General features: G+C 37.3%; 5 protein-coding genes and 1 long non-coding RNA gene across 7 annotated transcripts; 2 read left to right on the forward strand and 4 right to left on the reverse strand.

Annotated features, from left to right (window-relative positions):
• Window positions 1-3,656: 3,656 nt before the first annotated feature.
• On the reverse strand, window positions 3,657-8,937 carry LOC136263216 (uncharacterized). The gene is made up of 2 exons (XM_066057717.1): window positions 8,689-8,937; window positions 3,657-4,168 (listed from the first exon to the last, which is right to left on the reverse strand). The coding sequence occupies exons 1-2, from the start codon at window positions 8,857-8,859 to the stop codon at window positions 3,716-3,718; spliced, it is 624 nt and encodes a 207-aa protein (XP_065913789.1). The 5' UTR covers window positions 8,860-8,937; the 3' UTR covers window positions 3,657-3,715.
• Window positions 8,938-8,967: 30 nt separating this feature from the next.
• Window positions 8,968-17,494, forward strand: LOC136263215 (uncharacterized). The gene is made up of 7 exons (XM_066057716.1): window positions 8,968-9,127; window positions 10,957-11,204; window positions 12,816-12,874; window positions 13,347-13,493; window positions 15,006-15,050; window positions 15,325-15,438; window positions 17,309-17,494. The coding sequence occupies exons 1-7, from the start codon at window positions 9,018-9,020 to the stop codon at window positions 17,405-17,407; spliced, it is 822 nt and encodes a 273-aa protein (XP_065913788.1). The 5' UTR covers window positions 8,968-9,017; the 3' UTR covers window positions 17,408-17,494.
• Window positions 17,495-21,145: 3,651 nt separating this feature from the next.
• Window positions 21,146-23,547, reverse strand: LOC136263479 (uncharacterized). Of its 2 annotated transcripts, XR_010704663.1 has the most exons (4): window positions 22,897-23,547; window positions 21,707-22,376; window positions 21,319-21,447; window positions 21,146-21,266 (listed from the first exon to the last, which is right to left on the reverse strand). It is a non-coding gene; the product is annotated as an uncharacterized lncRNA (long non-coding RNA). The 2 variants fall into 2 exon arrangements; XR_010704662.1 differs by having other exon boundaries at window positions 21,319-22,376.
• Window positions 23,548-24,115: 568 nt separating this feature from the next.
• LOC136264964 (tripartite motif-containing protein 2-like) lies at window positions 24,116-25,663 on the forward strand. The gene has a single exon (XM_066059728.1). It carries the CDS (start codon window positions 24,116-24,118, stop codon window positions 25,661-25,663), a length of 1,548 nt encoding a protein of 515 aa, XP_065915800.1.
• Window positions 25,664-38,942: 13,279 nt separating this feature from the next.
• LOC136263967 (uncharacterized) lies at window positions 38,943-52,829 on the reverse strand. Its single transcript, XM_066058636.1, has 6 exons — window positions 51,457-52,829; window positions 49,173-50,208; window positions 48,938-49,087; window positions 41,852-42,071; window positions 40,671-40,721; window positions 38,943-39,275 (listed from the first exon to the last, which is right to left on the reverse strand). Exons 1-6 carry the CDS (start codon window positions 52,803-52,805, stop codon window positions 39,001-39,003), a joined length of 3,081 nt encoding a protein of 1,026 aa, XP_065914708.1. The 5' UTR covers window positions 52,806-52,829; the 3' UTR covers window positions 38,943-39,000.
• Window positions 52,830-52,846: 17 nt separating this feature from the next.
• Window positions 52,847-55,445, reverse strand: LOC136264965 (leucine-rich repeat serine/threonine-protein kinase 1-like). The gene is made up of 2 exons (XM_066059729.1): window positions 52,977-55,445; window positions 52,847-52,909 (listed from the first exon to the last, which is right to left on the reverse strand). The coding sequence occupies exons 1-2, from the start codon at window positions 55,443-55,445 to the stop codon at window positions 52,847-52,849; spliced, it is 2,532 nt and encodes an 843-aa protein (XP_065915801.1).
• Window positions 55,446-62,543: the final 7,098 nt, after the last annotated feature.

The raw sequence follows: 62,543 nt of genomic DNA on the forward strand, positions 1-62,543 counted from the left end.
CTAGGGACCCGCCGATTATGCTGGCATAATAATGAGCATAATAGGTGCCTGAAAGCATTGAGCATAATGCTAGCATAATAGGAAGAAAATTTGTGCAATGCTATAAATTCTTGCTTATCAAAATACATATCCGACAAAAAGATCGATATACTCTAATAGAACAGTCAGTAACTCTAATAAAATTATCAGAAAGCTGACTGTTCTATTAGAGTATATCGATCTTTTCTGTGACATGCATTTTGACAAACAAGGATTTACAGTCTGTGCTTACTGTTTTCCATAAAGTGCAAAGTTATTAGAAAAACATGGGAACTGAGGTAAAAATATTGAGCATAATTTAAGCATAATAGGTAAATATTGAGCATTAATTTAAGCATAATAGATACGCTTTACAATAGTTTATTTGAACAAGTAATTCAAACCCATACTGTTTGTTACAAATAGCAGATGATGAAGTTTAAGAAGCATATACATGGAACAAGAGACTAGATTCAAATTTTGTAGAGTTGTACAAATATTTGGCCTCAAACATTTTTACTGCTAACTTGAGATGATGTCTTACAGTAAGTAGCGCAAGCACATCTGATAGAAAAGGGAGTGGAAAGCAAGCAGAGATCAATGAAAACCATCATTATGAAGCCATAGGAATTAGTAACATGACTCCTATATTAAAAGATGCTATAAGTTCAGTTTGGTGAAGTGTGTGAATTTTGCAGTTAACGATGCACCCACTCCAAAATTTTACTATGCATGTGCTAGCTAGAAAGCTATTAGAAGCTACAGTACAAGTGCAGTTGCATCTAAAGTACACATGGGCAAACAGAGCAAGAAGGGGAAAAGCTAGTCTCTTCTAGGAATCAACAAGAGGGTAAAAATTGTATTTGAAGTGTATAAAACTGGTAATACTGCTAAAAATATCTAACAGAACAGTCAACTATTCTTTAATAGAACATAGTCATCAAAACTCTTCTACACTATAAGGAGCAGTGTGCACATAATAGAGTCCATGGCCATGTGAATGTTTGTAAATTAGCTGTTAACCTCAATAGCTGCAGTTCCCATAGATCTTTTGCCAGCATATAGAATCACATATAATAAACTAAAGTTATTGGCTGTATCCATGCTGTTTTATACAAACATGACAAACAGCTGTCAGTTAGCAACAAATACACTTTGATGATGTTTCAGTATCTGTGACAGGTGTATCAGTATAACTCCCCTCCGGCTCTTTGGTTCTGCGATGGTGGATAACAGCTATTAAGTCATTGAATACTTTCATAACATTTTCACCAGTCTTAGCTGACACAAAATGAAATTACTTCACTTGTAACTCCTTAGAGACTACCTTAATTTGTTCTCTCTATCTCACATGAAAGATCCCAAGCACTTGTTGCCAATTAGAGCCTGTTCAAGTGAGTCTAAATTATCAATTCAATTAACTAGTTCCTCATTCCAATCTTGAAGATTTTGAAGTGTGTAACTGTCTTCTACACTGAAAACGAACAAGACTCCATCAGTATTTCTATAAAAGTAGCCAGGCTTGCATTCTTGAAAATGCTGCGGTTTGCTCATATCCCATAACATCACCTGTAAGGTGGTGAAGGCTACAGTTTTATCACAAGAATAATAGCCAATTTCAAATTTAATAAGAGCTTATAGTTATCACAGTTGTGTTGTTTAATTAAAACATCATAAGCAGCAGATGAGTATCTGAAGCCCAGCCTCTCCCTTGGTTCACAACCCCTGCTTCCCAGAATACTACCTCACTGAAATTATCCTTCTTAGAGTGGGGATGAAAACCATGGAAAAGATGGATATACCCTTATAGAATTCTCAAATACCCTAATAGAGCAGTCAAAGCTCATCATAAAAACGTGTTCCTAAAAGTAGTCTTAAATTTTTCTACAGTTGGAATTCAACCACTGACCTCTTACTTTAAAAATTATACCACTGTACCAAGTGTTTCAGAATCTATGAGCTGCGTATTAATTAACTCTGTAGTGCAACAGCCTTTTCTCTTAAAACTTTGCCAAAAGAGCTTTTATTGACTGCAAATAGCTTGTATTATGGTGTTTTAGGCAAACTTTTTAAATTGTACCAAGAAATTAACTCTGGTGAACTTTGAGACATTGGGAAACTAATATAAGGACAGAGATTCTATACTCTGGTTAGCTTTGCTCACATCAACTACTTCCTCCACACATTGCATTGAATGTTGGGTGCCTCATGGAATTGCTGCTGCTGCTGCTGCTGCTGCTGCTGCTGCTGCTGCTGCTGCTGCTGCTGCTGCTGCTGCTGCTGCTGCTGCTGCTGCTGCTGCTGCTGCTGCTGCTGCTGCTGCTGCTGCTGCTGCTGCTGCTGCTGCTGCTGCTGCTGCTGCTGCTGCTGCTGCTGCTGCTGCTGCTGCTGCTGCTGCTGCTGCTGCTGCTGCTGCTGCTGCTGCTGCTGCTGCTGCTGCTGCTGCTGCTGCTGCTGCTGCTGCTGCTGCTGCTGCTGCTGCTGCTGCTGCTGCTGCTGCTGCTGCTGCTGCTGCTGCTGCTGCTGCTGCTGCTGCTGCTGCTGCTGCTGCTGCTGCTGCTGCTGCTGCTGCTGCTGCTGCTGCTGCTGCTGCTGCTGCTGCTGCTGCTGCTGCTGCTGCTGCTGCTGCTGCTGCTGCTGCTGCTGCTGCTGCTGCTGCTGCTGCTGCTGCTGCTGCTGCTGCTGCTGCTGCTGCTGCTGCTGCTGCTGCTGCTGCTGCTGCTGCTGCTGCTGCTGCTGCTGCTGCTGCTGCCAAACCAATCGTACGGACACTTCCCAATCTTGGTAGTACTGATGTACGTTAAATTATTTATTCAAAAGGTCATAGCTACTAAATCTTGTGCATGCAGTTTTAAGTTATGTATAGTATATAACATAGCTATACTATCAAGCTACAACAACTCACGTTCACTTCATCATCTCCTACAGTGGTTGTGTAGTATATGTTATCATAGTACGACGTACCACTGTCGTAATCTTCGATGAATTCACCAGTTCTTATCCTGTTGAACAGTGAAGTCTTACCGACACCAACGTCTCCTAGTAAAATTATTTTGTAATTGAACTTACGAGGGCTTTTCTGTGGCTCAGGCGGAGATGAAGCCTCGAATGAAGCCATTATTCACGTATAGTCAGATGACGTCACTATGTTAGCCAGAGTCCTACGCAAAGAAAAAAAACTCCAGGCAATTAGTGACCTTAACCCTCGTCTCAAAGAAGTCATGCTGTTCAGGTACCCATATAGCTAGCGGGTTTTGAGATACGTACGTTATGACATACATTGTATTGCTCCTCTGTATTGCTCCAAAGAACAGTGAAGTCTTACAAGAGGAACGACATAATTGTCTGTGGAGTACCAAACCGCAAATTAACTAAATACAGCTAGTCACGTGTTCCAAACATGCCAACCAGTCACAAAGGCACTGCACATGGCACTCCATATAAAGTCCAGATAAATAAATTCAGCAGTTTATAAGCGTCTTCCATCAGACTTTTAAATCTCTACATCTATAAAACCCTGGTGTACAACACATAGCAGGCCACCACACAGATAGACACTGCATGTACCTTAAAGTACTCTCCATACAAAATGATAGCGGCAGCCTTAATTTGGAACAAGCTAATGTGTGTATTGAAAATCCAATAAAAACTCAGCTTTTAATACAGGAAATCAACAATAAATTACAGAAATACATGGTTAACAGCAACCTCCTTTGCTTGGCTTTTTGCCAGTACTGGAGCCTACACTGTCAACCTGCACTTTGTCACTTCTGTGTGCTTGTGTATGAGGCTGCTGTCTGGTGTGTTGTTTCTTGTGGATAGCACTGATCAGGTCATTGAAAGACTTCATTACGTTATGACCAGTCTTAGCTGAGACAGAATAAAACAACTTTGTCTGCAGCTGCTCACAGCGTGCCTCCACTCTTGATTTCTCTACTTCATTGGGTAGGTCACACTTGTTCCCAATTAGAGCCCACTTGAAGGAATCCATATTAACGTGTTGAGATGCATCATCAATCCACTCCTGAAGGTTTTCAAATGTATAATTGTCTTCCAAGCAGTAGACCAAGAAAGCTCCATCAGCATTTCGGTAGAAATTGTTGGTCAATGTTCTAAATCTTTCACCACCGCCTGTGTCCCAAAGTGATACCTGTTAACAAAATCATAATGTGACAAACTGAGCAGATATTATGACTTTAGTGCACACACACACACACACACACAGATCTGAATGTTCTATTAGAGTATTATTGCGACTATATCACCAACTGTTCTATTACAGTACTCAGTGTTTACAGAGCATTGGTAGGAACCACCCACTGTAGCAACTGCAAATTTCTGGTGTACTTTACAACTACAGAACCTTAGTGGAAAAAAAGTTGGAAGTGTAATTAAACTGTCCCAACAATAAAGCAAAATGTTTTCAAATCCAAACACTTGTAAGCTACCACCACGGAGTGAAAAGTAAGATTGATGATAACAAAAAGACCACCCAGATCCTCCGAAGGCACATGGCAGTCTCCCCCAAGCCTTGCAAGCACAGTTCTGAGTGACTTGCAACCCATGGAGATATGAAGAAAAACTTCTCACTTTTTGTAGACAGTTGGCCTAATGGCCAATGTAATGGTAGTTACTGAAATGTACTTATAACCTCACCAACCACATGAAGTTTTAATTGTGGGTTTGAATTTAAATAGCTAATCTTGAAAATGTGTTTTCTAGATGGATACTTGTTACTTTGCCTGAAAAATAGTACATAAGCACATGTGGGCGCATCTGTGTAACTTGTTAGTGGTAGTGTGTACATGTACGCATATGTGCGTGTGCGTGTGCGTGTGTGTGTGTGTGTGGCATGACTAATGGCAGCACCCCTGTTCCTGACAAACTTTAGGCCATCTAAACTGTGCAATACATGTTTCAGCTATCAGTTTACAGCTCACATCCCCTCAATTACAATTACAAATACAATGGTATAATAAGCTCACAGCTTATATTTGACTAAACGACAAGCATCACTGGAAAATACAATGCCAGCCCCAGAATCTGGAGAAGTACTTTCATACTAGGACAATAAATGGATTAATATGGGTTCGAATTATGACATCACACATTTCACAAGAGCCCATCAGTGCATCTATAAGTCAACCATGTGTGAGATACTCAGCACATTCTACACTTAAACAATGAATGTAAATGAATGTAAATGAATGTAAATGAATGTATATTTTTACCATTCACCAAGGTACATAACATCATGATCAATGCTACGGGCCAAAATATGATCAGATATTATATGGTTTTGGGGCAGCATTAATTGCTTTAGCCTTTGTGCTGGATAGATACATACCATGTTGATCAATGATGGCTGCTAAGTGACAACTTGCTGTGCTCACTTTTATTCTGTTTAGAGTGGACTGTACCAGTTATGTTGAACAGCTAAGAAATGCGATTTGTACAGCAACTATATGGCAAATAAATTATGGGCACTTTTATCATAACTCATGACTGAAACAGACTATGAAGACAGACACTTTACTCGGTGTGGTCACCATGAACAGGTGGGTTCATCCATCAACATTCCTACATCCATCTGTCACACAACCAGAAAGTAACTCCAGTAAAGAAACAACGAAACTATATTACCCTTCAGTATACAGCAAGTGAATCTAATGATGCACTTTTTATCATGCGATATTTCAATGTGTTTCATTAGTAAACAAATGTCATGCGAAGTTCCAATGTCACATATTATGAACCTTCGAACATCATCTTTTGAAGCTAATTAATTGTTCAGGAGGCATGTAAGAATTTCAAGCTCATCATACAGTACAGTAGTACTGTATATTAGAGATCATGAAGGGTAGCACCTTTTCACTAAGCAGAAATCCCTCACAATAGCTTCATAGCGTCTTGACAGTATTAGTTTGGTAGAATGAAGCCCAAAAGTGTCTCCAGAATGGCCAAAAACGCTTCAGATAGGTCACTACGGAATTTTATACTTTTTTATTCAGTGGAAGTTTCTTTTGACTACCTAACTGACTGACTGACTAATGCCTTCATACAAGTATAACTTGATAACGGCTAAGGCTACAAGCTTGATTTTTTCAACATTCGACATCACTTTAACCCGACAGGTGCCTTTTGGCATGCCGCAATATGTACAGTGCACTCATCATGGACTCTCCTTTGTGTCTCATTCCTTTTTTCTGACAACCCAAGATGTCAATTTGTGGTAGCTTGATGACATTTGTAAATGGGAATTGTCCGCATTTTCTGGATTGACTACAGAGGTGCTTCTCCTACTGTTCTTCGTTTGTAACACTTTGAAACAGGCTGAACATAATTGAAAGCGAAGTGTAATGGCCACTTCACTTTCAAGTCGTCGAATCATCCATATTATCCGTGGTGACTGGATCGATTGCAGAGGCCCTTCTCCTACTGTTCTTCGCCTGTAACACTGTGTAACAGGCTGAACATAGAGGCATATTGGCCACTTAACTTTTTGAGTCAGTAATTATTAATAGTTGAGGTGCGTGTTCAGATAAATACACTAATAAACTCAGGTGCCATTCTTTCTTTGATGCGGTGTGCACGGGTTCACCAGTCACAATAATGTTACAAAAAACAAGGAAAATTATGAATTTCAAGTTCCAATTAGGGATCACGGGAAAAAAGTAGGGAAACAAGAGAGATTGCCTACACTTGCAAATATACTAGTGGACTGCAGGTGTAGGTGAACTCCCTTCTTTTCATTGCTATATATCAGGTAACAGTAAAATGGGGGAAAAAATGGTTTCTTTTTCAGCATTAGCGATAGATGCATTTCTAGTTGCTATAAAAAAAATTTAAACCAACTCTCATTGCAACATATCTATAAAGCAGTTGCACAAATACTTACATTAGACACGCTTAGCAAAATGTGTGGCAACAATCCATTGTCAAATGGCGTATTCAATTCTACTGCCACAGCGCAAGGACAGATAGCTTAACCACTAAAGTGTTACATTCACCTATCATAAAGGTAATAATATACTAGAGGAATGAGGTCTGGTTTCTGAAAATTCCACCTTTTACTGGTTCATTCACAAAGCCAGATACCTACCGTATAAGCAGAAAATTTGGCAAGGAATTAAATTTGGTAGTTGGCAAATTTTCACTGAAACAAATATAAATCCACCAAAAGAGATCGAAAACACAGAAGGGATGAGACTTGTGAACCTATGCAACTAATTCTGATAAAGATCTAGCCAACATTGAAATATATTATTACTAGCTACTAAGTATGGTCCCACAGCTACAGCTAGTCATTTCCCTGCACGTTTCAGATTTTTCGTATGTAGGCTAGAGGCATCTGCAAGGCACATTCTCCCTACACCCGTTGATGTATCCTGTGTCAGATAATTACTGTAGCTACCTTACTTGTGGTCTCGGCCTTGGATGCAGCTATAAAACTCAAAGCTATCACTCAAGCTCAGGCCTTAATTTAATTTTTAAGGTGCCAAGGACAAATGTCCTTACGTATTCACAAATGTACAGACATAGCGTCAAATTGTACAGACATGAGCTAGACGAGCACTTTTTATACACTGCTGGAATTGGAATAGAGAATTTCCATTGAGAGTTTTGAGGTTAAACACAACCACATAGCTGCAATATATCACCAGGCTGTGGGTCATTACAGCTGCTGGTGATAGCAGTACACAAAGGGGAGGAGGCATTGGTAAATCCTTGGTTTGAGAAAGTGTAGTATCTCCTAGCAACCAAGTGACAGTTATTGTTAGCACTACAAACAGACATGTACACATCAGCTTTTATGGTACCACTATAGGTTTTGCAAGGTCATGTGTGTCCACCCAAAACTAATTATGTGCAGACATTGTGCTATTTGTTAGGATTTTGTCCGTTGACCGCACGTTAATTTAAGGCCTGCAAGCTGCTATGACTATCCTTTGGTTTCGTGATGCCATCTGAAATTTTCAATGTGGTCCGTGTATGATTAGCATGGGCCCAAACAAGCAAGACAGACCGTCAAATTTAAATAGACAAGTTGTTTAATTCGTCAAATATTGTTTCTGTCAAATTTTCTGTTTATACGGTATCCATCTTTACTAAGAAAGAAAGCTCACCATACCAACTTACGGGTGGACCTGTTTCGAAAATGCATGGGAAAATACATGCTATTTTTGGCATGTAGCCAGAAAGCAAACAGGCCATGCTCTCGCTACTCTAGTACCCGATAACAGAAGATTATCAACACCAACATAGCTTGATTGTTAGTCACTCTACAATAGCAGGACAAGGAAACACGCAATTTTCCTAGAACCTGGCTGTACAAATGCCACACATTTTACCGTGTTTCAGTTGAACGCCACACCTGTGACATCACATGCAACCACTCTATAGCCAAACTCTAAATAACGTTATGTATACGCTGGCAAAAAATCCTAGACACACATACAAATACCACTATTTAGCACCAAATGTGATAGCTTCAAGCTCTTGCTACAGGACCCTTCAATGCCTCTCAGGTTGCAACAAGCAAGGAAACTGTATCACTTTAATGTTGATAATATTCATTGCTCGAATTACTACTCAAATTGGATAAAGCGTATCGTATGATAGGGAGAATAACTCTTGTTACAAACTCTACAACAATGCTACTGGACTCACATTAACTTGGTCATCTCCTATAGTAGTGGTGTATGTGTGTCGGTCAGCGCCTTGAGTTGATTGGCCGTCATGAAATCTACCCGTCTTGATTCTGTTGAACAGCGATGTCTTGCCAACGCCTGCTTCACCCAGCAATATTATCTTGTATTCGTATTGCTCACGGTTGGCCATGTCTTGATCTTCCTACGACAAAAATGGCCGAAAAGTTGTCTCGTGCACCAGCGTTCACGCCCCAGAGCAAAAAAATCACCGATCTTACGTCATATAAGTGTGACGTTATCATAACATTCAATTTTGTTTTGGTGCGCAATATTTAGAGTTCATTCACCATGCACCCTCTGGTGTTAGTCACTATTTTAATGTCGCTGATACCACTGCAGATGTTAATAGGATACCTGTATCCCGCAGACAAAAGTGACCAGACTAGATCAGTACAAGAGTGAGTGGTATGGAATTTGTATCCGGCTTTAATTTTGTGTCACTGTCGAGGTCACAGTAGTACAGAGACGTCTCTTAGTGATGGTATATGTTAATAAATTTTCTAATTAACCAGTTAACTAAATACAAATTTCTACCATAGTGTTTAGTTACCTGCATAGACTAGTGGTTTAATATTGCACGCAGTGACCAGGTCTCACAATAAACTTGATTGATTTTCATCCTCATCCTGCTGTTGCTAACCACGTACATATACATGTGATGGGCTGAACAAAGAAACGTGTCATTTTTGTGCATCCCTCGAATTCCATTTTATTCAGCCAAAGTTCCAGCCCTTTATGTTGGAATATAGGGTTTGCACGTGAAGAGGTTTGTGGTGCGTATTACAAAAACACAACCGTTGCTAGTCTGACATTTGTGTGATACTTTTCAATGGTACACAATGGGGCGAATACACTTACTTGGTCACCACACTTTATTTTATCCACTATGATTACTGTATTTACTTGATTTGTGCCACACCCTCAAATAGTACCGCACTATACTTTTGTAATTACTCGTTACTGTTGCTCTCATACCTTTAGTATTAATCTCCATCTTGATTTAAGGAAGGCATTGTCCTGGTATAACTTGAACGGCTGTCACATAATTGAAATTCCGGATATTAGTTAGTAAATTGATCACGTAGTACGAGGTGTGACATGGTTGTGCTACAAAGACTTGAGTAAAAGAAAGGTCTTGTATAGAAGAAGTAAGTAGCAACATGTTGTGATTGTTTCATAAAACTATAATGTGGAATAGCTATAGTAGTGGCACTTTTAAAATATTAGTAGCTCACCCTCAAGTAATACCACAGTGCGGCACTATTCGAATGGTTTTAGCCTTATTTTTAGACAAAAATAATAATAGTACCCTTGGGATACAAACAGTATCTCTGTCAAAAGTTAGTTAGAAACAAATCTAGCTCTAAGTCGGACAGATTTTTGTACGTTAGTCTGGAATGTTAACACTTGGTAAAGTTTTGACAGCAGCTATGCTAGTTTATACAAGCGACTAACCTAGTGAACTTCTTTCGTTCTACACTGAACCATTGAGAATGGCTGTAGCCTTCACTTGCATACCTCACAAATGTCTGACAAGCAACGGTTGTTAAGCATTTTACGAAAATACGGTTCGTGTGCAATCCCTCTATTATAGAGTTGGAAAGTTGGAACAGCAATAGATTTAAACTATACAGCCAATAAATCATTGACTCAATCATGACTGATACAAAATGGAACAATCTGTTCACCATAAAATGCATAGTACAGTGATTTCCATGTGCACAAAGACATGGCGGTCTTTATTTCTACTGTGTCATAAATTGGCATCCTAAACTCACATGCCTTTTGCTGTACAAACCCCAAACAAGATTTTATCTTTCCATGAACAGGTGAATCCATTGATGTATAGGTTTTATTGATTTGAGCTGTACAATGAGTTGATATTTGATGCTGAGAAAACTTGCTATTGTTTCTTTCACAGAAAATGTCTCTTGTTGCTCAATATAGACAGTAAACCATAAATGTTTACTTTAGAAGGTCTTTATGGTAACGGGTAGTCTGCTGTTGCAATGTTTTGGAAAATTAATAAAGAACACCCTGCCAGCATAAAATCCCAAATTTTGTGTGGATGAGACTTGAGAAACAGTGTGTGACCTTGTTTTCCACTGTACTCTATATCTCAAAATCTGGTCACACAGGAATATAAAACTGGTCACGCCAGTATATAAATCTGGTCACACAGGAATATAAAAACTGGTCATGCTGGTATATAAATCTGGTCACACAGGTATCAGAAGGCGATAGACTACGTTTCCACTCAGTTGTTAGACACAGTTTACTTCATGAGTGATGTCCACAACTGGAGGTACCTGTTGATGGCCCCCAAGAAGAGGGATTATGGTGAGGCAGGGAGGAGAGGTCGTAAGGATGACCCAGTATGGAATCTACTTAAAGATGGTGGCACTGAGGAGCTTAAGAACTCTGCTGCCCAGATTATAAGCAAGTTGTTACTAGGAGATGATGCTAATGAGAATGGTGAATATACGGTACTTATATATAATAATTATGGTGAAGAAAGTCTGGACAACTATCCGTTACATTTGCATACAGTTGTACCAAGCTCCTGATTGTATATGTCCCATGGTAAGGCACCTGTATACAGTGTAACCTCAGTTATCCAGACCCCACTTATCTGGATTCTTGGTAAACTGAACTACGAAAATGACTGCTCTATTAGAGTAGTGACTGTTCTATTAGGGTAGTTGAAAATACTGATAATTTAATTTTTTTTCTATATGCTATTTTAAGTTATTTATACACAGTTTCAGAGGTACGGACTTTTCAGACTTATTCACCACCCCTGGTCCCAAGAGGTTCAGATAACTGAGGTTCCACTGTATACAGAGAGTTAAATCTTTGGTCAAACCTTACCTAACCACAGGCTGCAGATCATTTGATGTGTAAAAGCCCAGATGCATATATTTTTTCTTTTCAGAAGAACAATTTGCCATTGGCAGTTGTTTTCTGACTAAATTCAACATATTGCTGGTCAAAATACTATGGTACTGTACATTATCAATGTGTAAGCCATGCAACTTTTGTTCTTGCAAAATCGGCCAACCCATCGCTGACTCTCATTTTCAATAATAGTGGTAAGCCTGTAACTATTTGAACCTTTTAGTAGAGATATTCATGTGCTGATACAATAGGAGAAAAGTATCACCATATTATATCACATGGTATTTTCTGTATGTTGCTAATATTCAATCTCAGAGGAGCATTTTTGGTGCTACTGAAGTACTGTATATTAGGTGGTTTGTACTTCCTAACTAAAATATTGACCAGGAACCAGCCTCACAACGTCTTCATAGTGCCTTGGCAGTATTGGTTAGGTATAAAGTCCGAAAGTGCCTTCAGTACAACCCGAATTGCTTCCCATAAATTGCTATAAAATTTTAAGTTTAGAATTTTTTACTAACTGCCTGCCTGCCTGCCTGGTCCTTCAGACAAGCTAAATGGCTAGAAGCTGCGGGCTTGATTTATTCACTATTAAACATCACTTCATCTTGACTGGTGCCTTTTGTCATACCATAGTATGTACAATGTGTGCGTCATAGTATAACATTTGTCCTATTTTGTGTTCCATTTCTCTTCGTTGACAGCTCAAGGTGTCAATTTGCGGTAGCACATGATGGCTTCCCTACAATTGTCACTGGTAGTGACTGGATTGATTGTAGAGGCGCTTCTTGTATATTTCTTTGTTTCTGTTGCTGTGTAACAAGCTGTACGTAGCTGAAAATGAAGCATATTTTCTCAATAATTGATAGTTGGGGTACACGTTCAGATGAAAACATTGAGTATGACACCATTCTTTCTTTTGATGTGGTATATTCACCAGTCATAATTATGTTACAAAAAAGTAAACAAACAAGCATAAAGAATTTTAAGTTGATCATAGCCTGTTACTAGGGAGGTCGCCAAGTCCTACAGATATACTAGTGGACCTTAAATCCCTAATTCAGTCATGGGTATAGGCTACATTAGGGATTAAAATGTCCGATAGTATATCTGCAGGTGTAGCCAACCTCCCTTACACCATAATTTATGTTATTCGGTACGTTGTAAATTGTCACTGTGTGTTTACAGGTCATGACTATACCAGTAGAGCAGTTGAAGAAGAAGCCAAGAACAGTAATCAGCTTCAGGTACTGTGTCAACTTTTAAAAAATATACTGTACTTGAAAATCACACCCTTTTGTTCTAGACTGTACTGCACTATACTGACCTTGTCACTGTTAATTAGAGTATATCAGGAGCTTATGAGTCGGCGAAGGAGCATGAAACTTACACTGCCTGCCAGGTGCCATCACAATCCAAATCAATCACCAATTAGTTTCCATATAAGGAAAGTAAAATCTCGTTATTTGAAGTCGTATATGAAATTATGCATGACCAGTGACACATGGCAATGGTAAAGTTGGCTGAGTCTTCTTCAAGGTCTTTCTCTTCTTCGATGGTGGCGAACTCATCTGTACTTCGTGCGGCTGGGGCACCATTTGTGCATGATGTAAAACAAGCACAGTGACATAATTTGGATTCTCATGGAACTCGGTTTCATGCTCCTTCGCCGGCTCATAAGCTCCTGAGTATATGTCTTTTGTTTTTCATACACTGTAGTCTCTAACTGATAAGGACTATTTTGCAAGATCGCATGATCCACGGGACCCTCGGCCAGCTCATGTGAGATACAGAGTAGGTCAGGTGATGAAGCACAGGATCCATGGTTACCGTGGCATTATCATCGGATGGGATCCAATATGCAAGGTGATACTATCAGTATATCTTTTTTTTCTTAAAGAACAGAAATCCTCTTAATGTATCAGTCAAGCATAAACAGAGTCGTACAGTTAACTGGCGCTGTTTTTTTGCAAAATTAAGTAATTGCGTAGGTGGACTAAATTGTGTGGGTGTGTGGTATTTATAGGTATGCCACTAAAACTATTGCATACTGTACCACTGGTAAAAAGCCTAGGGATTTTTTTTTTTTAATGGCTAGAACTGACCTTCATTTCTAGCCCAATTTTGCAATCACATATATACCAAAAGTCTATAACGTTATCTTGATATATCAATAATTACTGCAAAATATCAATTATTCAAAAAATATCGAAATCAGTACACTGTAATTGCAATATCAAAATTTGATAAGTAACGATGTCTAAATTATCACAATATTGATGTATCGCACACCACTACCAGTTATATGCAGCATTCGGCTGACCAAAATCCATTTATTTGGACAAAATTACTATAATAATTTTTGGAGCCTTTTAGCTACAAAAAAGTACCAGCACTACAAACTAAGAACATTGCAAGAAGCGCCTCTGCAGTCACTACAGAAACACGGACTATCCAAATGAGTCTATACGCATAAGGAAAATATATCAGAAGCTGTTATACTTCATACCATAGTTTAGTATCTCAGTGTGTTTGTAGTTTTGTGTCATTCTTTTCAGTAGCAATATTGGTAGAGTGATGGTAACAGGTTGAACATAGCTGAAAATGAAGCGTAATGGCTACTTCACTTTTGGTATTTGATATGTAGTTGGGGCATGTTCAGATAAAAACATTAAGTGTGGCATCATCCTTTCTTTTGACGCAATTGTGTTGGTTAACCAATCAAAATACTGTTACAAAAAGGTAAGCAAAAAAATTAGGGATTTTAAGTTGATCATATCCATAAAAGTATTAAAACAAGGGAGGTCGCTTACACCTGAAGATATAGTAGTGGACATTTAATCTCTAGGGTATTGGCTGAATAAGGGATTAAAATGTATTGGCTAAATTAAAGATTCCTACACCTCCATTGTTTACAGTACTTTTATTGCTATGATCTTTTAATGCTGTAATGCACCGATTAATCGGAAATCGGTTTATCAGCAGAATATCAGCAATATTGGTATTGGTAATTATTAGCAGATTATTTAGCTGATGACCCTGATGCTACTGTTTTCATAAAAATTTAACGATGGCAATTTTGTAAAATACGTGAATATCGGATCAACTATTGGTATCGGCAAGAGTAACTCTTCCATTATTTACTCTTGGTATCGGCCATTATATGAATTTTAATGTCGGATAATCAGCAAAACCTCTTGTCGGTGCATCACTACAGTATGATTCTTAATCAAACTTAAAAATTTTCTCTTCTACTTGTTATTTACCGAGTGAAGATATGCTGTGTATGTAAACACATGTAAGCGTGTAGCAGAAATTATTTCAAGGGACAAAATTCTGCACAAATTACTGACATGATCCATGTTAATAATTCTACAGGCTCCTGAAACATGGATAAAGCGGAACCATCCTAGTGATAAACTAGTATGTTTGTGTGTGTGTGTGTGTGTGTGTGTGTGTGTGTGTGTGTGTGTGTGTGTGTGTGTGTGTGTGTGTGTGTGTGTGTGTGTGTGTGTGTGTGTGTGTGTGTGTAGTGAGTACACGTGCGTGCATGCATGTGTTTAGTATGTAGTTGGCTCCTATTCATTTTGTTATCAAATTATGAGCACAATTGTTTGTTCAGATATTCTTTCCCATTTCCTCCCACTTGATATTATTCATACTGTTTAGTTTTGTGATGTCGGTATTATTTTAATAGGAATGGAGGAAAAGAGCAAATTATGCAGTGCTTGTAGATATTAGGGATCGTCCTGAACCTCAAACAACATACGTTGTCGAGGACAACATCATAATAGTTGATGATGACATGGAAGTGAGTAGTGTGTTGTTTCTTTTGGTGAAGATTTTAATAATTTAAAATATGAATAAAATCATGGAACCCTTAAACAACAGTTTAGGGTAGCATCCCTCCCTCTGCCATAAATTAGGAGAGTGGGATAAGTAAAAATCAATGTACTCTAACCATGCATGTGTTGTAAAAGAAAAGTTAAATTGCTGCATAAGAGTTTCTGCATTAACTTTTTAAAAAAGAAAAATTTTCTGGTGGATTGAATCCGTTACCTCTCGATATGTCTTAGAACTGGTTAAGTCACTTGGATTATTACCCAGCCTTCACATTTGATAAGTTGGCTCTTTTCTTGGCTATACGGATGGCAAATTGACAAAGCCTCAACAAGGAAATTCCAAAACTTTAAAGTTTCAAGCAATAGTTATCTTTAAAGAAGCTTAGCATGCTTAAAGATGCTGGAAAAGCAATTTTGGGAGATTGGTAAGTAATTTGTGAGGTTTGGCCACATTGTACAATAAGTAATCTCTTAGTGATTTTGGCTTCGACTGTTCTATTAGAGTATATTGATATTCTCTCATTTTTGATTTACAAAGCTGACTGGTTTCTGGAAACTGACAACCCCCCTAGAACTATACCTGGTAAGAAACACTTGTTTACTTACATGGAGCCATGCCCACCTATTTGTGCCATAGTAATGCTTAACATCTACACAATTCTGTTTTATTAAATGGAATATTAACATCAGCGGAAGCAGAGCTTAAGGCTACAGTGCACAGAGTTCAAACTACAATGAATTTGCTAGTTACTGCAAGCCTCAGCATACTGTTTAAACAAGTGGAAAGAAAAAATTAGGAATTTTGCAACCTATTAGGAACTGTTACAATAGAAAGTGAAAAACTAGTGAGATCATCACCTAACAGGTAAATCTAATCCCTACTTTAGATGTAAATGTCAGTAAACCAGCAGTATGTCTAAAGTAGGGATTCAATTTGCACATCAGGTGATGGTCTCCCTAGTTTCTTCACTTCATATTGTAACAGTCTCCACTATGTTACAAAATTTCTTCCACTCGTTTGGCTAATTTTATACCCAGTCATTGCAAGAGTTATTCTTGATGTGGTATTAATGAAATAGTCTGTGACACTCCACCCTGAAGGTGTGTGATGCCTGTTTGAGTTAATCGTGAAAGAGGGAATGTCCCAAAATTACGCCGAATCATGTTTATGTGAATAATGCTGGTAACCCAATACTTGTATAGAGGGAAACGTTGGTGGGGGAAAACTTTGGCGAATTTGACGATTTGCTACAAATTTACCAAAGTTTTAACCCGCAGATAAGCATCTTTATGGCTATGGATTGAGCTTAAATTCACCAAAGTTTATTTTGCCAAATGCAATTTAGCTTGCTATTTGCCAAAGCTCAAAGTTTCCCTCTATACGGTAGATGATTCGAACCACAAATGAGCACTAGTCTTCCTGGGTAGAACAAAGCTGTGGTCACTGATTGAAGCAGACCATGAGGTAAAAAGGTATAGCACCATATTGCACACAGTATTCCTCCTTCGGAAAGCCAATAGGCACTTCTCGAATGCCAATGATGATTGTCTGTGAAAGAATTGGGTGTGTAGCTTTATCTTGTAGCATTGTCGAATGCAACAGTTAGTCCAAATCTGTAGCAACTTGCTGGGAATGTTTCAGACAGTTTCGTGCATTTGATAGACTGGTTTTTATTTTTAGTGGACCAATACATCCATATTGTGTTTAGTTTGTAAGGCTGGTTTTTTGATGGAGTTTTTTGGCTGGAAAGTTACAAACCATTGCCGTCCCTACCATAAAGTACTACCATGCTGTATTGTGCTGGTACTGTTCAATTATTTGTGCTATATCATTAACAGGTAATCCATCCCAGTATTGCAAATTACTTTGAAGATTACGAGGACAATGAGGAGTACATTCCACAAGACTGGCTGAGAGAGATTTATCCCAATGACTAGCAATAGTTGTCATCCATCAATATTATTTATGTACAAATTTCATGATCTTATATATGAACAATTTTATCACAATGTGTTTGTGACTGACATCTACTATTAGCCTGTATAGAGGATATACAGGAGGCGTGGCAGCATATCGTTTACCCATCATTAACTTGCATATGCACGTGCAGACGCAATTTTTTTTTTAATTGAAACTAAGAAAATATGACTACAACTAAAACAAAAATTACCCTAGTACATAAGAGGCAATTGGAAACAGTGGGAATGGAGAACAGAATGGTCAAATAGTACAACCGAAAAGAATCTAAATGGTTGTTTAGATGGATTCTTTTCAGTTGGTAAGTAGCTTGTAATCAGCAATGCAGTTTAGCCACAAACATTGGGAGGGTCAGACAGAAGAATCTTGTTTTTGTCTGCTATTATAAGCATTCTCAAAGCTTATCACTGATGTGGGTAACTACTAAGAGACTGGAAATGTACATCAGTTGTACATGCATAGCTGGACTAGACGTGGCTTTGCTGTATATAGCTGTTGTGTTTTGCTGCCCAGACCTCAGTATAATATAGCTACATAGTGAACAGTCTGGTGCATCATAGAAACTTTAAGATGAACCCACTGTTGAAATTCTTCATTACTAGCCAGTGACACTAGTGCTGTTGGTGCCACATACAGTGACTATGACAATGATATAGCTACTTACCCTGGCACACTCAAAGTAGATTGCAAGTGCTTGATGGAGACAGTGATCAGGAGTCTATAAGAAGATGGTGCTATGTTGCCAACAGATTAACTAGTTGCATGGTTGTACCATCCCTGATTGAATGGTTTCCTTGAGTCTACAAGTAGCAGTCAGCCATTACTGAAAGATAAATGGTACTGTCTAAACTGCAACAAGTCAAGATGTCAGTCAAAGGGAGAATAAGTGTTTATTATAATCTGCACTTGAATCTTGTGTGTCAATTCAACTGGTCAGTATTTAGTTTTGATACAGTGGCATGGTCAGTGACCACCATGCAGTGATGAGACTCACATCGAGATAGGCTAGATCCTCAGAATCAGGCCTTAGATTTTTGGTACTACTACAGGATACACGTAAACAATAATAATTATTACTACAGGATCACAATGGTTAGCTACTATTATTATTATCTACAGAAAAATAATTTTGATTCTCTCACACATGATCTGATTCTCTGTATCAGTAAAATAGACTGAACAATTGTCTGCGCCATGCTCAACATGAACTCTGATGGTGGCATGGGTAGTTGGTGTGAAATATCATTACAATAACTCATTCGCAGCAGCAGCAGCAGCATCAACTAGTTAGTCATTTATGCCAGCTTGTCTCCTTGATATCTTTAGTAAGGCTTTACAGCAAAGTGCTGAAGGTTTGCAGGACACCTGGTCCTGCAGGAGAGAGACATCTTGTTTTGTTAAGACAATCCCCTCAAAAACACCTTTGGTGTAAAAAGGCACGTCCAAGAAACTACAAATATCTGACCCCATGTGAAAACAGCTCAGCTGTAGAAAAAGACTCAATGAAATGAACTGGTAACTGAAAGAGCTGATATCTGAAGTGGCCAAGAACAATGTTACTACAACTGACTATGATTACCAGATTTACCAAGAAAATGCAAGAATACCTTGGCTGTAAAACAGGCAAATAAAAGTAACTATAAATCAAAACAGCTGATATCTGAAGCGGCCAAGAATAAAAGTTAGGTTGATACAACTAACTACAATTATTAACTTGTAACATTAAATCATTCAACTATGTTCGGTAATCATAGTCAGTTGTAGTAACATTGATTCTTGGCCGCTTCAGATATCAGCTCTTTCAGTTACCAGTTCATTTCATGGACTACAGCTGAGCTGTTTTTACATGCATGGGGTTACAGATACTTGTAGTTTCTTGGATGTGCCTTTTGTATAATTTACAGACTCAATGTTCAAGCTATTGGGATGTATGATGAATTCTGCCTTGTGGTTACTATCTTGATATAGCAACTCTGGGATCTGGGATCTGGGAGTGGTTTCAGACAGAGATATAAATATTCAGCTATATTGTTTTGATGATTGTTCTATTAGAGTATTTTATTGCCTGACTGTTCTATCAATCATTCTGTATTAATTTATCAATGAATAAAACCTGCTATGGCCACTAGTGGCCGTAATGTCCTGAGGAAATTGGTTTGCCACTCACAGCACATACAAGATGCTTTTTTGAGGATTTTGAAAGAGATCACAAACATTAACTATTATTTTTATTTTACTACATAGCTACAGGCACACACTTACATTAATAACAAGCACAAGACAACACTAAATGTGACCGAATTTTGGAAAGTCACCCATATGGGCGTGCCTGAAATAATTAGAATTTTCATGTTTGGTGAGTTGCTATTAAGAGTAGGATACAGTTTTAAAAATATTTCAAGAATTTTCTGGTAATTCAAGGTATTGGCAATGGCTTACAATCGTTAACAAGTTGATTTGAACTATAAAGCTTGTTATTTGATCATTAAATACTTTAGGTGTCAAATGCACCCACATGGTTGATTTTCCAAAATTCTGTCACAAATGCGTAACACTGTACACACATGGATATGTTCACATGCATACACCACATATTAGTTGTACTTCATGCAATATAAGTTCATATCACATCTGAAATATATGCTCTTATAGGTGAGCTGGTAGCGCCCTCACTAAGTGTTAGAAAGTTCTTGCAGTGCTCCAAACAGAGGTACTAAGGGGTGAAGAATTATCATTGACATCATATATATTCAATCACAATAATTGTTGAAATGTGAAATCAATATTAATTGCTTATGTACTGTATCAGCATTTTTATGTTGATGTGCATGATTTAGCTACTCACAATTATCATGAGTACGAGTAATTAACTTTTTTGGTATGATGGTAGAGTGTAGTAATGTGTTACACTGAGAGGCAGAGGAGATAACTTTTAGAGGAAGGGCAGGGCCAGTGATCTGAGGGTACATACACATTATAATTAGTGCGCTTTTCATATGCAGAACATGCCAAATATGAGGATCTGCTGGGGGTATACAATATGCGTATGCCTCACAGGAAATTTATCCCTTTGAAAGAATTTGAGAATGACTTCAAACTTTCAGAATTCAGTCCATAATATTTGACTGTTGTTAAAATGGTGACTGCTCTATTAGGGTATCTATAGATTTTAAGCTCAAATCAGATCTTCCATATACAAGAGTATATGTAGCTAGTTAGAACAATTCATATTATTATAACTTTATATACCTAAGATGGAAAACTGGAGAATGACAGACCACTCCAATACATTAACTGTGTACTACCTTTACACCCATATCTTCAGACGAAAACAAAAGTCTGAGTAGACGGTGAAAGTCAAACTGATTAGCTTAAGCATTTGGTCCAAGGACACACGGTCATGATGATCCATGGGTGAGCATTTTATGTACCACATTATTGTTGCAAGCACTGTTGAGAAATTAATATACAGTAACAAGCTGACATTAATAGACTGTGTTTAGGGAAAGTCCTTTCACACCACCAGTAGATGGACATGAACTCTTGTGTGCTATTATAGATTGTCACTAGAGTTGTGTGCTGCCCAAATCTAACTAAAGCATTAATAGTTGGGCAGAAGTTGATGGTGGTCAGGCAAGGAACTGTGATGGCTCGGTAAATATGCCGGCTGATGCCCATTCTTAGTTACACCGCGACAGTAATATTGTTCAATATAATCTGTTTCATTAGCATTATGATAATTAATATAAATTAAGTCAGTAGTGAATTAGTTGACTATAGTGTCTTCTTCAGTTATATCGAGGTAGATGTTAGTGGCGTCTAAACAGATGGGAATATTAATTTAATAGACATTATAAATGAATTTCAGTACCTTCTGTGGTCATGGAGCAAGTTGTACTGCAACTGATCAATCTTTTGATTTTAGCATATATCTTCGCCACCTGGTCTTCTTGTTGGTGGCACAACTATCGAGCCGGGTCACCTCACCATCTTGCCCTTTCTAATAGCTCATCTTCCAAATCTCCTTCACTCTTGTCTTACTGGATTCTAGTGCCTGTTGCATTGCTTGTAGCTGCTCTTGTAAAGTAGCCTTCTCTTGAGTTAGTGTATCTACTGTGGCTTGTAGCTCATCTCTCTCGTTACGAATTGTCTCCAGCTCATTGGATTTGTCAGTACAGCATAAAAATACTTATGAAATGGTTTAAAATGCAAAAACTACTGCTATAATCCCTAGCTCTAGCTTCATAATATGTTCTTACTTCAAATCCAGCCCAGAATCTATCTTGGTGGTACCCACTGACATACCAACCCAGCAGCAACAACACAAAGCAGATAATGATAACTGCCAAGATGTTCAACATTGCAACAGTCTTTAGCTTACAATACTGGGACAGTAAATAACACTGCAAGACCACTTGCGAGGTCACAAAATAGGTGTAATAGGACTGCCTACTTGTTCAGTATTGACACCCTCCACTGTGAAGGAGGGAAAATTGTTTATAATAAAAATACTTACACTTTAACAATCCCAGGCTATAGGACATCAATCATAATACAGCCCATGTAGTGTGGTAAAACCTCCCTAATCTGACACCAAGAGTACATATTATGTACTCTTGCTGACACCTCTGTAAATAATAGAAGCTGACATTATTGTGATGTACCAAAAACATTTTGTATGTACTATACTCAATCCTCTGACTCAATATTAATCGACACAATGAGTGTCGGATAATAGAGGTTTCATTGTACATAAGTGGTGACAATACAAACCAGCAACTGAATAGCTACTACACAAAGTTGTTAAGCAGATAGGGTTACGCAGGAAACATAATAAAACACTTTCTACATGCAACTTTACAAAACAACTAAGAAAGAAGCCAATCTCTTGAACCTGTCTGACATGGTCTTGGTAGGCATTTTAGAGACCTGAGGTAGGGTTTCCACTCAAAATACGAAAGTGCTCATTTATATTATTTGTAGCGATTTTCACATAGGCCAACCTTTAAGATACAACAAACAAGTGTTAATTTGTTGTTAAAATATCTTTAGCGCTTGGTAACAGCATAGTTTTAGAATGCGTAAATGATCAAAAAGTGGTCACGTGACCAAAGATCCCACAATAGTTCGAGTTACACACTTTGTGCATGCTACGGAACTACAAGATGTAGAAAATGTTACTGAGGTAAGAAACATGACAATTGTGTCCTAGTTCACCCTATGAACTGGTTTTAGCCATAATTATTGTTTGAATATCACCTATTGAATTGCTGGTCACGTGACCACTTTTTGAGTATTTACGCATGCTAAAAACTACACTGATACCAAGTGCTAAAGCATTTTAACAACAAATAAATGGTTGTTTGTTATATCTTAAAGGTCAGCCTGTGTGAAAATCGCCAAAAACAACAAAAAGAGACACTTTCATATTTTGAGTTGGAAACCCTACCTGAGGAATGGCACAATAATCACGGGAGATTAAGCTGAAGGTCTCTATAAATAGCACAAAGATAGCTGGATTAGTGAATAACTGATGGCTCGTGCAACTCTGGTCACTGCCAGTAATGGCAGCTTCCTGATTATATTAGTGCTAAAATAACTTACTGGTATATAGGCTCCCCAGATGAATACAATCATCTTTGATCCAGCTTTGCACTTCTGATGGATGTTGTGACTGGAATCCAGCAAAGTACATGACATGTAGATGTAAAGCAAAAGTCTTCGTCCACCGGTCTATTATAAACGAAACTGCATCTTTGGCACGTCCCACAGTCTTATAGTTTTATTCGCACACTTCTTCTCTTCGTCTTTAAGTTCAGGGAAATACGTACTTAGAATACTCGCATGCCGCTGAAGACTACTCCACTAGAACGAGAACGTCACTTTCTACTCAAAATGGCGTCCACACGCGTATGCGAGTTAATGATACGAAAACGTGATGCTGCCACGCCCCCATGCCTAGTATATTGAGTAAAAAAAAATGATCACCTTTGGCACTGATAGAGAAGCTGCATTCTTAATGCTGACAGGCAATCGACACTTCTTTTCACATCAAACTTTTCACATCAAAGAAATCAGTTAGCTACAATGTACTTATTAAACTGACCTGAAAATTCTTGTCCAGCAAAATATGCACATCTGTCTAAATTGTCAGCAGTTTTAAACTCAGTATAAATACCCTGGAATCAGGGGGGGTAGGACATAACGTCACAATAATTGCGTGACGTATGCGTACTGTACATTTTGCCATAGGGTTAAGTTCTAGTAAACCGTGAAGATTAGCGTTGTATTTATAGTCAGAAATAGTAATTCAATAGTGAAGAAATCGTTTTATCTACTAAGCCCCAGCGATATTACGGTGAATTTTGTAATAGAGCGTTATTTAGAATAAATTCTGATCTTAGTTTCAGGTATCTGTGTATATGTTCGCTGTATTCTTAGTTGTTAGTAGTAAATGCAATCGACTTCGGCGTCTACAATGATGCAACTAGCTGATAGATTAAGTTTTTCATCTCATAATTATCATTGGAATTCAATTAAATTACGCAAAATTGTACGTGTTATGACATCATGTCCTACCCTGAAATAGCAGTTGTATCACATTTTGAACATTGTTTTGTTGTAAATTATAATCTTAGAAAGAGTGACTAGCTATTGCAATATTGATAATGGCTGCCAAACAACTAAAGGAAATTGTCAATACTCTCTCCTGCCCAATATGTAGCAAGTTGTTCAAGAAGCCCAAGTATCTACCTTGTCACCATTCCTACTGTGAACAATGTCTAGAGCAGTGGAAGAAAGACTCTTGGATCACATGCCCTGAGTGTAGAAAGGAATGGAAAGTTCCTACAGGAGGAGTAAAGGATTTTGATAATGCTTTTATCATCAATCATATGATGGACCAGTTAGTAGTAAAGTATACTCCTCAAAATGTTAAACCAGAAGTTGAATGCAATGAATGCCTCAGGTATAATCCAATAAAAGCATTTTGTCCCAAGTGCAGTTTGTTCCTTTGTAATGGTTGTAGTGACTATCACAAGGGCAGTAGAATACTTCAAGATCATCATTTAGTAGATTTAATGGAGATCACTGTATCAACTGAAGCACCAGATCCTCAACAGTGTCGAGTTATAGATATTCCCAAGAACACCATTATTGGTCAGAAGGTAGAGTTCACCATCATCACAAGGGACAGCAATGGTGATCGTTGTTATAGAGAGAGTGAAGATCAAGTGAGTGTTCGGATAAAAGAAATCAATAACACTATAGTCTCCGAAAATAATGATGGTGTTTATGTGGCTTGTTTTAAATTACACCAAGTTGGAGAAGTGAAGGTGTCAGTATGCGTCAATGAAGAACACATAAAGGGAAGCCCTTATAGCATTGTGGCTCCCCACGATTACACCTCACTATGCAAGCCCAGTAAAATAGTTAACAATGATGGTAAGATGGGTGGACCTCATGGGATTAGGTTTAGTAATAATGGCACATGGGCAATAGTTGACTGGTCCAATGACTGTGTATGTCTGTATGACGGTGAAGATAAGTTGATCAAGGAAATTACATGTATATCCAGTGATGGTCGGTATTGTTATCCACCTAATAGAGTTGCATTTGATGATGAGGGTCAATTGTATGTTACTACCGAAGCAGGAGTGTGGAAGTTTTCTAGTGAAGGTAACTACTTGACTCATATCAGCAAATGTGGATCTAAGGATGGTGAAACAAAGTGTCCACATGGTCTCATGGTACACAATAGCAAAGTATATGTTGCTGACTTTGGTAACAATCGCATTGCTGTTTTCCTTGTCAGTGGTAAATTTCAAAAAAACATTGGAATAGGACAGTTGGGCAATCCATATGATGTAGCAGTTACTAGTAATGATGAGTTACTGGTGGCTGATGATAAACACAATTGCATTTACAAGTTTACACTAGATGGCATTTACACTGGCAAGTTTACAACAGATGATGATGGACTAAAATTTCCCAGAGGCATCGCGGTTGACCCACATGGATGTGTTTTAGTGACTTATACTTATAACCATCAAGTTGTGATAATTGACCAACAGGGAAAGCTTATACACAAGTTTGGATCTTGTGGATCTGGTGATGGTGAATTTTCATGTCCTGATGGGATAGCTGTTAATAAGAATGGTGACATCTATGTTGCTGATAGTGACAACAACAGAATTCAAATTTTCTCCAATTATTAACAATATCTGATTTGTAAGAGTTTTCTGGATTGTAGAATTTAAAATGTACAACAGCTCATAATTAATTTCTTAGTGAAGTACATATTGTGTACAGCAAGTTTCTATTTTAGTATAAAGAATATATTATTTGTAAGGATTGTTGTTAACTTTGTGATCATATGACATCAATTCTTGAAAGGCTATTGAATAGAATAGGTGTAGCTATAAACTTGATACTTGGGTTGAAATACTTCCTTAAACAGTAATTCTATAGTGAAAGTTAAGCATTTGTAAAGTTAACAGAGCTACAGTGTCTGGGGTAATTGATGATGCAAGCTTCATGTTATCCTATTCTAAGTTTCTTTAGAACAAGCAAATTACGTTATCTCTATATTTTGCATTTGAAAATGAGAAGAAGCTGTGTAATATAGGGTTGTAGTTTCATCTTTTAGTGTTACTATATCTTACAGCTTCTGGAGGTTGCACTGCTAGACTCCTTGAAATCAACTTTGAGCTCTTAATAATACTGCAGCATTTTTTATAATGTGCCCTTTTATGACAGCTATACCACCGCCAGCTAAAAAATATTGATAAAGTCACTTAGCGGCTTACATTAATGCTTACGCTTGTTCAATCAAGTTTAGTCAAAATTATTGTTAAATTAAATCTCAGCTGGCTGGTCTATAGGCAAAATTTGCAAACATTTTCTGCTCTCTGCATGCATGCTGTGTTCACACACTGTATGGATACTATAGTAGTTGCCACTTTACTTAGCCCCATGCACCATATAGATTCTCCTAGCTATAGCTTAGCGCACACACCCCCCTTAGGTAATGTCACCCCTGCTGATGGCGCTACAATATGTTTGGTAATTTAATGCCATTCACTCTACTAATGTATGGATCAAGCAATTCAAAGCAAATATTTTACCAAGTTTGGTGCTTTATCATTTTTTGTTTAATCTCTACTATTTGTAACACATCTATCTATATAAAGCTGTCCGTAAACTTTGCAAAGAAACTGGCAACTCAGTTTGTTGTTGTAGCTCACTACACATGACACTTTTCAATCATTATTCTCTATACAGCACAAGGGGTGTTGTGCCAAAGCTTGTTTAATTAAGGTTGCAAGTAAACACCTATATATGCCATTCAGTTTACATACCCATTCCTTTATAGCAACTTTTTCCAATGTAGACCTTGAATATTTATCAAATAGCTGATCTAAAACATGTTCCAAACTAAATAAAGAGCCAAAACTAAGTTTTTCTCAAAACACAGTAAATTAATTTTCTGTGATATGCCAAATTTACCCTTATGTGATGTGCCACACTGTTGAATTTTGTAAGAAAGATTCCTACACATGACATAATGTGTAGGAATATAGAATAATTCCCACACTTGAAGGAATGATTATTCCTACACTTGTAGGAATTATTCCTATACCAGCTGCAAGAAGATGATTGTGCCATGTGTAGGAATCTTTCTCACAAAATTTAACAGTGTGGCAAAATTCCACAAAAATTCTCAATAGAGCTCTATACACATGTAGGAACCATGCTTCCTACACAAGTGTAAAATTCCTTCCAGGATTTTACCCCAAGATTATATGATTTGTTATTTAATCTGGAACATGTTCTAACAAGAATATGCATGTTTTGGGTGCTCTTCAGCATTCCTTACCATTGATATAGTTTCACTTGTACTAGTAATCTAGTTCAGCTATAATTGCCTGGTATACCTATATTACTGTTTTGGAAACTGCACAACAAGCTGATAAAAAAGTAAAGATGCACATATAGCTTAACTACATTCTATATAGGTGCATCATAAACTTTGTGAAATATTCACTTACGGTTATGATTTTGCTCAGTAAAGTCTCGCAGCTCTAGTTATACTCATCTTTCCTTAGACTATTATTTGCACAATGTCAATAGCCATGCAAGTCAGCTGTTCTTATAGTATTACAGTAGATGCATACAGTGTGTATTATAAAGAAGTTGTCACTTACCACCAAAGGGACATGGTTATAAGGCTTCTCAATTTAGGCAAACAAAAGATTGAAATTTTCCAATAAAGCAGTCAGCTGCAGATTGTAATAGATAAGTCAAACTATCCTATAAAAGGGCTACCATTCTTTCTGACTATATGACACTCTTTTCAGAGGATGCATGGCTTCCACAGACTCCCCGATCTACCTTTGTAACCCGTGGATCTGTCATGGGTGTTCATGTGTCTTGTTTTGTAGCACACAAAGTTGGTGAAGATGTCGGTGTGTGTCAATGGAGATCACATTCAAGGTATATAGCTCACATAGCATTTGCACGATCATGTGCATGGATCAGAAGTCATGCAGTTATTGCTCATAGATGTACACCACTTGACCAGCCATGAAGTAAAGTGACAGAAGTAAATTAATTAGTCATATAATGTGATCATCATAATGTAAGTGCATGAGCTATTACTCAAAGGTATAAAAAATCATGTGCCACTGGACCAAGCCATACACATATGGTGTGTATGATGTGGTTTGTAACATGTTTGTTCTCCTATTACATTTACATCAGCTATTAAATACATTATATACAAGTTCATTAAGTTTCTTTGTATCACTAATACAATCAATATTAATGCTTAAAATCTGTCAGCATCTGGGCCTCTGGATGCATCCATTCACTGGACTGGACTACTCAACTCACATAAATTTACCACTAACTCAACACATGTAAATGCACAACCAGTTAACTGGGTTTGCAAAATGGTATGTATACCTTTTCTACACATTACATGCCAGCAACCAGAATGTTAACCCCTTGTACTGATAATAATGTCTGTAGCTTCACCCATGTAAAATTTCAGAAATTAAATGCAATAATAAAAAAGTAATGAAGTTTCAAAAGTTCTCAAAGTTATTGTGTGATCTGAATAAGTACCTTTTTGCAAACCTGGCCACATGCCACATATGTAAGCTGCTACAGTGTGTTAGTATATTTTGTGTAGCTACTGGCTTCAATGCACTAACACATTATATTACCACATAGGGCGGTTGAAGGGGGGGCTAAACTGGACAGGGACATAGGTAATCAGCCAGACAGATACAAAGCCTTCTCACAAGCCCTTAGTGGTAAGATTCATGTAGTATCCATAGTTAAATTAGTTATTTGACTATATTAGTGTGCAAAGCACACTATCATGCAAAGCACACTATCATGCAAAGCATGCCAATGTAGGGAATCTGGGGGTATGCCCCCAGGACATTTTTGAAAATTAGGCCCTCTAAACATAGGTGGCTCCAGGATTTTTGGTGACTGAACAAGATCATAGCTAGATTTTTGGGTGAAGACCAAAAAAAAAGGTAATCACCTGTTGAGAATAATTTGCCTTCACTAACTATATAAAATATCACTGATAAAGTATAAAGCTTGCTAAACTGCTGCTCTGAATACTGTCACTGCTTTATTAGAGTGATTGACTGCTCAATTAGAGTATCTCGATCTGAACTTGACTGATTTCTGGAAACCTCAGAAACCCCCCTTGAAACGCCCCTGCTAAAGGTGAATCTGAGTGTTTTTTAGCAGTTTTTCAGTGGAAAATAATCAATTTTCATTTTATATTATTATTTTTTCCATTAAATCAAGACAATTGCAATATGCATTGAGTAGCTATCATGCATGCATGATAATTTTTTCATTTGTAGCTACCAAGCATTTAGATATATAGCTAGTTATCTCCTCTTAGCCATGCTCTAATCAGCTGAATCTGTGAGACAGAAACATATATAGCTAAGTTGTAGTAGTGTTGAACGTAAATGAGTTCACAATCATTAGTATGCTTGCTCCTTAGCCTAGTGACACTTTGTCAGCCTTAACACCAAAATTAATAATAATAAAGCGTAGCTACTGAAAAGCAGAAGAATGCAGTGAAGGGTACTTAGAAAGGAAAGGCTACAGTCCCCTTAGTCCCTCCCTCCTCCCATCCTAAATCCACCCCTGCCTTTTGCATGTTATACAAATAAGTTGCACTACTCATGCTTTATTAGCAATGCTTTAATCCATCATTACTATACTGGACCATCACATATATGCATTGTGTTAAGTGTAACTATACAAATAGTAACTCATTATAACAGTGCAAGTAACTATACTTGACAATAAGAAATCAATTACCATGCAGCTATAATTGTACACTTTTATGTTACAATCAAGCTAGAGGACTACCAAAATCACTACTAGTCACAACACTGTAAGGGCTTCCCTTGATGTGTTCTCCATTGACACACACTGACACCTTCACCTCTCCAACTTGTTGTGATTCAAAACAAGTCATATAAACACCATCATTATTATCAGAGACTAGTATTGTGTTATTGACTCCTCCTAACTGGACACTCACTTGATCTGCACCTTCTCTGAAACAACAATCACCATTGTTGTCCCTTGTGATGATGGGAACTCCACCTTCTTACCAATAATGGCACTCTTGGGAACATCTATAATTTGACACTGTTGAGGATCTGGTACATGGTGCTTCAGTTGATACTGTGATCTCCATTAAATCTACTAAACGATGACCTCGAAGTATTCTACTGTACTTGTGATAGTCACTACAACCATTACAAAGGAACAAACTGCACTTGGGACAGAAAACCTTTATTGGATTATACCTGAGGCATTCATTACATTCAACTTCAGCTACATTTTGAGCATGCTTTAGCACTAACTGATCCACCAAATGATTGATGATAAAGGCATCGTCAAACTCCTTCACTCCTCCTCCAGGAAGTATCACTTTCTGTCTACATTGGGGACATGTGATGTGATCATAAGAGTTTTTCTTTAACTCCTCCAGACACTATTCACAGTAGGAATGGTGACAAGGTAGATACTTGGGCTTCTTGAATAACTTGTGACATATTGAACAGCTAAGAGTATTGACAATCTTCTTTAGGTGTTTGGCAGCCATCATCAATATTGCAGTAGTCACTCCACTCAACAATAGTTCACAACAATTCTAATGATCACAATGTTCAAAAGTTATGTGACTGCTATTCCAGGATATTTATAGCTTTAAAGTGCTGACAATTCAGATAGGCCTGTGTATTTTATCAGACAAGACTTTTCAGGCCTGTAAGTGTTTATTGCAGCACAGTAACTGATTTGTGTGAAGGTGAAGATGTGTTGATTATTGCCTGTCAGAAAAGGTAAACATATAATTTTTTTTCAAAACACATTCTGAGTCAACTGAGGTAATGTATTAACTTCATTCATAAAAATGGCTTTACTTTATCATCATCAACCAACTTTTACCAGTTCAAATATGCCTTCTGGGTGCTGAAGAACCCCCTCAATATTCTCATTGTGTGACAGCCAGGAGGGAAGCGATATAGTAGATGCAATTACATATTAAGAGTATAATGGGAAAAATGGAAAGAGCAACGTATGGGTGTAGTGTTAATTTCTTCTAAGCATCACTGTTAGTGTAAAGGTAGTCAAAATATATTTTGTAACTGTTAAACGAACAAAATACTCTATAATATTCCAAAAATTATTTTGAAAACCATGCATAGGCAGAGCAACAAGGGGCTACGGGGACTAGAGCCCCTCCACTTGAGATACTCTAGTAGAGCAGTTTCAGCTTTAATTATGATTGTAGAAGGACACACAACAAAACACACCATGAAAAATAACTAAGAGTTCAACATGATCTCAGGCCGGGTTTATACAGCCCCTAGGCATCCCTCCTCCAGTACTAAGTCGACTGAAGCTGGAACATGACCCTTACAGGATTGACCAGAGGAGGAATGAAAATCCCTTATGCACATGATGGCAGAATTAATGCAGTAAGGAGAAGCTGAGACAACAGCGGAACCAACTCATTACTTTGCAATAAGGTGTCTTCCACTTGCAAGACAAGAGGAATGCCAAGCATTTATAAGCAACAGTAGTTGAGGCGGAAGTGGAGAAGACAAGTGGGCTGAAGTTACCATGCATATGCTCAATCTCATGAACCCTCTCCTCATATTGATGGCACTTTGCAAACTCATGCTGGTGGTAGGCATTGGATTGTGTAGAAGGGGCAAAAGGATTATATAAAAATTCTGACATCAAAAAATGGATTGAAACCTACAGCCCCAAAAACCAGAAGCCTTAATGTCCAAACACCAACATCTCAATCAGTTACTCTAATAGAGCAGTCAGTTACTCAAGTAGAGCAGTCAGTTACTCTTATAGAGCAGTTGTGTACTCAAATAGAATATTCAGAAGCATAGAATTAAGTCAACAAATTCAATTTCAGAAAAATAACCACTTTTCAAAGATTTCCTAGACCTGTGGCCAGACACCCCAAATACAGCTCACTGAGTGCATGTACTTTTGACACTGTGTAAATTCTAAATTCTATCAATCAGCCACCCTTTTTAGCCCCCTCACTTAAAATTTTGCTGCTACGCCCAAAACTGTAGCTAACACTAATGAAAAATGACTAGTGGCCATGTGGATTCCTCTTGACCCATGTATCATTGTGTTAAACATCTCAGCCTGCCAAAGTATACATACCTCATAAACATGCACTGAATCATAAAATCAATCATGCTTTTTAAAGACTACTTTCTTTGTGACTAAATAAAAGTGGGCATATTTTCAGCTATAAAGTACATAAAGTACAAAAACTTGATGCTTAAATTGAAATACATAGCAGTTTATATTATAGTAAAAGTTTTAAGCACCTTTTAAAGTTACCATTGATACTTTAGGCCCAAACCTTACTGCTACCAGAGATTCTATACTTGATAATATATATTATATCTAAATTTTTGTTTTAAACTAAGTAAACTAACACAATGTGATCATGACAATGTAGGTTTACATCAAGTTTCATGTCAAACATAGAATTAATCTAATTATAAATTACACCATCTCTTTACTCCCAACTTTCAAAGAAAGTTGCTTTTGATTGAGTCAAAAAATCAAAAAAGAATTCCTACCTTAAGTGATATATTGTACTGGCCCTGGTGAAAATTCTTCTAGCTATGAACAGTACAACTGCTTTGTTGTTGAGGTAACAGTAATGATGAGTTACTTGTTGTTGACAGCAGTTACAAAAGTATAATACAGGTTTACAATGGATGGTAATGATATTGAAAAGTTTGCAAAAAAGTTGATGAATTATTATAAAAATTACCAACCAACATCACTGCTGACTCACATGGCTTTATTTTATAGTGATGGATACTCACAATCACCAGGTTATAGTTATTTTCAGGGTGACCACATTGAGATCTTGTACAAATCTTGACATTTGTAGCTGATAGTGACAACAACAGGTATTATGTAAATCTTTATGTCTGTAGTCTTGAAGCTTAGCATGTAGCTATTAGAGGTGATTCAGGCATATTAGCATAACTAACACATCACCTACAAAATTTAATATTAATGCATATGTATATACATGATCAGTAGTAAAAGAAATTAGAAATCATAATATAGAAATAAAAAGCAATGAAATAAAGGGAGGTCATGATCGACTACACCTGCAGCTATACTAGTTCCTACTTTGGTCACATACGTACATCCAGCATGTCAATAATGTTATAGCAATCACTGAGGTAGAGATTGAATATCGACTGGTGTGACATGACCTTTTATGCTATGATCCCTCAAATGTAAAATTTCTAATATCCATCTACTTGCTTGTTTACTTTTTGTAATACCATAATTCATTACTGATGAACCATCACATACTGCATCCTAGGAAAGAATGGTGCCAGACACATTATAAAGATTAGTTGCATGTATGAAATCCCCTCCCCCTCAACAATTACTGGTGTATGAAAATGGCCATTTACCTTCTTTTTCAGCTATGTTTCACTTATTATACAGCATTACAAATAAAGAGTAGTAAAACGAAATGCCTCTGCAATCAACCTAGTAACTACAGCAATTATGACTGCATGAACACACACCCCATTGCCAACTATCGATTACTGAATTGTGAAGTGGCCATTTTACTTCAGATTCACCTATACCATTACAAAACAAAGAACTGTATGAGAAACATCTCTGTAATGGGCACACTGGGGAAAATAAAATACTGAAGCCACGTTGTGCTTTACCACAAATTATATGTACACAAAGGTATACAGGTCCTTGATGCATGCACATTGTGGTTGCTGTGCTGGTTGGCAAAAAGGCATGTCTCGGGCCAAATTAAAGCAATGTTGAACAGTGACTAAATAAAGCTCATAGCCTTAACCATAGTGATTGGCTGAAGTTAGTTAGTAGAAAACAAAAAAATTTAAACTTCATAGAAACTTGTAGAAAGGGTTTGGAGTTACACTGAAGGCATTGTGGGCTTGATTATGTCTAACTAATCCTTCCAAGCTAACTACATAACTTGTGTTGTATATGATAGGGTTGTCATTGGGTACTGTGGTCTTGAAAGTCTGAGGTTCAATTCTCCTAGTATTCGATGGAACAGGTGTTTTTTCTCTTTTATTTGTTTTGTCCATAGTGTTTTATTTGTAATTTCAAACAACAATTAGACATACTCTTTATTTTTGCAATAAATTAATTGATCATTCGCTTATGACTATATAATCTTTCATGCTTGCAATATACAATTGCAGTGCCAGCTTGTAAGAACAGTCACAAGAACCGTCACTTGTTTGAATTAGTCATGATCAAGGTATAAGTAACAAAATTCTAAAGCCAGTACTAGTAGATTAAAACTGAGAATTGATTACCACATCACCATAGCATGTCGACATTGCTTCGATGTAACATGCAATGTGTCTTCCAACATTGCTATTGCAATAATATGTAATACATTAACATGTTATAGTGTAAATAATTATTTGTTTAAACTTTAAAGGATTTGTGCATATTAACTTCAAAGTTATTGGTTTATCTTTAGCCAACTCTTATTTTATTACAATTTCTGTACAACTATGATAATAAATCATTTAACATGAAAGTAGTATCATAATCCTACCACTTAAAAAACAGTATCCAATGATTTTAGCGTCCTTGTGTCCTATATACCTACTAGTAGGCGCTACCAGTACACTTCTTGGTCCAAAGATCTATCTCAGTTTTCATCAGGCAGTTTCGATTTCCTCATTGTTTATATCATGTATGTAACTATGTACTTCAAAGTCAAGCTTTTAGATAGTCAGAGTTCTGTAACAAATACAACAAAGCATATTCTCAGTACCAGTACCATAACTAATACTTATAGCAATACTAACTTTTAAACAATGAATAATAACATTATTACTGGCAATTCAACTAGATGTCTGCACTAGAAAAACACTATGAAAGTCTGATTCATGTTTAAATTATAGGATATTGGTAATCTATATGTAATAGTTATACCATGGGCAAAGCACGAGTGCCCATGGTATAAGTAATATGTTCTACTTTAGCATGTAGACTCACCTAATTGGAAAATCTTACCCTTCTCTTATATAGGGAACCAAGTAAGCTGTGATTGTGGGATTGAATTTTGCCAAATTGTGATTGTGGGATTCAATTTTAATACATCAAACAGTAGTTTGATTTTATTATTGCTAATATAGCAATTTTAAGAGACTAGTGTTAATTATGGTACTTTAATTGCTACATTTACAAAAGTAAACAACAAACTACCGTTAATGTATTAAAATTGAATCCCACAATCACAGGTTGTTTGGCAGAATTCAATCCCACAATCACAGCTTGCTTGATTCACTATATAAGAGAAGAGGATAACAGTATAACATCAAAGAAATCTGATGATTTCTGGATATAATGTGCGCACACCTATTAGGTATGCAGTGTCTCAAATTAACGAGATATACGCACTGGTGGTGCGTATATCTTGTTAAGGCAGTATGTAATGAGATATATGCACTGCCTTAACAAGATATATGCACTAGTAGCAGTGCGTATATCTCGTTAACATTTTGAGTTAGTGCGATATGTGATATATATGCACTGGCTTTCCTTTGATCTAAGGTGTGAAAGTGGTACATAAAATGTTTATAATTGTCACAGATTGCAAACTGAATAATTTATACCATTAATTATCAATCATGATATTTTAACTTTGGTTTAAGATACATAAGTTACTTAACTTTAGTCTGATAATGTTAGCTGTGGGTGGTATAAATGGTGCATTAAAACTCAGTGTGATGTAGTGGTACTGCTGGTGGCTGGGTGGTCAAGACTGCAGTACTATTATATCCATCAAGTCCTACAGTACTCAGTTCAATTCTCCTAGTCTCTGGTGGGATGACTGTTTTTCTTTTCCTTGTTTTTTTCCATAGTGTTTTATTCACAACTTTAAACAGCACTAGAAGTATTTAAATTAATTGACCGTTCTCTAATGACCTTTCATATTCAATAGTAATACACTTGTAGTGCCAGCTTGTAAGAATGTAGTTGCAAGAACAGTCACTTGACACTTTGATAGATGTTAAAACTAGCACAATTTCTTCAAAACTAGTGCATGATATAACAATTTCTTGATTTCCAAGTCAAACTTCTAGATTGAGGTTAAAAGTATTGGTTACCAAATCTTCTTAGCATGTTGGTATTGCTTCCATGTAACAGTTAATTGTGTTACTATTGCAATACATGTTGTAGGTGAAAAATGAGATGAAATATATGCAATAATTGACAATGTAGTAAAGTAGCATTTTTGGATGTTGTTGCCATTCCACAATCAGGGAAAAACAGTGGGAAGTATACCATTCTGTGAGATTATTATTATTTGTTGTATTGTGCAGACATCAAGAAGAGTACGGTACACAAAAGAAACAATAGTACAATTACAATCATACATAATTACTAATTAATTAAATAGTCTCTAGACCAGCTAGGTTGTGCTGGAATTGTTCAATCTCTGTAGAGTTGATCATGTGTTGGAGTAAGGAATTCCAAGTTTTAATAGTGGATGGAAAAAAAGAACATTTGTAAGAGTCAATCCTTGTCATTGGTATCGTAAATCTTTTATTGTGTCCTCTGGTGTGGTAGATGTCAGGGTTAGGAATAAGGAGATTGTCAGCATTTATATCAACCTGGTAGTTTATGATCTTATATAACATTGTAGCCTTCTGTTCATTTCTACATCTGATTAACGTGGGCCAGCTCAGGTTGGATAACATTTCAGTCACACTTGTGTACCAGGAATAATTGTTAGTTTCAAATCTCACTGCACACCTTTGAACATTTTCAATGGTATTGATGTCTCCCTGCGTGTGGGGTGACCGAGATCTCAGGAATGCTCCTAGAAATGATTTCTCACTGTGTTGTTACACCTATAGCTGCTTATATAGTTTTATAAAACATATAAATGTAACCGTTCTCTATTAGAGTGATTGACTGTTCTATCTCTATTAGAGTACAATATCTTGTTACAAGTATTGAACAATTACAAACAGTTGTTACAACTACTACAAACCCCAACCCCAAGAGAATAAATGTCTGTATATAGGTGCCCATATTAAGATATACTTTAGGTATTTGAGCTTATAGTTCATCTAGAACACATTTCATTTTCACAGTCATTGTGGCACATATTACAGTCAGGTGACGTGTAATTGTCTCTAATGCAAAAAAATTGCCAATTGACATTACTGTATTAATCACTGTGCACTTCAGTGTATGCTATAAGATAAATAAAAAATTGAAAACTTTAAAAGGGGAATAGGGATCATTGAAAAAAACCATGAAACAAGAAAGGATTGCTGGGGTGATATTTTGACTGTCTCATCAATCTTAGTTACATGCTGTGTCATTTTGAGATGAGTCAAAATAGGGATTTATGGTTTACATTACCACCCCAGCAATCCCTTCTTGTTCCATGGCTTTTTTCAGCGATCCTTATTCTCCTTTTTAAAATTTTCAATTTTATATTCATTCATTTAGTTTCTGTACTTTTTAATAATCCAGTAATGGATTTGTTTTATTGACAATGATAATTAGTGGCTGTCAAGTTCAGTGCAAGCTTTGTTGACACTTGACTGCATTATTAGAGTATTTACATGACTGTTCTTGGCTGCTGAGACTATACATGTACAATATACACATTCCTGCAGCTGTTGTCTTGCTAAATGTGTCAGGACACTTAGTCATTGCATAGTATCTCCATGCAGTGCTTATTATTATTTTTTATTATTAGCACTTTACAGTGACCAGCACTGAAGGTCTGACAGCAACATGTGCTGCAGCCTTAGGATTACCTAACCTAATTTCAGGGACTTAGACCTACTGACTTGACTTACTGACTGATAAGGTGTAATAGAAAAGGGGCCAAAGTAAGGAAAAAAATCCCTCCAACCCCAGGATTCGAACTGCAGGTCACCCAATGTCTAGTCGGGGCCACACTCAGTCTTCCTGCAGGAGGGATGGATTTTCTTCCTTAAACTTAAAGTATTCATTATTAGCACTTTACAGTGACCTGCACTGAAGGTCTGACAGCAACATGTGCTGCAGCCTTAGGATTACCTAACCTAATTTCAGGGACTTATGAACACTCACCAGATGGTATGATATTGAGCTAGTCATACTTGCCACAAGACATATGCTGCCTAGGTCCAGTCATGGATTTTTTCTCCTTCCTCCACCTTTTCAAACACACTTTATGTAACAACTTTAAACAGGCTGTAGGACCAGGTGTCCTACAGACCTTCAGCACTTATGCTGTAAAGTCTTAATAAATAAACAAATATCCATTTGGTTCCACATGGGGTACTTTGAGATAATAAGTCACTCTCTAGAGTTCCTTGGATACATATACATGAAATTGACAAGGAGAAAACATCCTGACCACTTGCCTGACTCCTGTTAAGCGTTCGAGTGTTAATTGGATAGCTGCAGGTTCAAGGCTACCTAGGTCTGGTCATGAATTTTATCTCCTTTCTCCACCTTTTCAAACACACTTTCTGTAACAACTTTAAACAGGCTTAAGACCAAGTGTCCTACAGACCTTCAGCACTTGTGCTGTAATGTCTTAATAAAAAAATAAAATAAAAACACTGACAAGGATATAATTATAAGTTAAACGTTCAGTGTTTGTGCATTTATATCAGCCGAGACCATACACAAAAAGAATCATATGCAGATTTTCCAAGGGTGCATGGACTATAAGAGAATATTACACAGTAGATACGTATGTCATGCTGCAAGGCTTAAAGGTATGTAATATGACAAGGCTCCAAAAATCAACTTGTCTGGACAAATTAGTTCACCTTTTCTACAAACTATAATGCATAATAAAACACATATTACATATAAATTATTTGTATCTAAAGTGAAGCTTTTTTTAATATTGCAGTGTTTGTAAAAAATACAAAACAATTATATTGTCTATATTGAATTCTTATCTTGATACTATATCTTTCACTGCTTCGATTGCACTATTGTGGTTGTACTGCTCTAAAGCACAGATAAGTTTGCAGTAACAAGGAGAGCTATCAGCATCCAACCACTTGGAACACACTTTAAAATATCTGTCTTCAATGCTTCTTTGGTTAACTGAAATGATTTCAACTATTCTGGGATTTAACATCTCCATCCCTATTTCTCTCCAAAAACAACACAAGTTATACTGCAGTTGTACAAGTATCCTAAGAGAAGGCTTTTTGCAGTATTCATCTGTGGAAATACGTATACATGTATATATAACCTAAAATTTAAAAAAAAATTTAACCATGTAATTTGTACAGTCAAACTTTCAAACAGGAAGTATTAGAAACACTGTAATATGCCAGTATACAAATTTTTTACATTTGAGTATAATATAGATCTCACAGATAAAAAAGCAATGTGAAGAAATCAAGCCCATAGCCTTATTCTGACTGCATGTCAGTTAACAGAAAAAATTTCATAAGAACTGGTTGGGGATCACTTTGAGGATATTTATGGACTTAGTTATGCCTAACTATAGTACTGACAGGAGAAGTGCATGAGGTTGTTTTTTAGTGATATTTTTGGGCAGGAAAGTCCAAACCTTTACGATCCCTATACTATACAGTACTATACTCAGTATACTGTACTGTGTGATATACGTAACAGAAGAATATAGGCAGACATCCTGCCTACGTCCTTTCCAATCATGAGTGTCAGAGTAAAAGGTGTAAGTTGTAAGACTCAGTCCTAATGCTGCCGAAGGCAGGGGGCCTGGGGGCACGCTCTCCCAGGAAATGTTTTGTAACTTTTACATTTTGAGATGCTATTTGGAGGCAATTTTGGGCTGCAATAAGGTGCTACATACTAGTTAGCTACCTAAAAATGTTGAACGTTATGCATATGGACACTGACAAAAAGGCACCTTGCTTAACTCTTAGATATCATTTGAGTTTATTAATTAGGAGTATATGTTTCCAAAGTAGCTACAAACAGAAACAAAGTCAAATAACAGTAATTATTTTAGAGGTGCTTAATATGGACAAAGTGCGTGGACATGAAGCTGTTCTGGGTGAAAGACAGTGTTGTTTCAATCAATTGTTGTCAAGTATTGCATGTTCACTACCTTTAGTTTTGGCTTCATCCAGTTTAAAAGTTTTTCTTTTATTTTAGCTAAAACGTGGTGAGGCTCTGACCTTACTGATCGCACCTAGTGTGTCTGACTGTGTAAAGCTATTGAGTTTCTATTTAGATGTATAGAGTAAAGGACTATATTTTATCAAGTGAAGCATAGCGACATCCTGAGAGGTGGACGGTCTAACTTAAATAACTGACAAAAGAATATAACCCATACAAGACACCACATAACAGTAAAACACTGCTAGTAAAGCTAACCTATAGCCTGTGAAGCAGCTTGTATGTGTACTGGAAAGAACATAACCAAGTGGAGTCAGTGGACCATCACAAGAAACATGGGTACATTTTTGAGCAATAATAGTTGCGTTGCATCTACTGTTTATAACAATCTTTCATATTTTATTCCACTCAAGGCTAAATAGTGGGTACTGGGTACAGTTTCTTTCTGCCAAAGCTTGCACACACACAGCATTAAACCAACATTACACCAAGTTAAAGAAACCTCACCTATGTGTTTGATATCAATTGAAGCAGCTGATTCTGACACCTGTGTATTTCCTAAAATGCCAACATAAAAAGAATCATATACAGACTAATACAGCTAAACCTCTCTATTTTGGTCACCATTGGGGTACTTTCCTGACTTTATTCAGCAAGTGACACTTTGCATATACAATTACAACCATGCCAACCACATGTTTGTGCCTGATCAAATATGCAACTCGTAAATTTGCATACAGCTTAATACAGCTAAAATTGCTGATAGGATCTGCCATTTGTGGTTCTAAGGACAGTCTGTTATGCAGTTTGATCCTTGTTGCCTTCCCTTGATAGTAAAATGCAAAAAATTTTAGGTGCTTATGGTTAGATTTTGTTGTGCTGCTGATACACAGCCAGGAATCATACAGTACGATAGTACTGTATAGTAGGGACCACAAAGGAGTATAGGCATGGCCCACAAAATAACATCACTCAAAAACCAGCCTCAATTTTCCCTGACGATGATGAGGCAGTATTGGTTAGATACCCAAACAAGCTTTCAGATTGACCCAAAACGCTTTCAACAAGTTGCTATGGATTTTTTTAAATTTATTTAACGGAATTGAAATTCACAAGAATTTGAAATATACTGATCATAAGGATGAGTGGAACAGTACTATAGGACAGTAGTCAGTAAGCAACAGATTTAGAATGGCTGTTGCTGTTGTTTGTCACTATCATGAAACAAGCTGCTGATTAAAGTCCCCTTTGTCCTGTATACACGACAAGTTGGGCTAAATTCTCATACTGGTTTGTAAAGCATGCACTTACATGATATACTCATTTGAAACCCTGCAATTCTTTGAACTTTAAATTTCTGACTCTGAAATTCAGATTTTGCATCTTGTGCAAAAATTTATGATCCTACTATACATCCAGTACATTTACAATGCTATACAAGTACTGTATCGTATACTGGGAAAGTAAGTATATGTATATAGGGGGTTGCAAGGGTTTAGTAGTGTATAAACATGGTTTGTCAAACTTGGCCCCTTCATACACACACTTAGTTAAATACAATGTGTCTAACTTTTCATTGTTAAACCAAGAGTTCATTATATAAAGTACTCTTAGTAGTTGTACCAATATTTTGCACTGCAAATAACTCTACTTTCCAATAATATTACACTAATAATGATCTAACCAACCTGCACCAATGTGGAAGCAAAAGTCACCTATGTGACCATCTTCTTTGTTTATATGATTATGCTTAATCTTGACTGTAATATTCATTGTAAGACTTCTACTTGATGACTGTCTTGTACATTCCAATGCAAATCTTGGAGGATACACATCTAAAAGTTCCATTTCTTCCAACAAATCAATTTTATTCTTGTATATTTGAAAATTAAACTGGTCGTATACAATCTGTAAATAAGTACAGCATCAATTTCATGCAGTTACTCTTTAATTAATTAACCCTTTGGCCCCTATGTTAATAAAAAAAGTGTTCCGTTAAACGCGAAAGCCAATATATTGGCTTTTGTTACACGCATGCATTCAAATGCACATATCTTGTAAACGAAATATCCTATGAATATACGGTTTGGACCACCCTACTCTGTGGTTAATGGGTAATACCTAAGCTTTATCCGAACATTGTAGCACGATCGAGTGTGAAGTAAGGCCAATATGCATTTTAAAGAATTTTTGGCCATTTTTAAGACAATAATTGCTACGATACTACCTGTCATAAAGGAGAGACGGAATAAAGAAGGTTAGTAAAAGTTATATGATGTTGTAGATCTATCCTTCGTGAGTAGTTTAACACAAACCACGAAGGAATAGGTTGTTCCTACATGGAGTAACAGGAGCCCAAATTTATATGTCAAAACGTGTATTTTTGTAAAATAAATTTCGTTTTTTTTGAGAACCAAAGCCAAAATATTGGCTTTAGGTGCCAAAGGGTTAAGGAGCATTAGTAACATCAAGACACACAGTAGTGTGTCGTGCAGCCCAAGAAGCCGGCGTGTAACACCCGTGAGTATATTGACAGGAAGAAAGAAAATGCAATTTTCACACCTCCGTAGCTCTGTACTGCCTTGATGAAACAAGACGATTTTTGCTGTGGACACTCCCTCCACCTTCAGCACTCCACATTCCACATTTGAGCGAAATCGCTTCAAGCGTTCCCGAGATATGCGACTTCAAAAATTGGCTTAGTTTCTTCGTTTTTTTTTCTTCTTATTTTTCTTCCTCTTTTCGCACACTTTATACAAAAACTGCTATAAAACGCGAACGCCATATCCGATCGCCTTGAAATTTGGCACACAGAAGGGGGGTATAAAGGCGCATCCCTGTACCAACTTTGGCTGAAATACGATAAACAGGCAAAGAGATATGAGTGATTATTCACAAAAAATAACACCAATATGTTGTCACGCCTACAGGGTAAACCGCGTATGGGAAGAAGCTGAAAATCGGTGGGTGAATAGGTTAACTATTGAACCTCAAACCTTTTGTGGTTTGAAAGAAATCGAGCTAAAAACCAGGAAGATACAACGAAAAAACCAACAGTGTGTAACAATTATGCAATCGAGATTAGCTAATAAAAAACGACTGCTTGCCACGCCTACCAGGTAAACCGCTTGGGGTAATGCTTTGAAAATCGTTGTACAGATGGAGTTATCATCTTTAAAAGGCTCTTCAATGGTGTAGAAGAATCAGACTTAAAGCCACGGAGTTATAACACGAAATCCAACTTGGTGTAGCAAGTGCGAGATCAAGATACTCTAATAGAGCAGTCATCCTAATAGAGCAGTCATCCTAATAGAGCAGTCACCCGAAGAGAATTCAAAAGATCAGTTAGAAACAAATAACCTGTATAGAGATCAGCTACAAACAAGTCACCCTGTAGAGAGATCAGCCACAAACAATTCACCCTGTAGAGAGATCAGCTAGAAGAAGTTACCTTGTAAGGAATTCATGCAACTATAGAAAGAGATAATTCAGCTAGAAGAAATCACCTTGTAGAGTTCAGCTACAAAGAAACCATAATTTAGAGAGTTCAGCTACAAACAAATCGCCCTGTAGAGAGATCAGCTAGAAGAAGTCACCTTGTAGAGAGTTCAGCTACAAAGAAACCACCATGTAGGGAGTTCAGCTAGAAGAAGTTACCTTGTAGAGAGTTCAGTTACAAAGAAACCACCATGTAGAAAGTTCAGCTACAAACTAGTGACCTTGTGGAGACATCAGCTAGAAGAAGCTACCTTGTAGAGAGTTCAGCTACAAAGAAACCATCACGCGGAGAGCTCAGCTGCAAACAAATCACCTGTACAGAATTCAGCTACAAACAAATCACCCTGTAGAAAGATCAGCTAGAAGAAGTCACCTTGTAGAGAGTTCAGCTACAAAGAAACCACCATGTAGGGAGTTCAGCTAGAAGAAGTTACCTTGTAGAGAGTTCAGCTACGAAGAAACCATAATGAAGAGAGTTCAGCTGCAAACAAATCTCCCTGTAGAGAGTTTAGTTAGAAGAAGTTACCTTGTAGAGAGTTCAGCTACAAAGAAACCATTCTGTAAAGAGCTCAGCTGCAAACAAATCACCTGTACAGAATTCAGCTACAAACAAATCACCCTGTAGAGAGATCAGCTAGAAGAAGTTACCTTGTAGAGAGTTCAGCTACAAATTTAAAGAAAACATCATGTGGAGAGTTCAGCTGCAAACAAATCACCTGTAGAGAGTTCAGCTACAAAGAAACCACCATGTAGGGAGTTCAGCTAGAAGAAGTTACCTTGTAGAGAGTTCAGCTACAAAGAAACCATCATGAAGAGAGTTCAGCTGCAAAGAAATCTCCCTGTAGAGAGTTCAGTTAGAAGAAGTTACCTTGTAGAGAGTTCAGCTACAAAGAAACCATCATGAAGAGAGTTCAGCTACAAACAAATCACCCTGTAGAGAGATCAGCTAGAAGAAGTCACCTTGTAGAGAGTTCAGCTACAAAGAAACTACCATATAGAGTTCAGATGCAAACAAATCACCCTGTAGAAAAATCAGCTACAAACAAATCACCCTGTAGAAAGATCAGCTAGAAGAAGTCACCTTGTAGAGAGTTCAGCTACAAAGAAACCATCATGAAGAGAGTTTAGCTGCAAACAAATCTCCCTGTAGAGAGTTCAGTTAGAAGAAGTTACCATGTAGAGAGTTCAGCTACAAAGAAACCATTCTGTAAAGAGCTCAGCTGCAAACAAATCACCTGTATAGAATTCAGCTACAAACAAATCACCCTGTAGAGAGATCAACTAAAAGAAATTACCTTGTAGAGAGTTCAGCTACAATGAAACCACCATGTAGAGAGTTCAGCTAGAAGAAATTACCTTGTAGAGAGTTCAGCTACAAAGAAACCATCATGAAGAGAGTTCAGCTACAAACAAATCACCCTGTAGAGAGATCAGCTAGAAGAAGTCACCTTGTAGAGAGTTCAGCTACAAAGAAACTACCATATAGAGTTCAGATGCAAACAAATCACCCTGTAGAAAAATCAGCTACAAACAAATCACCCTGTAGAAAGATCAGCTAGAAGAAGTCACCTTGTAGAGAGTTCAGCTACAAAGAAACCATCATAAAGAGAGTTTAGCTGCAAACAAATCTCCCTGTAGAGAGTTCAGTTAGAAGAAGTTACCATGTAGAGAGTTCAGCTACAAAGAAACCATTCTGTAAAGAGCTCAGCTGCAAACAAATCACCTGTATAGAATTCAGCTACAAACAAATCACCCTGTAGAGAGATCAACTAAAAGAAATTACCTTGTAGAGAGTTCAGCTACAATGAAACCACCATGTAGAGAGTTCAGCTAGAAGAAATTACCTTGTAGAGAGTTCAGCTACAAAGAAACCATCATCTAGATAGTTCAGCTGCAAACAAATCACCTGTAGAGAGTTCAGCTACAAACAAATCTCCCTGTAGAGAGATCAGCTAGAAGAAATTACCTTGTAGAGAGTTCAGCTACAGTAAAAAGAAACCACCATGTAGAGAGTTCAGCTGCAAAGAAATCACCCTGTAGAAAATTCTGCCACAAACAAATTGCCCTGTAGAAAGATCAGTTAGAAGTAGTTATCTTGTAGAGAGTTCAGCTACAAAGAAACCACCATGTAGAGAGTTAAGCTAGAAGAAATTACCTTGTAGAGAGTTCAGCTACAAAGAAACTATCATCTAGATAGTTCAGCTGCAAACAAATCACCTGTAGAGAGTTCAGCTACAAACAAATCTCCCTGTAGAGAGATCAGTTATAGTTCTCCTTACCATAAACTTCCGAAATTTTGTCACGATTCTTAAAAATCATAACTCAGTAATGGAAAATGATATTACCATTAAATTTGAAACTATGACACAAAATTAGATATTAATTTTGAGAACCTTTTTGCAAAGTGTTTGCAAGGAGACATTGATATTTGAGCTTGAAACTCTCTGATTTTCATGAAAAATGTAACAGTTCAAATGAAAAATGTAGCATTCTACATTTACAAGATTTAATGTGCTCACCTATGGTAAAGTAAAGAAAATACAGAGCATTTTTTTGATTGCTACTTTTAAATGATTTATGTGAACAATTATGTGACAAACCCAAAAAGCGTATGTACTACCATATACTTGTAGGGACTAAAATTCTTTTGTGTGGAGCAGAATCCATATTGCAATGTAGAAAACATTACAGAGCAATTTTAGCTTAGCGTATTTGCTTGTGCATATATTACTCAATCTCTGCAGGCATGCGGAAATTCTTGCTTCAAAATTTTATGAAATTAATTTAAAATATGTGGTAATCTAAGCTAATTGGCTTGATTTTTGTTTAATAATTCATATATAGCAACATAAAAGTTTATGAGGTGGTTAGGATTTGCTATTGTAAAGTTAAAAAAAAAATTTTTTTTAATACTTCGGAAGTTTATGGTAAGGAGAACTGTAGAAGAACGTAAATCGGATGGCTGCAGGTTCGAGGCTACCTAGGTCCAGTCATGGATTTTTTCTCCTTTCTCCAACTTTTCAAACACACCTTAAGTAGTTAAAGTCTAAGTAGCTAAAGTCTTTGAGCAGGCTGTAGGATCAGGTGTCCTACAGACCTTCAGCACTTGTGCTGTAAAGCATTAATAAAAAATAAAAGAAGTTACCTTGTAGAGAGTTCAGCTATAAAGAAACCATTCTGTAAAGAGCTCAGCAGCAAAAAAAATCACCTGTACAGAATCCAGCTACAAATAAATCACCCTGTAGAGAGAACAGCTAGAAGAAGTTACCTTGTTGATAGTTCAGCTACAAACAAATCACCCTGTAGGGAGATCAGCTAGAAGAAGTTGTCTTGAAGAGTGTTCAGTTACACAGAAACCACCATGGACAGTTCTGTAATAAATATATGTATTATATATATAATTTGTACATTTACTGATAAAATCAGAAATATTTAAAGTACATCTGCTTCATCTTTTCTTCTTCCTGTGGTAAAGAAAAAAAGATAGGTTAAAAAAAGTCCCAAAGCAGGCCATAGGCCGGCTTTGGGGTATACAAATACAAAAAGAAGTGAAATCTAATCCAAAACAGCCAAGCTGTAAAAAAAGTGTGCGGCCCTCAAAAAGGCTATGGTGAAAAAAGATGTGAAATCCAAGGTGGCGGCCAAGAAATGGCTGTGATGGTAGGTTAATGGCAAAAATTTTAATAACGACATTTCAGGTGAATTTTGTGCCAATTGACCAAGCGGCACCAAAATTCACCTGAATTGTTGTTATTAAAATTTTTACCATTAACCTACCATCACAGCCATTTCTTGGCCGCCACCTTGGATTTCACATCTTTTTTCACCATAGCCTTTTTGAGGGCCGCACACTTTTTTTACAGTTTGGCTGTTTTGGATTAGATTATTATTAACTTATTAGCAAAGGATCGTCAATGGTTTCATTTGAAATTGTATGTAACTCTACTGCTTTATCTTCCAAGGCAATTTGGTGGTTAAAATTAAACTTTTTGCAATCTTAACGATGAGACAAGTCTGTCATTAGGCACCGGCCGATTATGCCAGCATAATTTAAAGCATAATAGGTGACCAAAAGCATCAAGCATAATGCCAGCATAATAGGGACGATGTTTGAAAATTCAATTATATTGCGCAATACGCACGCCTGATCATGAAAGAAAGCAAATATTCACTGCCAATAGTATTATTAGTGCATTTCATATTTAAAAACGCGTAATATAACATATTAAATCGTTTCTTTGTTGGTTATTCACACTTTGCAGAAATATGATCGAGATACTCTAATAGAGCAGTCAGGAAAGGCTGATATATTTTAATAAAACAGTCAGTTCTAGAGCATAATCTTGATTTTGAAAGCATAATTTTGAGCATAATAGGCTTAATTATTGAGCAATGCTCAAAAGCAGAATAGGTAAAATTTTGGGCATAATAGGCCGGTGCCTATCTGTCATACAACACACTACTCATAAACTTTCATTAGTACAAGCTAAGTGCAAATATGTAGAGCACAACCAATTGCTAGTACAAAAAAAGCAATTCACTGGTTTGGCTGTTTTTTGTTTTTTTTTTGTTTTTTTTTTATGCATGTATAGAAGACCAGTAAATGAGACACTACATATAGTTCTGTTAGTAATTAGACAGCCATCATGTGTGACACAGTGTCAGTAATCTATGTCCATGCAATGCAGTAACCAAACATGGCCCTTAAACATTTTATGAACATTCTATTAAGAGAAATTTCTGCCAAAATTCTGATAAATACAACCCTGTTGTCATCACATGCTCATGATCACTGCTATACATAACACCCTGGCCATTGTGGCCAACCACATCTCTTATCTAAACGTTTGTACCACTTAGACCACATGCATGGGCATAGATACAAGGGGGCTAATGCTCCTCCATGTTTTAGGATTAAGATACCCTAATAAAGTAATCAGCTACTCTAATAGAACAGTAATAAAACATCCAGATGCATCTTCTGTACAAACTCACTACCATAATTCAAGGTGATTATTTTTGTGGAGAAATGCATCCAGATCCCTCTAGATGCATCATATGCTATGTAATTGTATCAACCATGCAGTTAGCAACCTTCTTATAGTTCTTAAAATTTGCTACACCCAACAGCACAGAACAATTTATTCTCTCTTGTTAGCCAATGTTGAAGCATATTGCATATGCCTTCTATATTGCTATTATAAAAAAATAATCCGTGCAGAATTTTTTTACAATTAGGTTGCTAGAGGAACAATCATAAACCATTTGTTTCTTACCGGCTTAACCTTAGCAGGTGTTAGAACCCAATCAGCATCACTAGGAGTACCATCATATGCTAACTCCAAATACTGCTCATTATACATGGTAAACACTTCAGCACTTTGCAGAAGGCGTTCATTTTTTCTAGCATACTGTCCTTTGACATTCTGCAGTGAAAAATAAACAGCTGTTGCATAATAAAGAACAAAACCTATGTATTTACATCAGTTACATTGCTGTTACAATATTTACCTTGATGCAAAGAACATTTTGATAACAAAAACAAACTTCAGCTGCATATATAACAGAATTTGCAAGTCCTGGTTTAGTAAAATTGTAATACATACTAATAAATTCACTGGAATTGATAGGCATCTCATCTGCCAAACAAAATGAACAGAAATGATCAGTAGAATATACACAGTAGTTGAGATCAGCATCAACAAAGCATTTCACTTTCCTCATCACACAACGCCCACTGTTACTATAGCTATTATACAGTTTACATGCTTCTAGCATACATATTGTATTAATGGCATCCAAACTATCAACATGAGCATAATGGCTCACTATAAGGTACACCGGAATCTTGAATTGATAATTCGCTCCAATCCACACAAAGCTGCTAATGGGACAGTAATTGGCAGGCAAATCAAATGGAGCAAAGAGACTACTAGACACTTTAATTTCTACCAAATGACTCTGTAAAATGGCACCTGGTGGTACAAACAATGCTGTGTCGTGATCCTCATAGTAGTACACTCCACCGTTGTGATCAACATAGTGTATAAATATTTCAGAATTCTCAAAAGGGCAACTTTCCTCCACTTTCTTAATTTCAGTATTGCTATCCACTGAATAAGTAAAACTTACTTCAAATATATTACCATGCTTTAGATATATTGGATTACTCTTAGTTAAGTAAAATAAGTCAAATGAAAAAAGCTCTCCAAAATGATCAGCAAAATTCCTGAAAGTTGTCAAATTTCGAGGCCTCAAGTGTTTACCATCTACAACCAATTCCAGTATGCAATGATTCACAGACAAAATAACATCAATAATAAATTGTTTTTCTGATAAAAACTTGTAGTCATTGCTACACAATTTCAGTTTAAGAAGCTTAGAGTTAAACTGTAAATACTGTGCCAACTGAACCATCTGTACTACTTCAATAGCACTTTTAGACAAATCCAATACCTCCAATGAGGATATGTCAAATTGTACTATGTCACAGTTAAAACTATCAGGAGAAGCTTGCATTTTTGTCTTACACAATCTCATCAAGTTACTAAGTACAAAAAAATTAAGTAATCATTAACAAACTTGTAATATTTATGAGGGCTTTGCCTGATATGTATGCCAACAACCTGAGGACCGCAAGCCCAAAGGCATACATATCAGGCAAAAGCCCAAATGCCCTATGTTACAACCAATATGAAATCTATAGCAGGTTAATAGCCTGTGCCAGGTGATCAATCACTCAAGCCAATACGAGTGCAACCACTGGTAATTATATATACATGTCAGCAGCTGGTACATTCTGGCTATGTTTGGTTATGATGAACGAACAAATCTGAGAGATACCACAGAGAATTTTGGTTACAAGAGTTTAACGTTTTAATCAGTGCTGTTGAATCATTTATGGCATAATTGCAGAGTTTACTAAAAGCCTAGATGGGCATATGCTTGCTTCATATAGAGTAGTAATTTCATGTTATCAGTAATGTGGGTGTGGTCTGTACTTGAAAACATGCAGAAACAATTGCAATAGCACTACTTCTCACCTTAGCCTAACATTAACCCAATGTTTTTCAGTGTAAGGATAAAACGTAACGCTCTCCATCTGAACGGTTTCTATGGCCAAATCCAAGTCGTGCATACTAATCACATGAGTATTAATTGATCCCCACAATCGATTTTGGCCTTAATTCCTATGTAATTGCTGCCCATTTGTAGGTCACTTGTAGCCTGGGCTAAATTCAGATGTAGCCTGGGCAAAGTTGCCAACTGGGCTACATTGTGATTTGTGAATGTAGCCCGGGGTGGCTCCTTTGATCTGAGAGATGTGAAAGTGATACATTGATTAATGGTACCCAGGTTGTATTGTAGTAATCAGGCTCTTCATTTTTCTGTTTTTAACAAAACCCCTTTGCCTTTGCAGATGCAAACAAACAAAATACACAATTTTTTTAAGGAGTTAGGCATACAGAACCCACACCTACAGCTGACAGTGGGCATTTGCCTATTCTTAAAACAAAGTCTGCATTAATTTTGTGTACAAATGTCCAACATCTCATATTCCACCAGATTTACTTCAAATGTAGTATAGACATAAGCACTAAATATACATCAAGTAAATAAGTAGGTCACTGTAATGGTTATTTTATTCACATTTGACATATGACATACATATTTCACAGTGTCTTAACCATAGTATGAGTCTTGACCATGCATTGTCCAAACTAATGCCAAATATGCTCAAAACCCATTGCCTTTTGTGTGGAAAACAAATACAACATAAACCCTTGTAACATACTTGACTTCCCAAACAATAGCAACCCCAGCTATGTCCACTAGCAGACTGTTTTCATGTTTATTCAGAAACAATTCGATTAAACTATCATTGGGTTGGAAGGTTTTTCCACCACTTAATATCAAGTACTTCTGGAAAGGACCAGGGCAGTTGATAGTACACAAAAAGTATACACAACTGGAGTACAGTTTGAAATCAGCAAGAACTTTACTAGGACAGTTTATATCAAACACAATGATGTGTCCACTGGCTAAACCAATCCATACAGAATCAACAGAGGTACATAAGGCAGTAATTATTTGGTCTCTAGGGTCACTGACACAACACCTATCCTTGGCTAAAATACCCACATCAACATCACATAAGTGTGTACATTGGTAAGCATCCCAAGATGACAACAAGGTACTTCCAAGGCAAGCAGTCCACACCTGATCACCATTACCAGACAGTACCATCTTTCCTATGTAAGCATGATTTTTAGATTTCATCTCCTCCTTACTATGAACTTCAAGAGTGGTGGGAGTCATAAAATATATTTTATTACAACTGGATACCCACAAGTGAGTCTGAGTCAACACCAATCCATCCACACAATATTCTGATACACGATAGTGACAATGCGACCATATGTCATCGTACATGCACTGTTCATCAATACAGATAGCAAAACAGTAACCCTCTTCTGTACCAATGTACATGGTATGTTCAGAACTACTAATACATGACACCACGATGTTTCCTGTTGATATCTCATGTAACAGCTCTTGTGACTGCCCATAAAATATAAATACGACACTACTCCCTATGTCAAATTGTGCAGCAATCCAAACATACTCAGCACACTGTTCCATACAACACACTTGGACATTTCTTAAGAAGTGCTTATAGACTATCTCTAATGGACTTGTTTTAAAGATATTTAGTTCAGTTCCTCCTACTCCATCACAACATACCCATAGCTCATTACATAACTCAGTCTCACTGAAAGAGACAATGCAACCATTGGAAACGGTGCTCTTACCAGTGAAAGTAATGGTACCTATGTCAGTTTCAAACTGGCAAACAACTTCATTATAATCAATTAGATACACTGGGTCTACATTAGTAGGAATGAGATCTTTTAAATGGACTTTGTGAGTAGCACCACACTCTGTAGTCAACTTGTTACTGTCGATCAGTGGCAACAACTGGCCTACTTGGAATTCGAATGGGTCTTTAACACCAAGTTGGACACACACATAACAGGGGACCCTTTGCTCAACTAATGTAGGATATTGTTTAGAAATTAGCTGATTAATCAGTTGAATCAACTGACACATCACTTTGCACCCTCCAACTGTTGGTGAGCACATGATTGCAATACCATCCTTGTCCTTGTGATTGGAGATTTCAATTAAAGATGAAATGACAAAACACAGCCTATTTGCACTGTATTTAAGTCCTGTTTTCCAGTACACTAAGTTTTTAATGTTAGGTTCATTCAATGTATCATAGTGTTCTAGTTGTTGAGAGCCACTACACACCAGTTCAAACCAATAACTTTCTATAGACTCCTCTCTTAAATAAGATGAATCGTCCGTTATAGGGGACACTGATTCTGACCAAACACTACTAGAATGCTCTAAAAGTTCATCAGATATGCTACAGAAAGAACGTGTCTCACTGCTAAAATAATCACTAGTTGAAATTATGTCATCACGGTTAACTGGTATTTGCTCATTTATTACATCCATGACTTCTTTGACAGACTTTGTTACACTTGATAGCAACTGACTCCAAAAGTACTGACTTTCAGACAGAAGTGGAGAAAACAGAATGAAACGCTTAAAGTAACGTTTTTCATCAGACAGAATAACTGAGCGAGTAATAGGAAGTAAAGAAGGAATTAGAATCCTTCTACACTCGTTATCTAGTGGTAGAGCAATCTCAAACTTATTAAGTAGTGTAAGAAAGTATTTCACAGGAAACCCCATGTCCTTAACTATACAAAACAGATCCTCTACTTTCAAGATACCTTGTATAGCATAAGACTTCATTTGCTTGACAGAAACAACTGCAGACAGGATGTCATAGAGAAAAGAAGGATCAATAATATACAAGTCATCCAGATTATGCTTACTATCAGCATAAAACAGCAAGGCACCAACTTCATGTAAAAATTGGCTAGCATTGTGTATTTCTTCATAATCATCATCCTTGATGTCAGTAAGACCATAATCCCTTATTAACTTCCTGAACTCTCCAGCATACATAAAGCACCTGTTTTTCTTTAGCTTTTGATAAATACTGATTAGTTTCCTATCTAATGTGTGGTAGCTGGATGGAATCATGGCACCCATCACACATCGATTGTTTAGCTTGTATTCTGAAGCAGCATTGTAAATGTCATCCTTCAGTTTAACCAAATCCTCTGTTTCATATTGTAATCCCACTACATTATGGCTAGCAACAAATAGAGAATGGTACTGAGCAGTGAGCTCTTGTACTTTTCCCAGTAGATAGTTAACCTTTTCTGATTTTTCTTCATCAGACAACATATCAAGAAAGGTACCCACAATAATGACACAAGAATCTGGAACTTGAGTAGAAATACTGTCCAGAAATGGCTTTAGACTGGAAACTCCATCATCCCCTTCGGTGACATTCCACAGCAATAAATACATGGATCGCTTAGACAAAAAACAATGGTAAGTGGCATCATATCCTTCCTGATTAGTAAAGTCCCAAATTCTGAAGTTAAAAGTCCTTTTACCTGATGATTGCGGAGTATGTTTCCACTTGCTAATAACTATACTACATGACTCATTGCTAATTTGCTTGCTAAGCAATCTAGCTACAATTGTGGACTTCCCTACTCCAGGCTTACCAAGAACCATTAATTTCATATGTAAATATTCATGAGCATTGCGTAGTTGACTATTGAGGTATTGGATACAGTCATCTGTAGAAGCACGATAATTCTTGGGAGGATGATTTAAATCATTAAGACCTTCTAGATTAAGATCATGAAGATTTTTTAACTGGCCTAGCTGATTAGGAAGGGTAAGAATTGTTGAGTTATAGGCAATATTGAGTGTGGTAAGAGCAAGAAATGAACATACACAATCAGGAACAGTGTGAAGCTGGTTGAAGCTAATATCAAGAATCTCCAACTTAGGTGCTCCAAAATTAGGCAAGCTTCTCAAATGGTTGTGTGACAATTTAAGTACAAAGAGGGAAGCAGGTAATTGTGGTACATCAGGAATTTCCACAATGTAATTGTGTGACAGATTCAATGTGGCTATGCAAGGTAGCTCCAATAGGGAGTAGGGTACTTTACGTAACCTGTTCTGCTGCAAGTCAATCTTAGTACAGTGCTTCAAGTAGGTACCCATTTCTTTTGGGAGAGAAGGGAACTCATTACAAGCTAACATTAACTCTTTCACCCAGCAAACCTTTTGTAGCCAGGAGATTTCCAGCTGTGTCAAGCGCAAACCAAACCATAACACAGTTCCTTCTTCTTTATCTATGCCTGTTCTCAACAATAATTCTTCTCTTACTTTAGGAGCATTATTTCGTCGTGAAATTTCAATGGCTACAGCAGTCTTAAAAGATTGATCCAAGACACAATTCTGAAGTTCAGAGAGATTGTCCCTCACTGTTATAAGTATCTTAGAGTCCAATCCATCTACATCCTCACCATATAATGTCAAAATTAGAATCTGGTCATCCACCATGGCTGCCTTGATGATAAGAAGTGTTGCAGTAACTGAATATGTTTTTAGTTTGCGACTCTTGTCCAAAGCTTCATCAATACATGATGCACCACGAAGTATTAATTTTCCAACATTGCTTTGGTTCCCAGTTTCCACTGCAGCCATCAGAGCTTCATTAACGCAGTTTCTTTCTAGTTCATTGATAGGTGTCTTCAATAATTTATTGAGGTTGGGTCCATTAGTTCTTACTTCCTTTATTAGTTCTGCAAAACACAATGTTACATATAAAAAAAACATTCCACCTCATATTCCATAAACAAGAAATATATTTCAATTTACAAACTGTAAATTAACAAAATTGTTAATAATGATATAAACAAGTTGATGTTGTCAGGGGATTAATCATACAATCATGTAAACAAGGGACAAATATCGGTTGGCCACTTCTTAAAAATTGGATATTGAGTTTAATTCACTTAAAATTTTGACAATATAGTTCCAGTCCTACAATGATACCTCAGATCAAAGGAAATACCACAGGGTTATATTTCACATATTGCCCTGATCTCAGAGCGATACCATGACATTGTCCTGTGGTTAGAGTGAAGTTATGATGTAGCCCTGACCACAAATGCCTTTGATGCTGAAGCAGTATAAAATATTAATTCCACTGATTTTATTTAAGCTGCTTAAAGTTTTCCACTGTGGATTTGAGTTGATGATAGACTCTAATATATTGGTTTAGCTATGCTAAATGTTCTCTCAAAGGAAATGTATTGTATTATACAGTTCATCAACTAGGCATCACTGAATACATGATTTGAAGATAATTTTTCTACACAGCACATTTCAACCATGTAACGAGATGGCTTAGGCATCCTCAAGCTAGGTCAAATACCTTTGTAGTTAAGTTGATGGGACAAATGTCACTTTGTCTTTTCACCTATTAGGTGCACACACCTGAGTGGTATATTTAACTACATGCAATCCTTGGGCATATTTTATAGTTGTAACATGGTCTGCCTGATATGTCTACCCAGGACCTGAGGGCCTTGGGTCCTGGGTAAAAAGGCATCGACACCTCAGCAATTATGCCTTTAGAGTTACTTGTAACTTAAAAGTCTTTGATGTGGTCGAGGGTATTTTGATGTGGTCTGACATTTTGACCAGAGTCTTTGATCCTCAGGGCTCAGGTATGATATATACCATGCAAATAGCAGGGCAACTAATCCCCAAAATCAGTACGAGACCAATCACTGAATTTATTATATAGACCAACTTGTAAACTTCGATTATGGGTCAGCAGTAGTGCTCTGCGATATATCAGTAATACCGTTTATCGTGATAAATTGTCATAACCGATTATCATACCGTGACAGCGTTTGATAACCGATATATCAAAATAACGGTATATCGATGAATACCGGTATAGGATTGCTTTTAACCCAGCCTTTGGTGTTCAATTATCCAATTAGTTGATGGTTTAGCAGCCACGCCCTAAAAAAAACTATATATTTTTTTTTTGGTTTTAGGGATGATACCGCTTCATACTAGGCCCAAGACAGGGGCGTAGCCAGGAATTTTTTGAAGGGGATTCGGATTTAAAGTCGAATGTCTTCAGGGGAAGGCCTGGGTGCTTCCCCTAAACCACACATGTTTGAACGAAAATGATGCATACACAAAATGTGCCTTTAGGCAGTAACATTAAAAGGTGTTTGTGCATCTAACTAGCTAACACCTACACACTGCTGTTTATGCAGCTTATAGAAACTATAAATCTATTGTAAAACTAACTAATCTTCACTTCCAGACAGCATACTGACAGCCAACTTCAATTTCTTAGCACACGGAAGCCCTCCACACTCGAGTCCCTTAGTTGGCAATACTTCTTTCCAGCTATACCTGTTGATGGTCATTAACTTCAGACTTGGCTTGTACTCCAATATGTTTGAAACATCATGTGCCCACAACATGTAACAAATAAACATACCATTCATCAGGTAAATATACATCAACAATTCACAGTTTATGCTAACCTGACACATGTATAACATGACCACTCAAGTTTAGCAGCTGCTGCCTTGTAATATATCTCAACCAACCACTGAACAGTTCTTCTCCATTTCACTCGCGCCATTTTCAACCGTGCATCACATGCGCAATTGATTGCGTGATTCAATAGATATGATTTGCAATGTTTCAGCATTAATGTAATGTGACCCTGAAGAGTAGTACAGAGGAGCGCCAGTAGGCAAGTATGTAGCTACCAGAGAGTTCCAGGGCTGTAAGATTCAGTGTGATTTTTAATTTTAAAAAAAAATCTGCCTCTGAAAGGGGGGTTCGTCCGAACCATCCGAACTCCCCCTACCTACGCCCTTGCAAGAAATGATGCAATAGTTACAATAACAAGCTAACTATATACCGATATACCGTGACATTTTCCTGTTACTAATACTGTGTATTCAAATTTCAATACCACCAAGCTCTAGTCAGCAGCAGCTAATAAGCTTGTCAACATAAACAAGCACGTCATATGGGCATCACGGAAAAGTTCAATATGAAGGAATTTTACAAGTATTTTAAAGCTGCTGCATTGTTTACTATATAGTTATACAACGGGCACAAGTGCTCTGCCTGATATAAACACACGAGTGCTCTGCCTGATATAAACGCACGAGCCTGAGGGCCGTTAGGCCCAAAGGCAAGTGCGTTTATACAGGCAGAGCACGACTGCACGTTGTATAACTGCTATGTACCACTCACCTAATAGGTGGAAAGATCCAAAGCTGCAGCTGCATTTCTTTTATAAGATAGAACACCATTATCGATCGTGGTCTTCAGAATGGAATGACCTGACAACATAAATGCGAACCCACAATCAAAGTGATTGGTGAGCATTAAATGAAATTGGTGAGCATTAAATGAAATTGGTGAGCATTAAATGAGTCAAACACATGCAAGACAGTTTGTTAGTCCTTCACTAATTGTTACTTCTCCTAAGCCAGGAGTACCAAAGACAGATTATAAGAAGTTTTGTTTATGGCTACCTGATTGGTGTCCATGTTGCATTAGTGATAAGGCAGAAAGAAAAAATGTGTCGCCGTGTGAAGGACCAGAGCAGCAAAATCGAAAGTCACTTAAACTTAAGCGAACCCGTAGCAAAAAAGGAGTAGTGTTGTTACAAAGAAAGTAAAGGTAGATGATGCAAAGAACGGTGATGACAATGAAGAAATGGCGGACAACAGTAAAGAATGGTTTTCTTTTGATGTTACAGTAGAAGAACTTGATGCATTTAAAGAAGGGATTTGCCCAGAGAACACAGCAAAGAACACTGATTGGGCACTGCGGAACTTTGAAACTTGGAGAAAAGCTCGTAATGATAAACACCCAGAGGATATGTGTTCTTCAGATCTTTTTACAGATGGCACTAATAAAGAAATTTGTGACTGGCTTTGAAAATTTGTTAGCAAAACACACAAAGCAGATGGCACAGAGTATACTCCACGAAGTTTATATCTGTTGTTATCAGCATTACAAAGGCATGTAAGAAAGATCCACCCCGTACAAGATGTCAACTTCTTTCGTGATCCAGTATTTCGTCCACACAAAAATGTGTGTGATGCAATGTTCAAAAGGTTACACAGTAAAGGCATAGGAACAGAAACTAAAGCAACACCAGCTATTACTCCTAGCCATGAAGATATTCTTTGGAACAAAGGAATAATTGGTTTTCATAACCCAGCAAGCTTGCTGAATGCTGTGTTCTTTTACAACGGAAAAAACTTATGCCTACGTGGCGGAGTCGAATATCGAAACTTACAGCTGTCTCAAGTGAAAAGGGAAGTAGCCATGCTACAAGGTAAAGCAGTTGCTTGTTATGTATATAGAGAGTTTGGATCTAAGAACAACCAAAATGGTTTTACCAGCTTGAATCAGAAAAACAAGACAGTAAGACAGTATGCTACTGACTCTGAACGTTGCCATGTTAAAATTTTAGACAGATATTTGCAGTTGCTACCTCCAGGTGCATATTTTCTATCTTCAACCGCTCAGTGGTATTCCTGAAAATTCTACTGCACCTTGGTTTAAAAATGTAGCAGTTGGAAGAAACACGTTGGGCAATATGATGAAGAATATGTGCAATAAGGCAGGAATTTCTGGTGGGTTTACTAACCATAGTCTCAAAGCGTACGGAGCTACTGCACTCTTTCAGGAAAAGGTTCCTGAAAAACCAATCCAACAAAGAACTGGCCATCGTTCTTTGGAGTCATTAAGGCAGTACGAGCATACATCGGAATCTCAGCTTGTTGAAGTTTCTAATGTAATGGCAGGTAGTAGTAAGGATTGGAATCCTGGCACAAGCAGTGATCATGTAGCAATTTCAAACCGTCAACCAGACATAGTATCTCCAACTATACAAAGCAGCTATGGAAATGATGCTATGCTGATGCCAAGGAACCCGACATTTATCCTAAACAATTGTACATTCTCTGGAAGCTCTGTGTCATTTGTAGGGACCACTGTGTAACAAACTAAGGCGGTTAAGGAGATAAATGAGCAACGTATAGTTCAAGAAACTCATCAGGGTGTAAATGTGGATGACATTTTTAATTAGACTTTGAACTAGACTCTGTACTATAGGTTTTTGAAGACACTAGACGCTAGGTTTTTTTAATGTTGTACTTTACTCATGTTGTGAAGTTAAAACTAAAACCCACAATTAACATAATTAGTGAGCTTTAGATAGAATTAGTAAAAGTTTCTTGATGCCTACTGGCTATAGCTATACTGGCTAAACTGGTAAGGCAAAAATTTCATTGGTTGCCACAATTGAATGCAATGGTGAGGATTATTTAGATAAGTGTCTCTGTGTTGAAAATGAGTTATGATTTCACCTGGATATAGCTATGTTAATATACTAGAGTTGTGCCCGCTGTGTTGGCTTTTGCAATCGCTATTGGATGCTTTGAAATTGTTTGCTAGGTGTTATTGGTGACATTTCCATGCCATTTGCAGACGTTATGTGACGTTACGGCCCCACAATCGATTTGTACATGTTAGGCTATAAAGAATTCGAGTGAACTGTGAGGTGTCTTTCCACCTATTAGGTGAGGTGTCGTAGTGGTCTTGGCCACCGGCACTTGTGCTATGGTGCACAAAACCGCAGCCAGTGCAATATCTATATAATTGCACTGTGGTTGGTGCATTATAACTTATAATGCACCCGTTGCAGTCTACAAAACCGCAACTAGTAGTTATAATGCACTCGCTGCGGTCTGCAGCAGTGCTGTATATGAATTATAGCACTCGCGACACCTTTGAACTGCCTACACAGAGTGGTACATAGACAGTTTACAACATTTATTAAACATCTAGAGAGGTACACTTCACTGTAAGGTGGCTACCTCACGCTATTCGAAAGTGGAAGTGGTCGGTATTCAAAAATGCAGCAAACTGCTTGTGAATATGCTATAGCACTAGTTCTCATCTTAAAGCAATGTTTCTCAACTCAAAGGATGGTAAGGGTGACAAATCACTTCTATCTGAGTGCTATAGGATCCAAAATCAGATGCATGGCTTTCATCACGTGAGCAATAATAAACTCCCACAATTGATTTCAGTTGATTTTTTATAAAAAGAAACTGCATGGCAGTACTGCTCCCACATCAAGGCCATGGTACACGTAAATGTACCATATGGTTTAACTTAAATGTACCATGGCCAGCCAGGGTTTAGTAGATATGTATTCTGAAGTTTGGTTTTGAAGTTAGGTGGCTTCATGGTACATAAGTCCAATACACCTCATAGCCGTGGTTTCTGTAATATACTAGTATATTAAAAATTATGAATTTAAAAATGAAGTAGGGATCCAAGCGATAAAAAGTAGTGAAACAAGAGATGAACAATGGTAGTTATTACAGCATAGCTCAGTGGGAAATCCCTACTTTGGCAATGAATACAAAAATTGTTATACCATGCCAAAGTAGGGATTTCCCACTGAGCTATGCTGTAATAACTACCATTGTTCATCTCTTGTTTCACTACTTTTTATTGCTTGGATCCCTACATCATTTTTAAATTCATAATTTTTAATATACTAGTTTGTTTAGTTTTTTGTTAAAGCATACAGCTAGCTATAAACATGTGACTGTTCTATTAGGGTGACTGCTGTATTAGAGTATCTCGAGTCAACCTGCAAAAGATGTGTGCTTGCTCAAAAAGGGTGTGTTCATTGTGGTTTCAATCGATTATTAGACTAGAGTATCTCAAATCAGCCTACCAACTTGAAGGTGCGTGGTCACAAATACAGCTAGCATAAAAGGGGCGTGGTCTCAATCGATAGATCGATATACGTAGGATAAAGAATGGGCGTGATTTTCCTCCGTACAGTAGCATACTCTAAACACCTTAAATAATTTTGTGGCATCTATTATGCTGCTTAAAAAAAGTGTTGATATGGAAAATTAACGCCTTGGTATGGTTTCGTTGGATGAAGAAGAAGACAAGCAGCCTGATTGAAGATAAAAGAAAAGACAAGGCGCACAGGGCGTACACTCGTCGGAACCCCAAAAGGCGCATCCCACCGGTGAGTTTGTTGTTGTAGCGTAAAATGGTGACCGTGCGCTGCTTCGTTTGGACTCTAGGCTTGCGAGGTCAGTGAGTGAGGCAGTAAGGCAGTAATACTAAAGTTGGAGTTTTTGGCAATTTTTCAAAATTTTATATCTGGCTACCTGTAAGTGTTTTGTTGTATTTATTGCTGTTTTATGTATCATATGGACTAGTACTATTCCGTAAAGGTGGTTTTCGCCGCATACATGTCTGTAGGATGATTTTTAAAGGCGGAATTTTGGGCAGCGCGCGAAACATTCACCACGATCCCTACTTAAACGATATGACCGTACCGTTTGATAAACCATGGCTACGAGATGTATATATTACACTTTTTTCGCTAAGGCGTTTATCAACAGTAAACTTCCGATGACTGAGGAGGAGGGGTGTATATAAGTGCAATACACCGAAGTGAGCCATGGTTCATATGATATATACCATGTTTCCAAATTAATCCGCACTACGTTACTTACTAACAACCCATATCCAACTTAAAGTATATACTTACACTTAATTTGCCATAGTTTGGCATGGTAGACACACTGGTAGTATTCCTCTCACAATTCAGCTTGTTCGCAATGACTGAAGAATCGAATTGACTGTGGGACTTAGTAAACATATCTCTGTTTATCCCCAGGACTTGTCCGTTCATATCAACAAACGTAGGAGCAACGTTACTTCCCATCATCGAAGTCGCTAGGTATGGTTATAAAATGAATCCAGTGGCTGGACTCTTACTGGCTGGGGTGATTGATCGCCTAGCATGATGAAGGCTATAAGCCTGAG

Source organism: Dysidea avara, chromosome 8 (assembly GCF_963678975.1).
Source record: "Dysidea avara chromosome 8, odDysAvar1.4, whole genome shotgun sequence".
NCBI classification, from domain to species: Eukaryota; Metazoa; Porifera; class Demospongiae; order Dictyoceratida; family Dysideidae; genus Dysidea; species Dysidea avara.

What these genes read in the sequence shown, in the direction of transcription:
- LOC136263216 (XM_066057717.1), bottom strand. Translation starts at nt 8,859, where the DNA reads ATGGCCAACCGTGAGCAATACGAATACAAGATAATATTGCTGGGTGAA. An exon ending in TAGGAGATGACCAAGTTAAT is followed by an intron (nt 4,169 to 8,688) that starts GTGAGTCCAGTA and finishes TTTTGTTAACAG; the next exon opens with GTATCACTTTGGGACACAGG.
- LOC136264965 (XM_066059729.1), bottom strand. Translation starts at nt 55,445, where the DNA reads ATGTTTTTTTTATATGTAACATTGTGTTTTGCAGAACTAATAAAGGAA. An exon ending in AAAGTTATTGGTTTGAACTG is followed by an intron (nt 52,910 to 52,976) that starts GTGTGTAGTGGC and finishes TTAAAAACTTAG; the next exon opens with TGTACTGGAAAACAGGACTT.
- LOC136264964 (XM_066059728.1), top strand. Translation starts at nt 24,116, where the DNA reads ATGGCTGCCAAACAACTAAAGGAAATTGTCAATACTCTCTCCTGCCCA.
- LOC136263967 (XM_066058636.1), bottom strand. Translation starts at nt 52,805, where the DNA reads ATGTGCTCACCAACAGTTGGAGGGTGCAAAGTGATGTGTCAGTTGATT. An exon ending in AAAATGTTCTTTGCATCAAG is followed by an intron (nt 49,088 to 49,172) that starts GTAAATATTGTA and finishes TTTTCACTGCAG; the next exon opens with AATGTCAAAGGACAGTATGC. An exon ending in CACCTGCTAAGGTTAAGCCG is followed by an intron (nt 42,072 to 48,937) that starts GTAAGAAACAAA and finishes ACTTATTTACAG; the next exon opens with ATTGTATACGACCAGTTTAA.
- LOC136263215 (XM_066057716.1), top strand. Translation starts at nt 9,018, where the DNA reads ATGCACCCTCTGGTGTTAGTCACTATTTTAATGTCGCTGATACCACTG. An exon ending in AGATGATGCTAATGAGAATG is followed by an intron (nt 11,205 to 12,815) that starts GTGAATATACGG and finishes GTGTGTTTACAG; the next exon opens with GTCATGACTATACCAGTAGA. An exon ending in AGAACAGTAATCAGCTTCAG is followed by an intron (nt 12,875 to 13,346) that starts GTACTGTGTCAA and finishes CATACACTGTAG; the next exon opens with TCTCTAACTGATAAGGACTA.